Consider the following 72,089-nt stretch of genomic DNA (forward strand, 5'->3'; position numbering starts at 1 on the left):
GGATTTAAGATACTGAGTGAGCATCAGAGTCATTAATTCCAATCTAGCATGTTTCTTTCTTTGTTTTTCAAGTTCATCAGAGAGGCAGGTGCTACTTGTGGCACCAGTTTCCTCTTGATCAGTGAACAAGGATGGTCCTGCACAGATTTTATTGATATATTCAAGTGAATATAGAGGGGCTGTGTCAGACATTACAGTGAAAGAGGGAAAGAGAATGATGAGCAGGAAAGGTATCGCTCGTGCACAGGTAGACAGACTAGTGACCACTTTAGGAGAAGTGGGAGGAAGGACAAAGCCCTTGCAATCAGTCGATTGCGCACAGTTATATTGTCAACAACAAGGGGCCCCAATTTAGTCAGCAGGGGACCTCGGGGAGCAATTCTTTTCAAACAACATCGGTCCCATGTACATTCTAGTGCAGTATCAATAAATATAGACGAAATCAGTTCTATATTTCAGAATGATGTGTCCAGCCGGACAGAGGTCCTTCAAGTTTACTTAATAAACAGAATTCAAGAATAAAACAAGAATACCTTCCACAAAACCCTGTGTGGTGCACAAGCCTGTGCCCAACACTTAGGGGGTGTTGACAGTTAGTGATAAAAAGGAAAGGTTTTGAGGCAAACAAGCGTTCTTCTGTTTACATGTTCATTACACAGAAAATATCAGGTAGCACCATTACAACAATTTAGCAATCAAATATTCGTATATGGTGTTTAAGCAAGTCAATGTCCTGATGATGGGGACCATCATCAGGACAAATAATTAATTGCCCTAATTGCTAAACCTCAAATTGCCTATAGGGAAGCAAAAGGGAAGAAAGGAGACAAAATATACAAACTTAAGAACAGAGCATACTTAATTATGAAACAGGTGACTCTTTGTGCAGGGCAAGGATATCAACGTGATGACGTGTCACGATTGTCAAGGGTGACATGGTGGCGGTGGCGGGGAACCGTGAACCCATGGGTGTTTGTGCTAAATCGAAACTGACGTCAATTCCATGGTATCGACGAGTGCGGAAGGGGTGGCAACGCGAGGACCCGTACATGCGTATGACCAGGGGTTTAAATAGTGCCTATCGCGATAGTGCCTGCATGATCTCAATATTCGAGCAGGTAGTGAGATGCAATTCCTACTGGTGCAAAGGGCATACTGAAAATGAGATCCGTTGGACTGTCATTACGCAAATCATCATACCACCAATAGGAGGCGACCTAAACCGTATACTAAACAGAGAAGAATTGAAGTGGATTCTGAAGACTGACAGCCTGAATTCAGGCTTGAACCTACAGGAGGAATGGACTGCATTAATCTGATTTTTTTACAACATTACTGTAGAGACTCTTAGCAAAGCGCCCAGTAATTAACTGTCCGAGGAAAAAATGTCAGGCTGTAATTATGTTTTTATATTTGTCACTTTGCATGAGATATCAGCATAGACACACATCACTCAAGATGGCCACCACAATATGCACCCCTCGTTTATGTTTATGGCCGGAAACCTTGCGCGCACTGACCAATCACAGGGCACCCGCCCCCTTTTCACTTCCTGGTTCAATTGCACGAGCACGCCAGGGAACGATTCCATGACCGTTTATTCCGGTGAGTAAAAACAACAACGCTTGATTACATGCCTCGTATTACCGATGTGATCAACGTTTCACTGATTTCCTCCCTTTCCAACAGGCTTACCCTGGCGTCGCCCGGTTACGACCCAGTAACACGGCAACCCACTTATTACTTGGGTAAGCTGCCTTGCATGGCACGTCTCGTGCACTGTTGCGGGATTGCTATTCAAATGGGTTTTTTAAAATTCTTCTATTATTTTAGGGCTGCCGTTCCGGACCGTCTTGAGTAATTACTTATCAGACATTAAATAAACGCTGCCTCGGTAAGCCATATGCATTCTCTAGCCGCCTTAGTGGCATGCGCCATACCACTTTCCCCGTTTGGCACCACCACCAGTAGGAATTGCATCTCACTACCTGCTCGAATATTGAGATCATGCAGGCACTATCGCGATAGGCACTATTTAAACCCCTGGTCATACGCATGTACGGGTCCTCGCGTTGCCACCCCTTCCGCACTCGTCGATACCATGGAATTGACGTCAGTTTCGATTTAGCACAAACACCCATGGGTTCACGGTTCCCCGCCACCGCCACCATGTCACCCTTGACAATCGTGACACGTCATCACGTTGATATCCTTGCCCTGCACAAAGAGTCACCTGTTTCATAATTAAGTATGCTCTGTTCTTAAGTTTGTATATTTTGTCTCCTTTCTTCCCTTTTGCTTCCCTATAGGCAATTTGAGGTTTAGCAATTAAGGAAATTAATTATTTGTCCTGATGATGGTCCCCATGACTCTTTAGGGGGACCGAAACGCCGTCGACTTGCTTAAACACCATATACAAATATTTGATTGCGAAATTGTTGTAATGGTGCTACCTGATATTTTCTGTGTAATGAACATGTAAACAGAAGAACGCTTGTTTGCCTCAAAACCTTTCCTTTTTATCACTAACTGTCAACACCCCCTAAGTGTTGGGCACAGGCTTGTGCACCACACAGGGTTTTGTGGAAGGTATTCTTGTTTTATTCTTGAATTCTGTTTATTAAGTAAACTTGAAGGACCTCTGTCCGGCTGGACACGTCATTCTGAAATATAGAACTGATTTCGTCTATATTTATTGATACTGCACTAGAATGTACATGGGACCGATGTTGTTTGAAAAGAATTGCTCCCCGAGGTCCCCTGCTGACTAAATTGGGGCCCCTTGTTGTTGACAATATAACTGTGCGCAATCGACTGATTGCAAGGGCTTTGTCCTTCCTCCCACTTCTCCTAAAGTGGTCACTAGTCTGTCTACCTGTGCATGAGCGATCCCTTTCCTGCTCATCATTCTCTTTCCCTCTTTCACTGTAATGTCTGACACAGCCCCTCTATATTCACTTGAATATATCAATAAAATCTGTGCAGGACCATCCTTGTTCACTGATCAAGAGGAAACTGGTGCCACAAGTAGCACCTGCCTCTCTGATGAACTTGAAAAACAAAGAAAGAAACATGCTAGATTGGAATTAATGACTCTGATGCTCACTCAGTATCTTAAATCCAACACTATCCCACTTGGCCTGCAAGTCAGGAACATCCCTGGTGTTTTTACTGACAATCCGAAGTACATAACAGGGTTTAGCAGTATAGGTACCACCTGCTCTAGGCACTGGCTAGTCCTAGGTATAGAAACTGCGGGTGAGGAACTTAAAAAACTTGAGAACATCATCAAAGATTTAGAGAAACAAATAATTGATGATAAGACAATCACTGACACAAAGACTTTACTTGAAAAAATTGAGAAAACAGTCTCTGAATTTCATCGTATAGAACAAAATAAAAAATCTAATAAGGTTAAAAAAGACATTAAAATCTTTACTCTTGAGCGTACGTACCCTTACTTGCAAAAAGATTTCTATACGAATCGCAACTTTAACCAGCATCAACAAACCCCAAGACCCTGGGGACGCTTTAATAAAAGGAATACTGTGGTGGGCTTCACTGACTCCTCAGCGGACTCATCTGATAGTTCTGATCCGGGTGAGGGTGGCAGTGGACCAACACGCAACCAGACTCCTTTTTTATCCAGAGGCAACCCCGAACCTCAAAAGAGAGGGAAGGTCAAACAACAACAACGATGGCACAACCCCCCGGGGGAGCGCCAGACCAGGCAGAAGTTTTATCAGTGGTAACAGATAATACTAATCTGAACACTATTCCCATTTTTAACATTTCTAATCAAACTCTCACTACTCAGGAGTTATCCATCCTTAGCAAAGGACTATCTTTTGTCCCTACCACCTACCCGAATTTCCTGAATCTCCAATCTGAACTATTCGGCTTCTTTTGGAAATTGAGATTACGTTCATACTTTGAACTCAATCCCTCGGAACCCAAAAGTGTCACGACTCCGTTTCGACCACCCTCAACCTTCTCACCCACATCCAATATGATTCCGAAAGAAATTATTACTTTTGAGAAAGTAATTCTTAAGGAAATCTCCAGTATAGAGAAATCCCATCTCTTTGTACCCTACAACATCTCACTGGATGAAAAACTAGCAATAAACTCCCTTAAGAACAACACCAGTTTGATTATCAAATCAGCGGATAAAGGGGGTGTGATAGTTCTCCAGGATATTGAGAATTATAGAAATGAGCTCGTACGTCAGGTGTCTAACACTGACCACTACTGCAGACTACCCTGTAACCCCACTAAGGATATTCAAAAGCTTGTTAAAGCCATTACAATGCAAGCTTTGGAAAACAACATTATAAGCAAGTATGAATACAATTTCCTAAACATTGAGAACCCAAGAACTCCTGTTCTTTATACTTTGCCCAAAATACATAAAAGGATTGATAATCCCCCGGGCAGACCAATACTATCTGGTTGCGGGTCAGTATTGGAACCTTTGGGCCACTATGTTAATTTTTTCTTAAGGGACTTTGTGCCAGTGACTATGTGCTACATCAGGGATAGCATGCATATGATTAATTTCATTGAGAACTACTCTTTTGACCCTGCAAATGAGACTCTATGCACATTAGACGTAGAGTCCCTATACACGAATATTCCCCAGAGAGACTCGCTACTTGTAATGGAAAGTATACTAAACACAAGAACACGTCCCCATAGGGTACCTACCCTATTCATAATACAACTGTTAGAGATTTGCCTAACTCAGAACTTCTTTCTCCATGACTCGCAGTATTACCAGCAGGTTCGTGGTTGCTCCATGGGTGCTAGTTTTGCTCCCACCCTGGCCATCCTATATATGGACTGGCTGGAAACGAATATCATTCTGTCTAGCAGTAACCCATTCCATCAGGGTATACATACGTGGAAGCGCTACATAGACGACATCTTTCTAATTTGGGGAGGTTCCAGTGAGGATTTCCCAGGGCTAATACATTGGCTGAATAATAACTGCAATGGCCTGACGTTCACCTTATCCCACAATAAGGATAGCATTCCCTTCCTAGATCTGACCATCCAACATCATGATGGCACTTTATACACATCCTTGTATCGCAAACCTACAGAAAGGAATACCCTTCTTAGTTATAACAGCTGCCACCCCAGGGCGCTTAGAGATAGTCTCCCTTACTCACAATTCCTCAGGCTCAGAAGAAATTGCTTTAGGAAACAGGACTACTTTATTGAGGCTAATACCTTATCTGAGAAACTTAGGTTTAGAGGCTATCCTAGACGTCTGATAAAAAACTCCATGAAGAGAGCCTGGTATTGTCCTCGTGATACCCTCCTTGAACCCAAACCTAAAGGAGCCTGCGATAAAACAGTTTGTGTAACCACCTTCTCCACTATATCTAATCGTGTGAAGCAGTGTATTAAAAAGAACTGGCACATTCTGAATTCTGGTCCACTCAATTGGGAAACTCCCCTCTTTGCTTTCAAGAAAAGCAAAAATCTCAGGGATCAATTGGTCACTGCAGCGTTACCACCAGTAATTGGGAGAAATACCACGCTTCACGATCACTGGTCATTACCACCTTTACGAGGTCACTCCAAGTGTGGCTCCTGTGTGGTGTGTGAGTTTTCGATTGACAGTAAGGAATTTGTATTAAAAAATGTGAAGAATGAACTGCATACATTTACAAACTGTAATAGTTGTAATCTCGTCTATGCAATTTTCTGTCCATGCAACCTTATATATGTTGGCCAGACGAAGCAAAAGATTAAACTGCGAATATCTCAACATCGCAGCCGCATTAGATGTAAAACACTGAATGCACCCCTGGTTGAACAATTTCTAAGCAAAGGGCATACTGAAAATGAGATCCGTTGGACTGTCATTACGCAAATCATCATACCACCAAGAGGAGGCGACCTAAACCGTATACTAAACAGAGAAGAATTGAAGTGGATTCTGAAGACTGACAGCCTGAATTCAGGCTTGAACCTACAGGAGGAATGGACTGCATTAATCTGATTTTTTGACAACATTACTGTAGAGACTCTTAGCAAAGCGCCCAGTAATTAACTGTCCGAGGAAAAAATGTCAGGCTGTAATTATGTTTTTATATTTGTCACTTTGCATGAGATATCAGCATAGACACACATCACTCAAGATGGCCACCACAATATGCACCCCTCGTTTATGTTTATGGCCGGAAACCTTGCGCGCACTGACCAATCACAGGGCACCCGCCCCGTTTTCACTTCCTGGTTCGATTGCACGAGCACGCCAGGGAACGATTCCATGACCGTTTATTCCGGTGAGTAAAAACAACAACGCTTGGTTACATGCCTCGTATTACCGATGTGATCAACGTTTCACTGATTTCCTCCCTTTCCAACAGGCTTACCCTGGCGTCGCCCGGTTACGACCCAGTAACACGGCAACCCACTTATTACTTGGGTAAGCTGCCTTGCATGGCACGTCTCGTGCACTGTTGCGGGATTGCTATTCAAATGGGTTTTTTAAAATTCTTCTATTATTTTAGGGCTGCCGTTCCGGGCCGTTTTGAGTAATTACTCATCAGACATTAAATAAACGCTGCCTCGGTAAGCCATATGCACTCTCCAGCCACCTTAGTGGCATGCGCCATACCACTTTCCCCGTTTGGCACCACCACCAGTAGGAATTGCATCTCACTACCTGCTCGAATATTGAGATCATGCAGGCACTATCGCGATAGGCACTATTTAAACCCCTGGTCATACGCATGTACGGGTCCTCGCGTTGCCACCCCTTCTGCACTCGTCGATACCATGGAATTGACGTCAGTTTCGATTTAGCACAAACACCCATGGGTTCACGGTTCCCCGCCACCGCCACCATGTCACCCTTGACAATCGTGACACGTCGTCACGTTGATATCCTTGCCCTGCACAAAGAGTCACCTGTTTCATAATTAAGTATGCTCTGTTCTTAAGTTTGTATATTTTGTCTCCTTTCTTCCCTTTTGCTTCCCTATAGGCAATTTGAGGTTTAGCAATTAAGGCAATTAATTATTTGTCCTGATGATGGTCCCCATGACCCTTTAGGGGGACCGAAACGCCGTCGACTTGCTTAAACACCATATACGAATATTTGATTGCTAAATTGTTGTAATGGTGCTACCTGATATTTTCTGTGTAATGAACATGTAAACAGAAGAACGCTTGTTTGCCTCAAAACCTTTCCTTTTTATCACTAACTGTCAACACCCCCTAAGTGTTGGGCACAGGCTTGTGCACCACACAGGGTTTTGTGGAAGGTATTCTTGTTTTATTCTGGAATTCTGTTTATTAAGTAAACTTGAAGGACCTCTGTCCGGCTGGACACGTCATTCTGAAATATAGAACTCGGTTTGTCTATATTTATTGATACTGCACTAGAATGTATATGGGACCGATGTTGTTTGAAAAGAAATAAATTATTTTAGGGGCACTGGAAATGGCGTGTTCTCAAGGGCGTACAGAAATCGGGGCAAGGCCATCATTTTGAACAACGTCGCCTTCCCCAACAATGTTAAAGGAAGCGACTCCCAATGCGCCACATTTCTTTTCAAGATTCAGAAAAGGGGGTGGTGATGAACATGGTGCCTGAATTAAGCAGACCACTCTTACCCAGTCCAAAGATCAGGGCTTGATCCATCACCGTTTTTTAGCTCACTGCACCATCCCAGCTCAGAACTTGGCTATATGCAAATTAGTCTGTTCCTGTCCCAGTGCATGATGGGAACAGGGCAAACCAAACTACCAAGCCAATTCTTATACTGGGAAGGAAACAAGCTTCCGGGGACCGGTTTCTGCCATTTCAGGCGTCGTCGGCCCGGCTTGCTTGAATCCTGATGGTGCAATGAGCAAGGGACTCAAATCTGAGTATACCCTTCCACGCATATGGTGGACAAAATGATTCAGAAAAGGGGGTGGTGATGAACAGAGTGCCTGAATTAAGCAGACCACTCTTACCCAGTCCAAAGATCAGGGCTTGATCCATCACCGTTTTTTAGCTCACTGCACCATCCCAGCTCAGAACTTGGCTATATGCAAATTAGTCTGTTCCTGTCCCAGTGCATGATTGGAACAGGGCAAACCAAACTACCAAGCCAATTCTTATACTGGGAAGGAAACAAGCTTCCGGGGACCGGTTTCTGCCATTTCAGGCGTCGTCGGCCCGGCTTGCTTGAATCCTGATGGTGCAATGAGCAAGGGACTCAAATCTGAGTATACCCTTCCACGCATATGGTGGACAAAATGATTCAGAAAAGGGGGTGATGATGAACAGAGTGCCTGAATTAAGCAGACCACTCTTACCCAGTACAAAGATCAGGGCTTGATCCATCACCGTTTTTTAGCTCACTGCACCATCCCAGCTCAGAACTTGGCTATATGCAAATTAGTCTGTTCCTGTCCCAGTGCATGATGGGAACAGGGCAAACCAAACTACCAAGCCAATTCTTATACTGGGAAGGAAACAACCTTCCGGGGACCGGTTTCTGCCATTTCAGGCGTCGTCGGCCCGGCTTGCTTGAATCCTGATGGTGCAATGAGCAAGGGACTCAAATCTGAGTATACCCTTCCACGCATATGGTGGACAAAATGATTCAGAAAAGGGGGTGGTGATGAACAGAGTGCCTGAATTAAGCAGACCACTCTTACCCAGTCCAAAGATCAGGGCTTGATCCATCACCGTTTTTTAGCTCACTGCACCATCCCAGCTCAGAACTTGGCTATATGCAAATTAGTCTGTTCCTGTCCCAGTGCATGATGGGAACAGGGCAAACCAAACTACCAAGCCAATTCTTATAATGGGAAGGAAACAAGCTTCCGGGGACCGGTTTCTGCCATTTCAGGCGTCGTCGGCCCGGCTTGCTTGAATCCTGATGGTGCAATGAGCAAGGGACTCAAATCTGAGTATACCCTTCCACGCATATGGTGGACAAAATGATTCAGAAAAGGGGGTGGTGATGAACAGAGTGCCTGAATTAAGCAGACCACTCTTACCCAGTCCAAAGATCAGGGCTTGATCCATCACCGTTTTTTAGCTCACTGCACCATCCCAGCTCAGAACTTGGCTATATGCAAATTAGTCTGTTCCTGTCCCAGTGCATGATGGGAACAGGGCAAACCAAACTACCAAGCCAATTCTTATACTGGGAAGGAAACAAGCTTCCGGGGACCGGTTTCTGCCATTTCAGGCGTCGTCGGCCCGGCTTGCTTGAATCCTGATGGTGCAATGAGCAAGGGACTCACATCTGAGTATACCCTTCCACGCATATGGTGGACAAAATGATTCAGAAAAGGGGGTGGTGATAAACAGAGTGCCTGAACTAAGCAGACCACTCTTACCCAGTCCAAAGATCAGGGCTTGATCCATCACCGATTTTTAGCTCACTGCACCATCCCAGCTCAGAACTTGGCTATATGCAAATTAGTCTGTTCCTGTCCCAGTGCATGATGGGAACAGGGCAAACCAAACTACCAAGCCAATTCTTATACTGGGAAGGAAACAAGCTTCCGGGGACCGGTTTCTGCCATTTCAGGCGTCGTCGGCCCGGCTTGCTTGAATCCTGATGGTGCAATGAGCAAGGGACTCACATCTGAGTATACCCTTCCACGCATATGGTGGACAAAATGATTCAGAAAAGGGGGTGGTGATGAACAGAGTGCCTGAATTAAGCAGACCACTCTTACCCAGTCCAAAGATCAGGGCTTGATCCATCACCGTTTTTTAGCTCACTGCACCATCCCAGCTCAGAACTTGGCTATATGCAAATTAGTCTGTTCCTGTCCCAGTGCATGATGGGAACAGGGCAAACCAAACTACCAAGCCAATTCTTATACTGGGAAGGAAACAATCTTCCGGGGACCGGTTTCTGCCATTTCAGGCGTCGTCGGCCCGGCTTGCTTGAATCCTGATGGTGCAATGAGCAAGGGACTCACATCTGAGTATACCCTTCCACGCATATGGTGGACAAAATGATTCAGAAAAGGGGGTGGTGATGAACAGAGTGCCTGAATTAAGCAGACCACTCTTACCCAGTCCAAAGATCAGGGCTTGATCCATCACCGTTTTTTAGCTCACTGCACCATCCCAGTTCAGAACTTGGCTATATGCAAATTAGTCTGTTCCTGTCCCAGTGCATGATGGGAACAGGGCAAACCAAACTACCAAGCCAATTATTATACCTGGCAGGAAACAAGCTACCGGGGACCGGTTTCTGCCATTTCAGGCGTCGTCGGCCCGGCTTGCTTGAATCCTGATGGTGCAATGAGCAAGGGACTCACATCTGAGTATACCCTTCCACGCATATGGTGGACAAAATGATTCAGAAAAGGGGGTGGTGATGAACAGAGTGCCTGAATTAAGCAGACCACTCTTACCCAGTGCAAAGATCAGGGCTTGATCCATCACCGTTTTTTAGCTCACTGCACCATCCCAGCTCAGAACTTGGCTATATGCAAATTAGTCTGTTCCTGTCCCAGTGCATGATGGGAACAGGGCAAACCAAACTACCAAGCCAATTCTTATACTGGGAAGGAAACAAGCTTCCGGGGACCGGTTTCTGCCATTTCAGGCGTCGTCGGCCCGGCTTGCTTGAATCCTGATGGTGCAATGAGCAAGGGACTCACATCTGAGTATACCCTTCCACGCATATGGTGGACAAAATGATTCAGAAAAGGGGGTGGTGATGAACAGAGTGCCTGAATTAAGCAGACCACTCTTACCCAGTCCAAAGATCAGGGCTTGATCCATCACCGTTTTTTAGCTCACTGCACCATCCCAGCTCAGAACTTGGCTATATGCAAATTAGTCTGTTCCTGTCCCAGTGCATGATGGGAACAGGGCAAACCAAACTACCAAGCCAATTCTTATACTGGGAAGGAAACAAGCTTCCGGGGACCGGTTTCTGCCATTTCAGGCGTCGTCGGCCCAGCTTGCTTGAATCCTGATGGTGCAATGAGCAAGGGACTCACATCTGAGTATACCCTTCCACGCATATGGTGGACAAAATGATTCAGAAAAGGGGGTGGTGATGAACAGAGTGCCTGAATTAAGCAGACCACTCTTACCCAGTCCAAAGATCAGGGCTTGATCCATCACCGTTTTTTAGCTCACTGCACCATCCCAGCTCAGAACTTGGCTATATGCAAATTAGTCTGTTCATGTCCCAGTGTATGATGGGAACAGGGCAAACCAAACTACCAAGCCAATTCTTATACTGGGAAGGAAACAAGCTTCCGGAGACCGGTTTCTGCCATTTCTGCTTAATTCAGACACTCTGTTCATCACCACCCCCTTTTCTGAATCATTTTGTCCACCATAAGCGTGGAAGGGTATACTCAGACAAGAGTCCCTTGCTCACTGCTCCATCAGGATTCAAGCAAGCCGGGCCGACGACGCCTGGAATGGCAGAAACCGGTCCCCGGAAGCTTGTCTCCTTTCTGGTGAAGAATTGGCTTGGTAGTTTGGTCTGGCCTGGTCCCATGATGCACTGGGCCAGGGACAGACTAATTTGCATATAGCCAGGTTCTGAACTGGGATGGGGCAGTGAGCTAAATAACGGTGATGGATCAAGCCCTGATCTTTGGACTGGGTAAGAGTGGTCTGCTTAATTCAGACACTCTGTTCATCACCACCCCCTTTTCTGAATCATTTTGTCCACCATAAGCGTGGAAGGGTATACTCAGACATGAGTCCCTTGCTCACTGCTCCATCAGGATTCAAGCAAGCCGGCCCGACGACGCCTGGAATGGCAGAAACTGGTCCCCGGAAGCTTGTCTCCTTTCTGGTGAAGAATTGGCTTGGTAGTTTGGTCTGCCCTGTTCCCATGATGCACTGGGCCAGGGACAGACTAATTTGCATACAGCCAGGTTCTGAGCTGGGATGGGGCAGTGAGCTAAATAACGGTGATGGATCAAGCCCTGATCTTTGGACTGGGTGAGAGTGGTCTGCTTAATTCAGACACTCTGTTCATCATCACCCCCTTTTCTGAATCATTTTGTCCACCATAAGCGTGGAAGGGTATACTCAGACATGAGTCCCTTGCTCACTGCTCCATCAGGATTCAAGCAAGCCAGGCCGACGACGCCTGGAATGGCAGAAACCGGTCCCCGGAAGCTTGTCTCCTTTCTGGTGAAGAATTGGCTCGGTAGTTTGGTCTGCCCTGTTCCCATGATGCACTGGGCCAGGGACAGACTAATTTGCATATAGCCAGGTTCTGAGCTGGGATGGGGCAGTGAGCTAAATAACGGTGATGGATCAAGCCCTGATCTTTGGACTGGGTAAGAGTGGTCTGCTTAATTCAGACACTCTGTTCATCACCACCCCCTTTTCTGAATCATTTTGTCCACCATAAGCGTGGAAGGGTATACTCAGACATGAGTCCCTTGCTCACTGCTCCATCAGGATTCAAGCAAGCCGGGCCGACGACGCCTGGAATAGCAGAAACCGGTCCCCGAAAGCTTGTCTCCTTTCTGGTGAAGAATTGGCTTGGTAGTTTGGTCTGCCCTGTTCCCATGATGCACTGGGCCAGGGACAGACTAATTTGCATATAGCCAGGTTCTGAGCTGGGATGGGGCAGTGAGCTAAATAACGGTGATGGATCAAGCCCTGATCTTTGGACTGGGTAAGAGTGGTCTGCTTAATTCAGACACTCTGTTCATCACCACCCCCTTTTCTGAATCATTTTGTCCACCATAAGCGTGGAAGGGTATACTCAGACATGAGTCCCTTGCTCACTGCTCCATCAGGATTCAAGCAAGCCGGGCCGACGACGCCTGGAATGGCAGAAACCGGTCCCCGGAAGCTTGTCTCCTTTCTGGTGAAGAATTGGCTTGGTAGTTTGGTCTGCCCTGTTCCCATGATGCACTGGGCCAGGGACAGACTAATTTGCATATAGCCAGGTTCTGAGCTGGGATGGGGCAGTGAGCTAAATAACGGTGATGGATCAAGCCCTGATCTTTGGACTGGGTAAGAGTGGTCTGCTTAATTCAGACACTCTGTTCATCACCACCCCCTTTTCTGAATCATTTTGTCCACCATAAGCGTGGAAGGGTATACTCAGACATGAGTCCCTTGCTCACTGCTCCATCAGGATTCAAGCAAGCCGGGCCGACGACGCCTGGAATGGCAGAAACCGGTCCCCGGAAGCTTGTCTCCTTTCTGGTGAAGAATTGGCTTGGTAGTTTGGTCTGCCCTGTTCCCATGATGCACTGGGCCAGGGACAGACTAATTTGCATATAGCCAGGTTCTGAGCTGGGATGGGGCAGTGAGCTAAATAACGGTGATGGATCAAGCCCTGATCTTTGGACTTGGGAAGAGTGGTCTGCTTAATTCAGACACTCTGTTCATCACCACCCCCTTTTCTGAATCATTTTGTCCACCATAAGCGTGGAAGGGTATACTCAGACATGAGTCCCTTGCTCACTGCTCCATCAGGATTCAAGCAAGCCGGGCCCACGACGCCTGGAATGGCAGAAACCGGTCCCCGGAAGCTTGTCTCCTTTCTGGTGAAGAATTGGCTTGGTAGTTTGGTCTGCCCTGTTTCCATGATGCACTGGGCCAGGGACAGACTAATTTGCATATAGCCAGGTTCTGAGCTGGGATGGGGCAGTGAGCTAAATAACGGTGATGGATCAAGCCCTGATCTTTGGACTGGGTAAGAGTGGTCTGCTTAATTCAGACACTCTGTTCATCACCACCCCCTTTTATGAATCATTTTGTCCACCATAAGCGTGGAAGGGTATACTCAGACATGAGTCCCTTGCTCACTGCTCCATCAGGATTCAAGCAAGCCGGGCCGACGACGCCTGGAATGGCAGAAACCGGTCCCCGGAAGCTTGTCTCCTTTCTGGTGAAGAATTGGCTTGGTAGTTTGGTCTGCCCTGTTCCCATGATGCACTGGGCCAGGGACAGACTAATTTGCATATAGCCAGGTTCTGAGCTGGGATGGGGCAGTGAGCTAAATAACGGTGATGGATCAAGCCCTGATCTTTGGACTGGGTAAGAGGGGTCTGCTTAATTCAGACACTCTGTTCATCACCACCCCCTTTTCTGAAACATTTCTTTTCAAGCCATGGTGTGAATACCTAAATATTTAAATGAATCATGCGAGATTAGGAACGGGCAATTTGCTGGGAGACATGGTGCGGGTCCATGTAGTATGTACATAACAGACTTGGCCCAGTTGATAGTGTACCCAGATACCTTTCCAAAGCTATCACATATCCCAAGGAGCTCTTGTATGGAGTATTCGGGGTTTGCAAATACACCAAAATGTCATCTGCGTAGAGGGAAATGCGGACTTCCCACCCTTCCACCCACCGAATGCCTCGCAGCAATGGGTCTCCTCTGATCCATGTCGCCAAGGGCTCCAAAACTAATGCGAAAAGGAGCGGCGACAGGGGGCATCCCTGGCGCGTCCCTCTCGCCAGCGGTATAGCGTCTGATATGTGCCCATTGGCCGTCACATACGCCAGTGGTCCGGTATATAAGAGGCAGACCCATGCACAAAATTTGGGACCAAATCCTAAATGACCAAGGACCGCAAAAAGGAAACTCCACTCAGCCATATCAAAAGCCATCCTTGCATCTAGGGAGATTACAACCGCCGGTTCCTGCAGGGCCTTAGCCAGCACCCCAAGCAAGCGTCTGAGATTCAGTGTAGTGTTTCTGTTTGGTATAAAGCCTGATTGGTCTGGATGGATTAAATGCAGGAGGTGTGCCGTCAGGCTGTTCGCCAACACCATAGCAAGTATTTTAGCATCCGCATTAATCAAGGAGATTGGACGATAAGAAGTGCATTCGGTCGGAGGCTACCCCGGTTTCGGGATAGCCACTGTTGTGGCCAGTCGCTGATCAAGTGGCAGTTCACCTCTTTCCAGGCTTTCAGTGTACATTCGCAGTAGGTGCGGACTGATAATGTCCGCCATCTGTTTGTATAATTCAATCGGGACCCCGTTGGGTCCCAGTGCTTTGCCTGACTGCAGCGAGCGGATTGCGGTTTGCAGTTCTTCCTCCACGAGATCCGCCTCCAGCTCCAAGGAAGCCTCCGGAGTGAGCTTGGGCATTACTATATCTTTTATGGAGGCCGCAGCTTCATCCTCTGATATGACCGATGCTGACGTGAAAACGTCCTGGAAATGCCCTGCCAATGTGCATACTATTGCCCCTGAATCTGTTGTCAGCTGCCCCTCTACTGTCCGTATTTGCGCTATTCCTTTAGTACCCTGTTCTCGTCTATCCAGCCATGCCAAGAGCTTTCCTGCCTTGTCCCCTACATCGTATATCTTATGTCTGGTGGCTGTGAGGTTGGATATAGTCTCCCTTCGTAGATGGTCCCTGTACTGTTGCTGTTTGAGGTGTAGTGCATGTGATGAGGCTGGCGTGGGGTCTATCCAGTGGTGTGTTTCGGTCGAATGCAATTCCAGCTCTAGATCCGTAGTTCTTTCTGCTTTTCTCGTTTCTATCCTATAATGGAGACTATAGATTGCCCCCTAAAGACCGCCTTATAAACTTCCCATAAAACTGACTGGGAACTAAGAGACGGAGTGTTCTCCACGAAGAAGTGTTTCGTAGCTTTACGGATCTCTTTTCGGACTTTCGGGACTTGCATGTAGCCGGGGTAGATAGGATAGAGCCGCCTATGGGTAACATTGTGATATGAAAATGTCAACATTATCGGTGAATGGTCTGAGATACCTCTGGGTTTTATCGTTATGTCATCGACACTCTGCAAACTGTTAACTGAAGTCAAGAAATAGTCTATTCTAGATAGGCTGTTATGTGCGTTTGAGTGAAACATGTATTGTCGTGTTGTGTGATGGTGGTGCCTCCATACATAAACAAACCCAAGCGCCTCTGCAAAACTCTGCAGGCGCGAAACTCCAAGTACCTGTGCCCTCACTGGATATCTGTCTAGGTTAGCATCCATCGTAGCATTAAAATCCCCCCCAATAATAAGGTCGCCCTCCGGCAGAGTAAGTAGGAACTCACTAAGAGCCGGGAGCGCAACCGCCGGGGGGGATGTACACTGGTATCACATTAACAGGTTTTCCTTCCCATTGGCCCTGAAGAGCTGAAAACCTCCCTTGATCATCTCTTTTTATTTTAGGTTTTATTAATTAATAATTAGTTTCTCAATATTACTCATTCATAAATTGATCAATAGTTATTGTAATTGTTTACTTTTATTTTGTTTGTGGATTTTGGTTTTATTGGGGTAATATTTGGTGCGTAAATTAATTATTAACTGTTTTAATTTGTTTTTTAATTAATAATAACTGGCTGGATGAAAAACAGAAAGTGCCGCCAGAACAAGGAGTGTTTGAAGAGGGGCACTCAACGATTGATCACTGCTTTGCTCTCTGGTCCATTGCGCGGAAGTGGATCGAGCAAAAGGGTAGTTTGTTCAGCTACTTCGTGGACTTCCGCGCAGCATTCGATCTTGGGAACAGGGAGCAGCTGTGGTTGACCATGTTAGGGTATAACATCACAGGCGACTTATTAGCCTTGATTTGAGCCCTGCATACAGAAAACTGGGCCCAGATAATCTTGGATGAAGAAGGAAGTTTCTCTCGTAAAATCCAGATTGGTAATGGGCTGAGGCAGGGGTGCATACGTGCCCTCTTGCTTTTTTCCCTGTTTATAGCAGACTTGCACCTAAACTTAGGTAACGTAAGAGAGGCAAGCCCAAAACTAGGTGGAAAACAGAACTCATGCTTGCTTTACGCAGATGATCTGGTAATTATGGTCCAGACGGAGATTGGTCTACAAAGGAAATTAAACATGTTTAAAGAATACTGCCAAGTCAAAAAACTTGTGGTTAACGTGGAGAAGACCAAGATCCTATGCTTTGGCAGAAGAAAAACAAGGTTCTCCTCGTATCTGGGCACTGAGAGGTATGAAAAAGTAGCAGAATACAGATACCTGGGATGTGGTTTGAGAGTAGCCTGCAATGGTACACCCATCTTGATGCACTAAAAATGAGGGCATTGGCTTCAGAGAAGGTATTAAAAAGATGTAACAGCCTGTATGGCAAAATGTCTGATAAACCGGTCCTATAGACTTACCTATCAATGGCCCCTCCCCGATTTGTGTACGGTGCACAGGTACCTTATCTGAGTGGCAAAAATGAGTGGGACAAAGAGTAGGGAAACATTCTGAAAAATCTATTCTCTCTACCTAGATCGTGTATGGTACAGGCAGCGAGACTAGAATTGGGAATCACCTCCTGGGGTATAACAGCTTGCATGGCTCTATTACGCTTATGGAAACGTTTGGGATCAGGTGAGAATCAAAAGATCTCACAATGGTGTAAGAATGAAATTGTAAATAGTGAGCTGACCTGGGAAAAATGGATAAGAGCCACTATCAATAAAGTGTGTTGTATGTTAAAGCTTAAGTTATGCCCCCAGTCCCTCCAACTAAAGATAGATAAGAGGGAACTAAGAATCCTGGGAAAAGAAATCTCTTGTTCTCAGGACCAAGATCACCTCTTGCAAAAATGTTCAGTTTTCCATCTGGCCTCAGCGTGGTAAAAGGAACTACACTATGCCTATATCGACAGGCTACCTAATTGCCTTCTGAGGAGAGAAGTGTTAAGATTAAGAATTGGGGTAAACCCTTGCTACGCAAATTAAGGGATAAAACGTTCTATGATAAACAACAAAGGAAAATGCACCTGCACTCTAGGAACCACATGTGATATTTTACATCTATTATTGGATTGTCAGAAGGTTTTAGAAACACAAAGAGAGTTTTTATGTCCGATTTAAAAAAAATATTATATTAAAAACAGGACGCAAGCTGTAAATCTTTTAGTGGAAATGATTAATTTAGATATAGCTTGTGCCTAGGGGAAATACATTAAAAAAAGTTAGAGTCCCTTAAATGTAGTGAGTATTGATGGTGACTAGATTTTTAAAAAAAGAAGGCAAATGAGCTATGAAAGGACAAAAGTAACGAGGTGAGAAATATTCGAATGTCCACGAGGCTTTAAAATGAAATTGTTTGTTTTAGAAAAATTTTAAATACTGTTTAAAGACTTGAGGATTATAGGCCCAAGAATGTGTATAGATTATTCTATTATCCCGACCTACTTATTTTATTGAAAGATATGTTGCCTATTTGTATACTTTTATGGTTGTAAAAGACCGAATAAAGTTTTATAGACTGACTAATAAATAATTTTTATTTTTTTGATAATTAATTGTTAATTATGGAGGTACACTTTTTTTAGAAATGTAGATGTGTTTTTTGAATTGTGTGCTGATATAGGGTAGGAAATAAAAACATATTAATCTTATGTAACAATTAATGTTTTTGATTATAATTAATTTCTATTAAATATAGTTATTTGTTTGAAAAATATTTTTTAAAATTTTTATAAAATAATGTTTGAAATTAATTTTGTTAAGTTTTTAACATTATAATATGTTTCTATCTTTTGTAATTTTTATTATTATTATATGTTTTCTTTTTTTGTTTTTAACATTTTTTGTATTGTAGTTGACATTTATTTAGTTTTTTATTTTTGTATTTACTTCAGTGGGAATATTAATTTTTACCCCGTTTCTATCCAACACTTTCCCTACTATTGCACTCACTGGAGTGGGACTAGTAATGTTCACATCTTCGCTATCCAATACTTTCCCTACTGTGGCACTCACTGGAGTGGGAATAGTAATGTTTACCCCTCCGCTATCCATCATTTTCCCTACTGTTGCACTCACTGGAGTGGGAATAGTAATTTTTTTCCCTCCGCCATCCAACACTTTTCCTACTGTTGCACTCACTGGAGTGGGAATAGTAATTTTTACCTCTCCCCTCTCCAACACTTTCCCTACTGTTGCACTCACTGATGTGGGAACAGTAATTTTTACCCCTCCGCTATCCAACACTTTTCCCTATTGTTGCACTTACTGGAGTGGGAATGGTAATTTTTACCTCTCCGCTATCCAACACTTTCCCTACTGTTGCACTTAATGGAGTGGAAATAGTAAATGTTTCCCCTCTGCTATCCAGCACTTTCCCTACTGTTGCACTCACTGGAGTGGGAATAGTCATTTGTACCCCTCCCCTATCCAACACTTTCCCTAATGTTGCAGTAATTGGAATGGGAATAGTAATTTTTACCCCTACGCTATCCAACACTTTCCCTACTGATGCACTCACTGGAGTAGGAATAGTAATTTTTCCCCTTCCGCCATCCAACACTTTCCCTATTGTTGCACTCACTGGAGTGGGAATGGTCATTTTTACCCCTACGCTATCCAACTCTTTCCCTACTGTTGCACTCAATGGAGTACAAAATGTAAGTTTAAAAATATTTGAATTTTTGAATTTATGATATATTTATTGTTATTAGATTTTATGTTATAGGTGTATATATATATAGAGATAATATATATATTTATTTGTAAATGTATATGTATTTATACCATTTTTAAATAAATTATTAGTTTAATAATTGTTTTAAAGTAATATACATTTATGTATTACTTTTTATATTTTAATTAAATGTATTTATTATATTTGTTAAAATGTACATTACATCTAAACAATTTTTTAAGTTCATTGTATTATTTAATTTATTTAGCTCTACTTGTTATATATAATTAAACGATATTTTGTACATCGATATTTTTTACAACTATATTATTTTTTCCATATTTTAGTCATTTACATTATAAAGATAGGATGTCGATATTTTGGCTATCGATATTTTTGTGTCGATATTTGTGTATGAGGATATTTTGGTAATCAATATTATGTCAGTGATCCCTTAAAATTCCCCATTCCAGCTAAAAATTAAAAAGTTTGTACATTTTATTTATTATCATTTTATTTTTAAGCAGCACGTCCTGAACCGAGTGTCAGGCAGGCCGGGCCATTGGTCCCGAGTGGCAGCAGGTAGCTGTGCACTTACGTTAAAAGTGTGCACGTCTCTTTTACCGCCTGTCTTGCAATAGCTAGCCAGACATGCACATTTTACATTTCTCTAACCTAGCTGTCTTAGACAGCTAGGTTAGAAAAAGCAAAGCACCCTCCAATCCTGACGGCTCTCATATGCTGAGAGACATACCAGGATTGGAGAGTGTAGTTTCCTGGTCCGGTGCTTCAAATAGTGAACACACACGAGCACGGAGGACTTTGTGTGGCAAGTCAGCAAGGTAAGTGCCTTTTTTAAATTATCTTAATGCCACCTGTATGTTGCCCACCTCATCATCCTAAATATATGCCAGCCACCACTGCTGTTCTAGTTCCCTTTCATCTTTCTGGGAGCTTGGGAAACCTTAATGATCAGGTTCCTGTGATCTGTTTGTAATCTGCTAAATCCGTTTGGTTGGTTCAGAGACAATCCTGTCTATCATTCATTCACAAATGTGTCCTTAAAGCAAGTTATAGCTGAATGTTGGAATGTGAACTGTTTTCTTAAAAAGGCCTGACTTTTCATACCTATAAATAGTCAAGTCCCCACTATGACCTCAATTCCTCGTTATTTTGCTGTTTCTTAGGCACCCAACGGTGTCGCAGACATTCACTTTTCTGGTAAACTGCCTTCACCATTTGTACTCTAGGGGTGCAAACGTCTCTAGCATCTTCACACAGGTTGTAAATATTTATCACGTGACTGATTCTATAATACAAAGATAGTCAAATCCTCCAAGATGCTCCACTCATTATGTTTCTGATGAATAGTATCCCACAAGCAAACTTTTACCAACAATCAAACATTGACACAGACACATTATTTAAGTGAAAATTCTTAGAAATCTTATTATGAACTACTCTAGAGCCATAATCCTAATCTTGTGTCTGTAATTGTGTTCACACAATTCAACAATTTTACGTGTTAAAATTTGTTGTCTTAAAAATCCTGATTCAGTAAATAATTTTTCATAGCTGCCATCAAGGCAATTTACATTTGAACACAACTAGTTCACTGCAGAAACTCCACTTGAAGAGAAACCTATAATTTGATTATGAAAATTGATGTTCTTTGTCATTCTTTAAAGTCTCCAAGCTTTACGGTAATAAGAGCTACTTATGTTCAATGAAAATTTTCATGAGCAACTAATATTAGTGTTATAATAGTAACCTTAACAGACAAGATTACATTAGTGGCCACCTTATATGCAAGATTACCAGCCGTGATCATCTCAGTTCATCTGGGACGATTGCCAGCAGTAATAGAACAAAGGGTTTGTCACTGTGGAACAGTGGCGGTTGCCACAAAACTAAAGTTTGGACGGGGGATTAGGGAGAATAATAATTTTTAGAAAATTTACCAGACGTCTCGGGCGCATCCATTCTCTCCTCTCGGCCATCACTGGGGAACAGGCTTCCCATCCAATCTCGGCGCTGCTCTCATGCAATAGCTAGCATGAGAGCCGTGCCGGGATTGGTCTGAGCGGCGTGGTTTACCGCTCTGACAGTGCCTCGGGGTCTGTGATGCTTCTCCAAACCAGCTGTGCAACACAGCTGGTTTGGAGAAACCTACATGTGCACGTCTGTTTAGCCAGCCTAAGACAGACACCCAAACAGACATGCTCACTTACAGTGCTCCTACCACTCCTCCCGGATATGTCCGGCCCCACCCCTCCCTACACTGCTGGCATCAGCTCTCTCAGTCAGCGGTCATTTTATTTTTCATTTGTTTGTTGACCGACTGAGCAGTGGAGCGGTGCTCCTTCGCCATTACGAAGGAGCTGTCCCCGCAGGGGAATACCTCTATGTGGGTAATACGCAATACCCATAACTCCAGCGCTCCTTGCACCAAATTAATAATAATTGTAATAGGTATTCATTGCTCAGTTATGAGCTTTAAATATATTTCGGAAATGTAACCCTTTTTCTCCACTTATCAATTTATGATGTCTCAAAATGCACACATTTTCTTCTCAAATACACGGTTTTAAATGTTGTTATACATACATTTATTGAACCAAAAAAGCTTCTAACTTGGACTTGGCTGCACACAGGAGATCTATTTTTAGGTAGCTGGGATCTATTTATAGGTCGCTGGGAGACCAGTTGTTTGTGTGTTAACCGTAGGAGATGCCTACCCTCAAGCATTCTTTCTAGAGAACCTATTTTTTTTTAAGTGACACGCCTCTATCTTTTGGACTCTGCATGTCTCTACCTGCAATTCAGTGTTGGCATCAATACAGCACCTTTGAATAGATTCTTTCTTTGTCAATGAGTGTCAGTAATATTAGAAAGAGATGTTTTGATGCATCTCCATTAAGGAAGAATTTCTTAGCAAATTTCAACAAGTTGTTTCCTCATGTCACACCCAGGTTCAAGCAGTTTGCTTCAATGAGTTTTACCTAACACAGTGCATGCCACCCACAATGAACAGCCCAGACAAGGGTGTGTGGCCTGTCGCCCCTAGGAAGAAATGCAGACAACGCATGTTAAAATTACAGGAAATGCACAATAATGCCAGCACAGACAAGTTTTTATTCTGTCCCACTGAGATTTGCTGTGAACCCTTGAGTAGCGCTTGACTTTAAAAAATCAAAATAGTCCTGTGAAGACAGCTTTTATCAGACCACGTTTGGGATGTTCTGATCGCCGTTTCCCCATCATTTTAGGTTTAAAACACCACTTTTCTAATAAAATCTTTTATTTTTTGGTGCTTTAAATTTCCCTGAAAACACTAATAGTTAACTAAGTGTTAAAGTAATCATAGGGGAAAGATTTCAGTATGTTCAATATTTTTCTTCATATTCAGTGAAACAAGCATCTCCCTACCGAGCAACTTCTTGGATTTGGACCTGTGAGAAAACTCTTTCCTCTTATACAGATTTATTGGTATAAGATTTGATTGAGCGATTTTCCCACATTGTTCAAATCAAACTGAAGAAGCTATTGGAGTTACTTCCTCAGGATTGTATCACAGACAATGGTGGGGAACCGGGTGCGGGATGTTTCCAGAGATAAAAACACCAAGAGCAAACGTGACATTTCCCTGAAACCGTCTTAAAGTTACCATCATGGACAACGTCACGGTTGGAAACTCTGGAAGATGGGACAGTGGCATGTGAGGGGGTGGGAGGTTAGGCCTCTAACTAATGGGAGGCAAGAATTTCTTGATGTAGAAATCGCTTCTGAGTTAGCAGTTGCACATAATAATTAATCTCACTCTGGACATGTTTCTGTGCCTGGAAACATGTTGTGGTTGGATTGGCTTTCCGCTCTCCTTTAAACATTCTCTCAATTTAAATCTTTGCATATGTGTGTTCCTCCTTTTTGGTTCCCCGACTCCTCAGCTTTATTGTCTATCCCTCTGTTGTCTTTCTTAATTGTTAGCCTGTCCTTGTGTCCAATTTTTCTAAAGAATCCTACTATGTGACATCCAGGGGGTCAGCTTTAGTATCTGTGTTGGTGTCCTGTCTCAACACAGAAACCACCATTGGGTAGAATCTGACTACATATTGGCTAGCAGACTTTCGAGCTCTGAGTACAATGTATCCTACTTTTCTGGCATTTGACTCTTTACTCAGACCACCTCACACTGTCCATCCTGTGGGGCAGACAGCTTAGCTGACTGGAAACAATGTCACTCTGGGGTTTTCCATCGCCATCGTTCTACCCAAAGAGATCCTGGGGCATATTATCAAGCCCCAGCGATAATTATCACTGAGCGCGCTTTTTATTATCGCTGGAATATATCGCCAAGCTAGCACTGTATTCTCAACGCTTAGCGTTATGGTGATTAATATTCTAGCGATAGCGGGAAAATGGCCAAACATTGCTGAAAAAACAGCGATGTCCCGTTTAAATTTGCGATAAGCTTGGTGATAAGGCCCTGTGACCTTAACCCCATAATCCACCGCCCATGTTAGGTATGCCTTAGTCAGGAATTTTACAGATGTTAAATTCCTGCGTTAAGGCAGAGCTAGCGCGATTAGATTATCACTACGCCTCATTGTTAATATTGTGACGCTGCCTTAGCGATATTTTCCCATGCTGTTTTGACAACCACGCCTACTTTGCATCTCATTAGCGATGTGATGAGAGTCGTGGCAAAAACGGGAGCTAAATCAAGGAAACACGCGCTAGCTTGTCCTTGTTAATAATGCGATCAAATTATCGCCGCATTTCGCCCAAAAATGGACTCTAAAGCGGCTATAATTCTATCGTCAGCCCTTGATAATATGTCTCTCTTCTCCTATTTCCAGTTTTCCCCTCATATTCTCTCTGTTGAAAAGTCTAACTTCAGTGACACCTCTAGAGGGACAAAGGGATGGCACAGTTTCACAACGAGTCCACATCATCATTCAAGCTAACATTTCCCTTCCATCTGAGCAGCAGCAGGGTTTGTCCTGTTAGCAACTCTCATCTTGATCATTTTTGATTTTGCTTAACTCTTTTGTTTAACTCATGTGCTCTACATAGGAGAGGTTAACAGAAATAGACTGCGTAGAACATAGGATGGTAGTTGTGTTTCTTTATTTTGGCTGGAAGTGTGTCTCTTCACGAGCTCTGATGGTCTTGAAGACTATGATGCTTGGTCACGTAAGATACCTCACAAGTCATTCCTAATCTTCAGTACCAGTGGCGAAGCTCTATCGACTAAAGACTCTCTACCATCTATTAAATGTGTATGCTCACTTGGATTGATATTTCCAGTTATCCAACCAATGCCGCTGGACTACATTTCAACTCACCATTGTCTGAAATGTCACTTTGAATTCGCATGTTGGGAAGTCCCTTTATTCCCCTCTGGCCAGACCCACTAGAGATACTACGAATTCCAAGGCTCGTAGCCCACTACTCCTGATACGAGCTCTCCAATATCAATATGCACAGATTTCTTGTCCGCGCCTTCTACACAAGTACTGCTATGCAATTTCTACCTACTGCTTATTGGAAAATGGCCCCCTCTGAAGGGGCACCTCTAATCTTTTGCCATTCTCCTCCCCTTTTTTGACATTGATTATGTTGGGTTTAGGACTCTGGACACTTCACCACTGCTAACCAGTCCTAGGAAAGTACTCCTTTTGGCATGGTTACCCGCCCCACATACTTTTTGTTTGACTCTCATGCATCTTTAACTGAATGTGCACTGGGTTCCTGCTAACCAGTTTCCCACTGCCTGACCTGTGTGCTTTCCCAACACTATTTCTTTGTTTCCACAATTGGCACACCTCTGACCCATATATTAGTCTCTTGTAAAAGGCACCAGTGGTTCCAAGGGCAATGTGACCAGAGAGGGTATCTAAGGGCTGCAGCATTTACTGTGCCACCCTAGGAGACCGCTCACCAAACACATTCACACTGCCACTGCAGCTTGCATGTTTTGGTGCAGATAAAAGTGAAGAGTTGACCTGGCACACATCCCTGTGTGCCAGGCCTACCAGCACTGCAAGAGACATAGGTTAGTTACCCCAACAGTAGGCCTTACAGCCCCAAGAAAGGGTGCACTATACCTCTTGTGAAGGCATAACTGCATGACCAGATATGCCCATATGGTGTCTAAGTCCATTCTTAGACATTAAAAAGTGCACGGAGAAGCCATGCTAAGTACATGGGATGGGAGCTTGTCACTACGAGTTCCACAGCACTATGATGGCTTCACCGAATTCCAAGAGGTTTGGTACCAAACATCTCAGATTACTGAGCTCACACAGATGACAGTGTTGTATTCATTAATAAATGCACTCAGAGGCAGGTTCCCCCTGCAAACCTACCACTAGTATGTGCCTGACCGGTCTGCACCGGCTTGCCATCTCTAGACATTTCTCTGACCTTCTGAGGTGGGAGCCTTTTGCTCTTGTGGGTAAGAAACAAAGCCTGCTCTGGGTGGAAGTGCGTCACACCTACCCCTAAGCAGGACCAGCATAGACCAGCAGTGAGCCTCAAAGGCTTCTTGCCCTGCTGACCAGGGCCTTCTAGGTAGTGTAGATGCCTGACCCCCTGACCAAGACCCACTTTTGGTGGCAAGGTCAGCGGGAAAATTAGTAAACAAGAGAGGTGTGTCCCCTCTCAGCTAGGGCCACATCTAAGGTCACCTGAGCTGAAGTGACCCACTCCTTTGAAAATACTCGGCATTGTTTTGGAGGATTCCAGCCAATATAGTTAGGGGTATGCCCCCTCCACAGAGGGAGCGGACATACATAGGATATAGTCACCCTAAAGATGAGTAACCCATTGGGTACTACCTTCTAACCCCTGCAATGCCCCTAAACTGAGTATTTAGGGGCACCCCTGAACCTTAATCCTCAGATTACTGATGACCTACGAAGATGAGGACAAAGAAAAGCCATGCAGCAACAAATACTGAAGACACCAACTGACATGGCCCCAGCCCTATCGGCTTGTCTGCAGTCCTCAAAGACCTTGCGACATATGTGCGACTCGTCCCACAGCCCAGCAACCTCCACAACCCTGGGAGGACTGCCTGCCTTCTAAAAAGACTCCTGATCTCCCGTGGACAGTGGTCCTGTCCAGAAGAAAACTAAGTTTAAAAACCAAAGCTCTGCCTGTGGAACCACAAAGTCGATCACCTCGGCACTCAATGTCCATGGCCAGACTCCAAGAGGCCCACCAGTCCAGAAAAGGTTCCCCAGTGATCCTGAGCAAGCACCCCTTGTGGGTTGTCCCCGGCAGGACTCCACGTCAACGCCTGCAGCCTCTGCACATTGACCCCCCCCCAACCACGACGGCAACGGTAAGCTGACTTTTGATGCCAAAAGGACACCCCTGCACCCAGAGCCCCAGATCACCCTAACTAACATTGGGGACCCTTGGGGACCCAAGGTTAGTTAGGGTGATCAACGCTTGGGTTACATCCCCGCTCCTTGAGTATACCTTTAGAGTCTGGAACCGCAGGCCCACGGGGGGTGGATTGGATTTTGAGAGCTGGAACCGGTTACCAGGCTCTATTCCATCCCTGGACCTGAGAGACCCGCAGGCCTATTGGGCAGTGTATTGTTTACCTTTTTTCGTCCTTGTATCCGCCGTCAATTCGGCACGGGTTGGTAACGTGACTCCTTGTACCTTTCAGATAGGGTCAGCCACAGAATTTGAAAACGACTCATGATTGGTGATGTGATTGGAACACACCAGACGAATCTAATTGGGGCGACCGTGAGCCTTCTGACACGTCGCTCCTATCGTACCTGTCCAGCCAGGCTTGGCGGCAGGTTAGGTCAGTAATTGTCCTACTTGACCACCTTTGACCACATTGACACTTGCCATGTCTAACACGCTATGTCCATCATAGGTTGCCTTCCCCACAGTCCTGATGAAGACTCGCAGCCAAGGTTCAAATACCTGAGGGCACAGTCGAGTTGAAACGTCGACGCCTTCCCTTGACCAAGACCTGTACCTTCTACCCACCACACAATGACATTGGATTGTGCATTTCATGCAATTTGAATAATTTACAGATTACTTGTAAACTTTCCTTGGACAGGCTTGCTTGAACTGATCTTTAATATCAGTTTTTTTTAAATGTGTTAAATTGTTCATTTCTTATTCTTTAGTTCACCGTCCCACCTTCGAACACCACTACTCTTTTTACCTCTTCCCCTCCTTTTGCGCGCAACCTATGTGAAGTACGCCAACAATTAAGTTGTTTATTAAATATCTTGAAATCTATCAGATATTGTGGCATTGGTTTGTATATGTGGTCTACATAAAAGTTTGGATGCATAATTTTGTATATGTACCACATTGTCTCATTTGTGTTATTCAGTAACTTTATTGCACTATTCTAGGCAATAACTATTCTATAATTAAACGAATTTCGGTCACGAACCATTGTTCTTATTCCAGCACTGTGCCCAGGTCCAGGGTGACTTTCAGGGCTACCCCATTATCAATAATAGTCCTCTCGTACGATGACATTGTATTGATTGAAAAAAGCACTGAGGCTTCTTTTGATATTGAAAAACAGTGATATTGCGAAACGTATTTTACTGCTACAAAGTATCTTTGGTTCTACGTCAGACCCCGTTGTTACCCTTGCCACGCCTGAGGAATACAAGATTTTTAGAGCGGACGACCCAGAATGGAGGGGTGCGGCTTGGCCATTTGTTATAAGAAAAAGTGAGAGCTACGCAGGGGGATTTTACCTTCTGGGGAGGCGGTGAGGTTCCCAATTTTAGCATTCGCTTTTTGGACCACTTTACTTTGGGAGGCTCCTTAATCTACAGGCCCCCTGGTCTGGTGAGACCTTTCATACAAGCATGTTGGAACGCCATAGCTCCCAGGGCGCTGAGATTCTCCCACTACATTGTATTAGGGGATCTCAATATTCATTTTGATCAGGCTGAGGCTAAGGACTCGTGTGATTTCCTGGATATTCTACATTTGGCCCAGCTGGGCAGGCGGGTTAGTCTCCCTACCCATCAGTCTGGCCATATATTGGACCCAATTTGCACCAACTTCCCCATTTTGATCAGAGACCCATGCCCGGTTTCTTGGTCTGACCACTTAGTGACATACTTCTCGTGAGAAGTGACGAATGTCGAGCCCTTGGAGCATTCATTTTGCAAACCTGCCTTTTGCAAAATTGCCCCTTGTGCGATCAACCAAGTCCTGGAAACCTCTAGACCTATCCTCTCGGGTGACCTTGAGGACTGACTTGATGGTTTTACCAGCTGGGTCTCTAAGGCAGTTGGCATACTCGCCCCGCAGTGCTCTCCTAGGTTGCCTAGGGAATCTCCTTTTAAACCTTGGTTCAGCCCTGAGCTTAAAGCACTCAAACACAAATTTAAGATTCTTGAGCGAGCTTGGCATCGCAGTGATTACTGTCCCACAGCCAAGCTCAGAATCAAACAGGAAGTCTATTATGAGGCCATAACTTTCACCAAAAAGCAATTCTACTCAAACCGTATTGCATCTGCTAAAAACAACGTTAAGGAAATGTTTGCGATTGTTCAGAGCTTTACGTCTCCTTCAGCTCAAGCTAGCACGTCATATTCCTCAGTTACCTGGTGCGACACTCTCTCGAATATCTTCTTGGATACGATCCGCACTATTATGGTGGTTTTCTCGCCCGGTGACAATGGAACCGAGGCAACTGTTTTGCCTTCACCTGTTGGGGTCGAACAGCTCTTGGATGCTTTTAAGCCTGTGGACTTGCCTAACTCTCTTAAAATTCTTAAGAGTTTAAAATCTGGCTCACCCTCTGACCCTTGCCCTGCTAGACTGCTAGCAGCAGCAGCAGAGAAGATTAACATAGAGGTGAACCGCATTATTAATCTGTCCCTCCAGACAGCCAGTGTCCCAGTGGCCTAGAAGCAGGCCAACATTTTGCCATCTTTAAAGAAGCCATCACTAGACCCTCTCAATCCAGGGAACTATCGGCCCATTTCCCTCTTACCTTGACTGGCCATGGTGTGCGAGAAGGTTTTCAACAAACAACTCACCACGTTTGTTGAGAGGGAGGGCATTCTGCATTCGGCACAGTCAGGGTTCCTGGCTTCCCACAGCACCAAATCAGTCCTGGTGGAGGTTGTGGGGTCCATCCGGGGGTGTCTGGACGCTGGCGGGAGGGCAGCATTAATTCTGCTTGATCTCTCGGCTGCATTCAACACGGTCCCACACTCTCGTCTCCTTTCGCAACTTACCGGGATTGGTGTGTTGGGTACTGCCTGGAATTGGCTTAGGTCCTTCTTAGAAGGCCGGGCCCAGCAGATTTGGATTCTTCCGTCCACCTCCTCTCTACAGTCTGTGACCACTGGAGTTCCCCTGGGGCCTTCCCTTAGCCCCCTTCTCTTTAACATTTATGTGACACCTTTAGTCTATCTGGCCGAGAGCCTGGGGGCCAAGGTGACGGCCTACTCCAATGACACCCAGCTGCTCTTTACTTGGGACGATAACGACAATTCAGTCTCCTCGATTCACCACTGTCTCTCTTCCATTTTTAAATGGCTAGCTGCTACACAATTAAAGTGTAATGAGGTGAAGTCAGAGATTCTTCTCTTTGGAAAATTCCTTCCTAACTTGCGGGAATCTCTTTGGCCTCCTGAGTTCCCCTTGCCCACCTCTGTAGGGAAGCTTGCCAAGAATTTGGGGGTGTGGTTTGATGAGATCCTTTCCTTCTTAATCCATATCAAGAAGCTGGCCGGCAATTGTTTTGGTCTCCTCAAGTATCTGAGGAAGTTCTTCCCTCTCCTTCCCCAGGCAGCGAGAGAAACGGTCACCTGTGCACTCATTCTGTCCCAGCTAGAGTATGCTAATGCTCTCTACATTGGCATAACAGGCTACTTGCTGAAAAATCTCCACGTGGTCCAAAATGCGGCTGCCAGACTTCATTTGGGTATCTCTGCCAGGAATAGCATGGGACATCACCTGCACTCACTACACTGGCTCCCCTTGACGGAACGGGTGAAGTACAAATGATTGGTTTGGCCCCCCGCGCTCTTCATGGCCTCGGCCCATTCTATCTATAATAACAGTTCTCTTTCTATGTTCCATCTAGACAGTCTCTTCACCTTGCTCAGGTCCCCCGATTCAAATACAAGAGGCTTGGAGGCAGTTCGTTGGCAAGGAAGGCCGCTGTTGCTTGGAACGCGCTGCCCCTTGCCTTACACAATATTCAGCAGTATTTAACCCCTTCCATGCTGCCGTCAGCCATTGGCCGACGGCAGCACTACCTCGCTGGTGCTGCTGTCGGCCAATAGCCGACGTGGCCCCGCCCGTTTTGCGGAAGTGCCGCACTTCTGCAAAATCGGCGGCGCAGCCAACAGATTAAGAAAAACTGAAAACACATCTTTTCGCTTAAACAGACACCCTCACCCTTTCCTGCATTGCGCCGGGACACTCATAAGTATCCACGCGGGCTACAAATCAAAATAACATGACATAAATAAATATACTAAAGGTAATATTTTTTACAAACTATTGGTCTCTGATTTATTCATTGTGTGTGTGTGTAATCATTTCTTGCCTGTGTGTACAACAAATGCTTAGCACTGTCCTCTGATAAACCAACTGATCGCCCACAATACCACAAAAGAGAGCATTGGTATTATCTACTTTAGCCTCTGTAAATCATCTGAGGATCCTCTGGATTCTGTGCACACAATGCCTTACTTTGGTATAGTATATACAGAGCCGGCTTCCTACAGTAACAACAAATCCTCTGTTAAAGTTCTGTTTGACATTACTATTTTAGAAATGCCCCTTTTAGAAAGTGGGCATTTCTCTGCTCCAACAGATCTGTGTGTCTGCAGTCTGCCTCCAATGCACGTCTGGGGCGGGTGACAGCTACACTTCACGCATTCTCTCTAGACAGCTACAAACTGAGGAAGTTTAGGTATATCTGAGTACTCATATGTATTTTGATGGCTCTTCTTGGGCATGAAGGGAGGAAGGGACTGACACTTACACTTGAATAGGCAATGTCCTTTCCCCACACAAAGAGCTGATTACCCACTATGTTAACACTATTTTTATTCATTAATGTGTGACTAATTAAAACCATTATGTTATGTTATGTTAAACTCTTTTATATAGCGCTCGAATCACCGGGGGGCATCTCAGCGCTTTACTCAGAGACCGGATGGGGTGGGCAGCATAAAAGCGGAGGAAGACTTAGAACAGGAATGCCTTAAGTTGTTTTCTGAAAGCCGAGTATGCGGATATTTCTCGCAGAAATGCTGGGAGGCTATTCCAGTATTTGGGGGCGAGATAGGAGAAAGCCAAGCCCCCTGATCTGTGGAGTCTAATGCAAGGTACCTGAAGAAATTGCTGCGTGCTTGACCTCAGAGAGCGGCTTGGTACATACTTTTTTAGTTTATTTTGAAGATACACGGGACCCTGACCCTGAAGGGCACAGAAAGTGAGACAACAAATAAAGCTCTTTGTTTTATCGGCAGCCAGTGTAGTTTCCTGAGCAACGGATGAGAGGGGGAGCCTGCTGGCATGTTCAGGACCAGCCTGGCTGCCGTATTCTGGATTACCTGCAGTTTCTTCAGAGATGTGATTCCAACTTCTGCCAATAAGGCATTCCCGTAGTCTATGCGGCTCATGACTAAGGCTTGGGTCAAGGTTCTCCGGTGCTCCATGGGGATGAAAGGTAAAATTTTACGGAGCAATCTGAGCCTATAGTAGCAAGTCCCTGATACTGAGGCTACATGATCTTGCATGGATAAGGAGAGGTTTAGCTTCACACGCAAGTTGTTGATGCATTGCTTGGGCATTGGCGACGGGCCCAATTGAGAAGGCCACCAGTCATTAGACCAGACAGCTGTGCCTTTCCCTAGAAGCATGACTTCCGTCTCGCCCGGATTTAACTGTAAACAGTAGTTGGTCATCCAGTTTGATATTGCGGAAATTCCTGTGGCAAAGTGGAGTCTGTCAGCCTCGAGGTTATGGCCAATGTTAAACAGCAGCTTGGTATCGTCTGCATACGAAATAATTTCGAACCCCAGGGCTTCCACCCCCTTTTGTACCGCTTCCACCACCTTAGCCAGAGGGGCCATATAGATATTAAAAAGGGTGGGGCTAAGGCAGGAGCCCTGGGGGACGCCTTTGTCTAATGCTGTTTTCTCAGATAGGGTAGGGGCCCATAATGTCTGTTTGTGAGCGGTCCTCCAAAAAGTTTTGAGCCATTTAAGAGCCGAGCCACGGACGCCGAAGAAGCTTAGCCACTCCGCAAGCCTTGTATGGGAGATGGTATCAAAGGCCGCTGAGAGGTCAAGCAGAATCAGAACTGCTGAGCCACCAACGTCTATCGTTGTTCTCAGGGAGTCAGTCACGGATAGAAGGGCCGTTTCCGTGCTGAAACCCCGGCGGAAGCCGGACTGTGAGGGGTCCAGGATATCGTTTGATTCCAAGTAGTCGTTCAGTTGCTTATTGATCATACTTTCCAGTATTTTCCCCGAAAGAGGGAACAGGGATATAGGGCGGTAATTGCCCAATTCCAACGGGTTTGCCCTGGTTTTTTTTAAATGTTTTTTTTTAAAATGGCTTTTTTACATGACTAAGAACTATGTGATACATGTTCGCTTAAAATAAAACACTGAATACTACAACCAGAATGGAGTTTCAGGTCTATAAAAACAATGACAACTATATCATTTCATAAGTTTAATAATAGTTAAGACCTGCCCTGCACAATTACAATAAGAACGGTGTCCAAGGTTTTACAGATAAAGAGGTAAAGTGCAATGTGCTGTGTGCAAGCTAATAGGACCTCCTGCTGATAGGGCTGGGGTTTCTAACAACTTTATATATGTGCATCAGATGGTGGTGCCGTCTGGGTTGGCAGTTCCAATATCCCGGGGCCACATGACCATAGAGCTATCTGTTAGGTGCTGTTCTGGGTTCTATGGCCAGTAGTTGCTGTCCTTGCTTCAATGAGTGAAAGGCGAAAAAAGCTTGTAAATTTCCCCGGTCTGGCTAGTGTTCTTGGTATATTTTTAGTAAAGCACATGTCCGACACCTCCTTGTAGCACTTAACCCCTTTTGAATATTTTCAAAGATAACTTTTGGACCCCAAGATGGTGGCCTGAGGAAATGGGGACACCCCCCTCTCCAGTTACGAAGGTCAAAAACCTGGGGGTACTGATGGACGATACACTCTCCTTTAGACCTCAAGTTAACGCCCTGTCCTCATCAACTTACTATGTATTAAAAACAATACGAAAAGTTCTGCTTTTTCTCCCTGATGAGCATAGAAAGACAGTGGTAACGGGATTAGTGATGTCCAGGTTAGACTACTGCAACAGCTTGCTGCTGAATGCCCAACAGGAGCTGCTAAACAAACTTCAAATCCTACAGAACGCAGCTGCCCGCCTGATCACGGGCACACCTAAATTTGCTTCGGTAGCACAGGATCTGGTAAAGCTACACTGGCTACCAGTACGCAAAAGAATAGCTTTTAAGACACTCTGTGTAGTTTTCAAAGCATTAAAAGAGCTGGGCCCCCACTGCATGACCCCGCTCTTCCAGTGGTATAAACCTATAAGATCACTAAGGTCTGCCGATCAAGGACTGATTGTAGTCCCTAGAGTCAGGAAGGCTCGTTTGGGAGGAAGGAGTTTCTCCCTAGGAGCAGCTAAGGCCTGGAACGCTCTGCCACTGGCCCTCAGGCAGACTTCAGACCTGCTGCCCTTTAGGAGGGCCCTGAAGACATGGCTTTTCACACATTAATCTTCCTGTCATGCACACCAGCGGTCATACAGCGCCAGGACACAGTTTGGTAACAGTGCGCTTTATAAATGTGAAAAATAAATAAATAAATAAATAAATTTGAATGACATAGCGGGAGGAGCAGGAGATGTCATTCCTCGGTCAATTTTGGGCAGAAGAACAGCAGTTAGAGCCTGGATTTTTTTCGGTAGTTGCATAAACTGCATGAGATTACCTCCTATTGGAGAGCCCAGCCTGGATTGAAGTCTGAAATTGGCAGTGCATTAGCCTCATATAAAGAATTTTCATATGGGCCTGGTTTGAGAGCGCTTGTTTAAAGTATGACTATGCCTTCCCAGAAGATTAAAATGCATCCAGCGCCTCGGTCTGGGTGCTAGGCCGAAGACTACCTATAGCCCATTCAAAGGACGTTAATAGCACTTTTTTCCAGGAAGAGTAAGGGATTTCTTGGAGATGCACACTATGCATCCTGATTTTCAGAGTGATGTTTGCTATTGCTAGCTTTAGCTGCCAGGGAGACCCTGCTGCGTCAAAGATGGCTTTCAAATTTATTTGAGCAAGGACTCTGGGCCCTGCAAGACCCTGAGATAGAATTTTATTAGCTCCCCCAGACCCACAAGGTCAGGGCACCTGAGACCCAGCTCCAGCCTCAACCTTGTTCTTCTTGCTTGTTGGGGCATTGATCTGTGAATTTATTAAGAATGTGTCAACGGCGCCGGGGAATGCCAAGTGACCATAGTTGAGGGCCAGGATAAGTTTTGCTTTCAAGACGCTCTGCAGTTGGGCGTTGTATACGGTTGTCAAGGTGCTTCAGTAAATGGATAGCAGTGATGGCCTTTGTTCTAAGGTGCTTTAAATTGACTGCCGGTTTGGCACTTTGGAAAGCCACACTCCAAGATAGTTATAGGCTGAAGATGAAAATTGGAGGTCTCCCATCTGCCACTGAAGTTGTTTTTTGTGCGGGAATTTCCCAAGTATGACAACTTTAGTTTTGCCCTGGTTCACCTGAAGATTGTTAACTTGGTTGTAATGGTGAGGTGCTTTGAGGGCTCTCTGCAGGCCGACTCTGGTGTGATCCAGGATGGCAGTGTCGTCAGCGTACTGCAGGATGGGAAGATGCAACCTTCCCAGCAGATTAATCCCCACTGATAGTCTGAAGTCAGGGAGGGAAGAAAGGGCATCTGTGAAGTCACCCACACTTCAAAGGATCAACTGAGTATAAGTACTGGGCCCCTGACCCCACCAAATCAGAAAGTTCTGGACCTACAATTGGACTCTGTCAGAAGAACTACTGTGCTGCATCAATGACTGATACTCTGCCGAACTGCTGACCTGTAAGGCTTGCTTTTTTGCTGTGCTGCCCTGCTGGCATCTGCTCTCTAACCCTGCTGAGGAGAGCTGGACTCTTCTTTGCAACAAAAGTGATCTCCATGGGCTTTGTTGGTTTGCCTCCTGTTGCTTAGGACGCAGGGCTATTAAGGTCTCTACACCTGCTTCTGTGCCTGGTACCCTGGAAATAGACCCAGATACTTCTACCAGAGACATTGGCGCATCTCCAGTCTACGTGTAGCAGAAATGGCGCATTGACCCTCTTGCAGGAGTAGAATAGGCGCATTGCTCTCAAAACTGCTGCATCGCATCCGTAACAAACACTTTGGAACCATCGCACTGCCAGCACTGCATGGAGAAGATCGGTGCATTGCCCCTCCAGCGTGGATTAACCTGGCGCATCATCTTCTGAACCACTGTATTTGAAACTGGCGCTTCGCTCAATGGACCAGATGTATTGCCTCCACTGCGTGTAAAAAATTTCCGCAAAACCTTTACTGTGGCCTCAACATTGACGCATTGCTCGTTTGCAACCCGCACCTCGCTTTCGTGACAAAGGATGAAGGCACTTTGTTCACCAGCATGCGCGGGTCCAGGAGCTGGCCTGTGCTACATTGCGTGTCGCCTGTACTTTTGACTTTGCCCCAGTCCAGCATGACTAGATGACCGCTCGTTCAGAGGTCTAACAGTAAACCCAGCACTTTGTTACTTGTCCGCTACAGGAGTAGCTCTCACCGCTTCAACCCGCTGTGCCCACGGAGGAAGGAGACCAACACCGGCAAGGCCGCAGAGGAGGCGAGAGGCGCGGCCCCGGGACTGCGAGGTACAGCGTTAATTCCACCAGCTGTTGCCTCTTCCCGTGTGGGCCGCGCCCCCTCCCAGTGCCCGCCCCCAGCAAGGCGCATATAACCTCTCGCGGCCCCCGCTTCGCGGGAGCCGCTCGTTCAGAGGTCTAACAGTAAACCCAGCACTTTGTTACTTGTCCGCTACAGGAGTAGCTCTCACCGCTTCAACCCGCTGTGCCCACGGAGGAAGGAGACCAACACTGGCGAGGCCGCAGAGGAGGCGAGAGGCGCGGCCCCGGGACTGCGAGGTACAGCGTTAATTCCACCAGCTGTTGCCTCTTCCCGTGTGGGCCGCGCCCCCTCCCAGTGCCCGCCCCCAGCAAGGCGCATATAACCTCTCGCGGCCCCCGCTTCGCGGGAGCCGCTCGTTCAGATGTCTAACAGTAAACCCAGCACTTTGTTACTTGTCCGCTACAGGAGTAGCTCTCACCGCTTCAACCCGCTGTGCCCACGGAGGAAGGAGACCAACACCGGCGAGGCCGCAGAGGAGGCGAGAGGCGCGGCCCCGGGACTGCGAGGTACAGCGTTAATTCCACCAGCTGTTGCCTCTTCCCGTGTGGGCCGCGCCCCCTCCCAGTGCCCGCCCCCAGCAAGGCGCATAAAACCTCTCGCGGCCCCCGCTTCGCGGGAGCCGCTCGTTCAGAGGTCTAACAGTAAACCCAGCACTTTGTTACTTGTCCGCTACAGGAGTAGCTCTCACCGCTTCAACCCGCTGTGCCCACGGAGGAAGGAGACCAACACCGGCGAGGCCGCAGAGGAGGCGAGAGGCGCGGCCCCGGGACTGCGAGGTACAGCGTTAATTCTACCAGCTGTTGCCTCTTCCCGTGTGGGCCGCGCCCCCTCCCAGTGCCCGCCCCCAGCAAGGCGCATATAACCTCTCGCGGCCCCCGCTTCGCGGGAGCCGCTCGTTCAGAGGTCTAACAGTAAACCCAGCACTTTGTTACTTGTCCGCTACAGGAGTAGCTCTCACCGCTTCAACCCGCTGTGCCCACGGAGGAAGGAGACCAACACCGGCAAGGCCGCAGAGGAGGCGAGAGGCGCGGCCCCGGGACTGCGAGGTACAGCGTTAATTCCACCAGCTGTTGCCTCTTCCCGTGTGGGCCGCGCCCCCTCCCAGTGCCCGCCCCCAGCAAGGCGCATATAACCTCTCGCGGCCCCCGCTTCGCGGGAGCCGCTCGTTCAGAGGTCTAACAGTAAACCCAGCACTTTGTTACTTGTCCGCTACAGGAGTAGCTCTCACCGCTTCAACCCGCTGTGCCCACGGAGGAAGGAGACCAACACTGGCGAGGCCGCAGAGGAGGCGAGAGGCGCGGCCCCGGGACTGCGAGGTACAGCGTTAATTCCACCAGCTGTTGCCTCTTCCCGTGTGGGCCGCGCCCCCTCCCAGTGCCCGCCCCCAGCAAGGCGCATATAACCTCTCGCGGCCCCCGCTTCGCGGGAGCCGCTCGTTCAGATGTCTAACAGTAAACCCAGCACTTTGTTACTTGTCCGCTACAGGAGTAGCTCTCACCGCTTCAACCCGCTGTGCCCACGGAGGAAGGAGACCAACACCGGCGAGGCCGCAGAGGAGGCGAGAGGCGCGGCCCCGGGACTGCGAGGTACAGCGTTAATTCCACCAGCTGTTGCCTCTTCCCGTGTGGGCCGCGCCCCCTCCCAGTGCCCGCCCCCAGCAAGGCGCATAAAACCTCTCGCGGCCCCCGCTTCGCGGGAGCCGCTCGTTCAGAGGTCTAACAGTAAACCCAGCACTTTGTTACTTGTCCGCTACAGGAGTAGCTCTCACCGCTTCAACCCGCTGTGCCCACGGAGGAAGGAGACCAACACCGGCGAGGCCGCAGAGGAGGCGAGAGGCGCGGCCCCGGGACTGCGAGGTACAGCGTTAATTCTACCAGCTGTTGCCTCTTCCCGTGTGGGCCGCGCCCCCTCCCAGTGCCCGCCCCCAGCAAGGCGCATATAACCTCTCGCGGCCCCCGCTTCGCGGGAGCCGCTCGTTCAGAGGTCTAACAGTAAACCCAGCACTTTGTTACTTGTCCGCTACAGGAGTAGCTCTCACCGCTTCAACCCGCTGTGCCCACGGAGGAAGGAGACCAACACCGGCGAGGCCGCAGAGGAGGCGAGAGGCGCGGCCCCGGGACTGCGAGGTACAGCGTTAATTCCACCAGCTGTTGCCTCTTCCCGTGTGGGCCGCGCCCCCTCCCAGTGCCCCGCCCCCTCTCACCTCCTACAGTCTTAAGCAGGGACGCCATCGTGCATCGCGGGACGCGCGCGGGGCGCAGTCCGGGGCTAAGCCCGGGCAAAGGGCGGGCCCTCTACGGCCCTCCAAGGCCGCTTAAGGCCGGGCTGGGCCACCCCCTTTACGTCGGTATCAGATTCACACACCCTATCGACGTACAATCACGATCATGGCTAAATCGGGTATTGATGCCCAAATAAATGTAGAAGGTACCTCTATTCTGGGACCTTTGGACAAATTCTTCTTCAAAGCAACCGCCGAAATAGATAGAGATCTAGCCCTGGTAGAGCGTCGTATCGCACGGCGACAATCCATAGAGAAACTTAAAAATTCCATACAATATCCAGGTCTCACACTTACCCCTGAGCCTCATCCACTAAACTCGACCGTGGAAAATACTGATGATGACCCATTAAACATGGATAATGTTCCTTTACTGTTTCAATCCTATTTTTCCCCGAAAAATGGCGTACCTGTTCTATCCCCATTACATCCAGCTATTAACACAATTACTGCATCTACGGATCTTATTGATCTTGTCACTCCAAATCTGCCAAAGATCGCGGAGTTTGTTGCACCTGATATAATAGAAGTCCCTTCTTCTTTGGGGACCCAAAAGTTAACTATGTTTCAACCTCCACCTCTTGTAATAAGGTTAGACAAATCTTCACATGTCATAAATCAACCTAAAAAGAAACAGGCCATTATTCGATCACCTCCTAAAAAACGCCGAAAAAGAGCCCCAGTAAAACCGAATTGTAAAACCCAAAAACCTGCTAAGGACCTACTTACCAAGGAGCTGTTACAAATAGTAGAAGGAACATCCACCTTACCTCGGGAAACATTTACCTCTTGTGTCCCTCCTTCAATCAAAGATTTTGTGGACGCAATGGAACACCTTATTAAGGCCCTATTAATTCCAATACTCGAGAGAGTGAAGAGAATAGGTAGTCAGGTGGATACCCTTTTAGGAACCTTCACTCAAAATCAAGCAGGTAAAAGGGCCCAAGATGTTGTGTCAAATTTAAAGAATGGAGACAAAACCGATAACATAATAAAAACTACTATGGCCACAATAGATCCCACAATTTCTATAGGTGGAGAGAAAACGTCCAATAAAGAAAAAATGACCCCGGCCCAAAAAAATACGAAGGACATGTGATCTGTAATTCAAAAAACAAGCCAACAAACAGATTCAACAAAGAAGAGGGCAGCAAATCAAAATCTAATTCCCCCCACGAAAGCGCCTCATAATACCCAGGAGCAAACGGCACAAATAAACTCCCTTATAGCTTCTGCAAAAATGGGCAACACACTATCCACTTCAGATAAGACTAAGACTGCCTCCCCACACAAAAAACGGCCACGCGAAAGGCACGTCGATCTACCCCCCGCTGCATTACAGAATGTTATTGTATTAACGAGGGTCCTACCATTATCTGCTACGGGAGGTCATGAAAATCACCAAAGCCTAAAAAACAAGGTGATTTTTTGGCTCAGAGAAAACAGACCTTTACCTCCGCGCATAAATGGCGATATAATAATGGTAAGAAGAACAAATTGGGTCGGAATTCGCCCTAAAGACATAGAGGGTGATGTAGTAATTGTTACCTTCAAAGATCCAAGAGTCACTATGATAGAGCGCGCGAGGCCACCCGACCAACAGTTTTCGCCGTTTCCGGCTTCAGGGCCCATATACTTTCCAAACCACCATATACGTCGATCAGGTGACTTCACGAGCTCTATCAAGTTGGTGTGTGTGTGTTCCCTGCTACCAAATTTCGATGCACCCGACTTACCATCCACCGATGCGGGTGCCTAATGACCACAATGAATCAGGGAGCTAGCTGTAAAGGAAAGGCAGCAAAATACAAACCCAACCAATAACCTTCAAATACTGTTTAAATGACCACGGACAACTGGAAGTTTTAAAATGTTTATCTAAAGTTCAATATTTTCTTGCATGAGGTACAGTAAAATAAGGCAATCAATAACCAAGATAACGTAAATCACATAGGCAGAAAGAAATAATGACAGAGTAATCATCAAGGTACAAAATAAAATGTAACGAGAAAATACTATATAAGTCAGTATTATCTAGACAGGGATAGACTAAGTGTGTGTGACTATAGAAGAACTTATAATGAATAACACGCTTCACTTAAGGTGAAAGGGCCTTTGAACAACCTAGGCAACGAAGTTCTAGACCATATCAGAAAATGACACACTGCTATGCAAAATATGATTTCTAACAAATGAGAAGACATAGGAATAACTTCGCAAAATTATAAATGACTGTTCAATAGTTGCGGAAAGGCATGGAAATATAACATATGCAATGTTGAACTTTATTTAAGCAAAAGTTAGAAATTCAGAAGGTGCAAGAATTTCAAGAGGTTCAGAGTAATATTTACCTAGAAAAGGTGTGGAAACCAAACCCTGGCCACGGGTCAGTTAAGGACAGGAAACCCTCAAGGAAGGATACCCCTCAAAGGACAGCAGGTGCAGAATGGACACCCAGGACAGGACAGGATACCCTCGGAATAGGAATCAGGACAGGACCCTCAGGACAGGACAGCAAACCCTCAGGACAGGACCCTCTTCAGGACAGGACCGGAACCCACAGTTCGGAAGCAACGCCTGCGCTCCACCCGCTCTGCAGCTATCGATCAAGACCCCGATTGGGTCAGCGAACTCCCAGCTAAGTGCCTTGCCAGCACTTTAAGGTTCAGTAGAACCTTAGTCTATAGTCAAATTCGGACAGAGTGCTCCGCAGCGCTCTGTATCTTCAGTCACCTATTGAGTGCGTTGGGTCAGTGACAGGTCAGCTAAACCAGACAAGTCGGACGGTTCACTAGGTGAACCCAGGGTAGATATACAGTTTGGGGACAGTGTACCACCCCCCAATGTTGCAAAGTGTCAGAATCCCTCAATTTCAATTGGTCCTAAGGTAGGGTTTGGGTAACACACCAATCACAATACGCGAATTGAAGCCTTCATTAACATATTTGGGTACCGCCTAGCAGATTTGGGGTTCCCATGAGCTAACAGTAGCGCAATATAACAATGTATCACATAAGGAGCTACATTCGCTGTTCTCGCAGGGCAGAGGTGACTTTCTCAGGAGCATCTCGCCCATCACTGCCAGCTGGCTATGTTCCATCAGCCAAGGTCCCTCGTGCTGCCGAATGTCGCACAGGCGCAGAAGGGACCTCCAATATGGCTCTCCTCTCACTCAGACCCCCATTTCCCGCGGTACATGAAAAGTAAGCGAAAACAAATTAATACATAATAATGTCATTATGAAAACACATCACAGGGTTTGTACTTTTAACTCATCATCCAGAAATAAACTTAATTGCATTAAATGTTAACTACATTGACACGGACACAAGAGCAGTGGCACGAGCTGTACCACATGATAAGCACAGCTATGAATTACGCATGCGCATAACTTTCCCTCCACTTCTGCAGACGCGTCAGGACACGTGAGTGTGGCTGACGCATGCGCAGTAACTAAAATACAAGCGACGGCCATTTTTAAAAGGACACGGATTAATTCATTAGAAATACACATAGGCAAGCTTCGGGAACTTTACTTAAGCTAAATATAAACGTTAGTAAAACATACACGGGTTACCTTATTACACATAAATGAGGTTCTTGATTTCGGCAAGCCGCAAAATATGCAAAGCTTTGCTTCATCAATCCCCTCTTTGATGATATCTACTATCATCACAAATTATACTGGAACCAGATGCCAACTTTCTTTCATACTTTATAAAGTTCTATTTCTTCCAGCAACCGCTCCAACTTTTCTCTTTCAGTTTTAGCAGGGTGAGAAGTTTTCACCTTTTTGTATATCTGATCATTCACTTCCTCTAATTCAATCTCATCCACACTTCGTTTCACTCCTCTTGCATTTACCTCGTGCTTTTTGGTGCGCTTGCGGTATTTACAGCATAAGAAAATGGAAAGTATAATAAGACCTATAATACCAATTGGCATCAGAATTTTGAATAATAAGCTTTTACCTATGCTAGCAAGCCAATGACCTACATTTGAGAGACCATCTACCAGTCTCTTCCAGGCACTATCAACCTCGAGTGGTTTGAGTTCCTTTGTCAAATTAGTAATGTTTTTCACATATCTTTTAATCTGTACACTTTTATCCGGAATATAAGTGCAACAATGTTGCGCCTTCAACATCCGGCAGACTCCGCCCTCTTTCGCTAATAAGGTGTCAAGAGCAAGTCGATTTTGTAAAACCATTGATCTGATCGCAACCATTTCGGTATTGACCAGCAGAAATCCATGAGCTGTTTCAGTAGACAGCACATCTACTATAGTAGACAATTTGCAAATTCTGTGAGTGTTCAGAACCACTCCCACTCCAGGTATCAGTGCACTGAAAATACTACCCATAATTTCACCTATACTTTCTCTTTTACTACGCACTAAGCCATTAGTATCTTCATTGCTTCCAGCTTTTCCATTCACATGGTATATTTTCGGGAAAACAATGCCAAAGTAGCAGCTCCCATACCAGTGATCCGGCAATTTGAAATAAGCCTTGTCCCCACAAATATAATAAATTCCAGGAAACACAGGCTCGGACCCATTTTTGAAACCCCAACCTCCAATTACCTTGTAATTATGTTCGCATTCACTGGAACCAATGAAAACATTATTATAATAGCTAGTCTTCTCGCGGTGAAGACATAGCTTGCCTTTCTTTTCAAAATCCAGCAACAGAGCAGGACCCGCTCCACCAGATGAGGTGCCTTCCATGTTTTCTGCCCACTTTGGCTTTTTCTGACTTTCGTCATTAGCCTTCTTCTGAATTTTAATTCTCCTTTTCTCTGCCATGTTCAGGAACATCTTTTCCTGCTCACGCAAAGAACAAGTCAAGTTATCTCTGTGTGCATCTGCTATGTCAATGTTCCCTATAGTCAGAAAGTAGTCTCCCATATATCTTATGGTGTCAGTTTTGGTATGTACAGGATTCAAGTTCCCACGTATAGGCAGTTCAGAAAAGATCACGTCATTGTTAGAGTAATAATACTGTAACGGTCCCCTTTTGTAAAATAAACTAGCTAAAATGCTACAGGAAATTCCATATGTTAATGGCAGATGATGGTATGTCACGCCTTCAGCCACCGAAGTTGGTAGCTTCATGCAGACATAGCAATCTTCAATTTCCATAGTCTCTACATAATGTATTAACAAGTTTGCGAAAACATTCAAATGTGTCCTGTTTTTCATTCCATGGTAATGTAGTCCTTTCTCATCTGATGCTTCTAAGTCTCGTTTAGTTTGTCTCAATGCTCTCTCATGTCTTTCTACACTCTGTGTTGTCAGCTCCTCATTGTCAGTATTTACAACTTCAGTAGGGACAATGTTAGTATCTTTACTTACAGCAAAGGGAATGAAAATTGTTAATCCTATCCAGATAACTATCAGCACTACTACACTACATATACACACCTTGCAACACGTCTTAAAACGGCTGCAACTAGGTCTACCATTCACTGTTGAATCAGACATTTTAGCTCAGTAGGAGTGTTCTCACCCCTCTTTTTTACTTTTTACACAACTAGCTTACTTTGTGCAAATTCACGGTGGCTCGTCTTCCTCTTCAGCTGAGTACTCTGGGACAGGTTCTCCGTCGCTCACGTCAGTTATATCAAGATCTTCAAGTTCTTCCAAAACCAGTGTCCATTCAGGAGACTTGTACTTTTTGTTTTGCCTTTTTATTCGCTCACTCCTTCTTTTGGAAGAGTCTTCTTCTTGTTCTGCTATTCGAGCACTTCTTCTTGCTTCTGCACGTTTTTCTTCCACTGTCTTTATCCTTAGTCTCAGTCTTTTTACAAACCTAGGCTCAAGGTTGTTTCTTTTCTTTAGTCTCTTAGTCGGTACTTGGACTTCACTTTCTTTTCTTCTTCTCTTGTTCTCTTTATCTTGTGGTAATTCTTCTCCACTTTCTTCTCCTACTTCCCTTATCTGACTAGTTCCAGGACTAGCATCAAATTCTTCTACCTGGTTACTAATCTGGCCTTGTTCAGGAATATTTTGTTTTTGGCTTTCAATTGTCTCTGTTTCTGTTTCTGTTTCTGTTTCCTGAACCCGTTTTTTCTAACCCTATCTGATCCTGTTCAAGTACTTCGATCTCTTTATTTTCTTCTGCTCGAACTATTACTCTATGTCTAGTCTGTCCCTTATCCACATCAGGAGTTAATGGAGGAGTATCAAACACTTGTTCTGTATCCTGCACGTGTTCAGTATCGGGCACTTGTTCAGTCTTATTCACTTGTTCTGTATCAATCACGTGCTCTGTCCCTGTCTGACCTTCTCCTTCCTCAGTTTTGATTTGAATCTCAATCGGCTGAGGATCTTCGCCTGTGCCTTGCTTTTCCTGTCTAGTCCACTCTCTACCTTCACTAAGTCGTTCTCTTGTTCTGATAGGATCTTCGGTCAGATCAATCATCGGTATCCATTCTTCTGGCCATATGCTTGGCAGCTCGTCTTCAGCTACTCCTGGCTCAGTTTCCTGGACCTCTTCAGCAGGCTGGTTTCTTGGCAGTTCGCAGTCAACTACTCCTGGGCCAACGTCTGCTGTTCCTGCAACCTGACTGGTGCTGGGCTGCTCGTTGTCAGTTGCTACTGGTCTGGCTCCTTCAGGGTCCTCTGCTGGTTGCCCTGGTTCTTCAAATCCTTTGTCTGGCAATACCTTCTGAGTGTGTCCGGCGTGGATCCACTGGGGAACACCTGCGACTTTCACTGCAGTGGTTGTCACCAGGATTACTTGACGTTTCTTTCCCCACCTTGGTGCCAGACAGCTTGATCGAGTGTGCTTCTTTATTTTGACCCAGTCTCCTGGAACCAAGTTGTGGAGAGGAGTCGTTGGATTAAGGATGCCGTCGTCTCCAATCTGGCGAGAGATAGAACGCACTTGGTCACCCAATCTTCTGCAGTATTCAAGCACCAAATCATCAGTAATACTCAACAGTTTGCTTCCTGGCACCCATGCCTGTCTCATCACTCTTCCCATAATGATTTCATGGGGACTTAGGCCTGTCTTGCGGTCTGGAACACTTATCAGTCCCATCAGGACCAGGGGCAGGGCCTTCACCCAGGTCATGCCAGTAGCATCTGTCAGTTTTGCTAGTCTGTTTTTGATAGTTCCATTTACTTGTTCCACTATTCCAGAAGCCTCTGGGTGGTATGCACAATGGAGTTTCTGCCTTATTCCAAAGGCCTTACAAAGTTCAGCCAGTATGTCATTCTGGAAATGTACACCCTTATCTGATTCAATAATGCATGGTATTCCGAACCTAGGTATCAGTTCTTTTAGTAAACACTTCGCTACTGTCAGTGCGTCATTTTGAGGAGTAGGGTAAGCTTCTACCCATTTTGAAAATACGCAAACAATGACAAGGACATATCGTTTCCCTTCACAACGGGGCATGGTGATGAAATCAATCTGTATCTTTATAAAGGGACCCCCTGACCTCCCAATCTTGCTCAGTTCAACCATTGTCCTCTTGCCTGGGTTCATCTGTTGACATGACAGGCACCTCTGGCAGAGGGACTCTGCTACCTTCCTGAACTTTTTACTGTACCAAGTCTGTTGAAATACCAGAATCATGGCATCCCTACCAATGTGTGATCCTTCATGTATTAATCTAGCCATTGTGCCAAGCAAGTGTCGGGGTAACACAGGCATACCAGTTGGGCCCAAGATGACACCATCCACACGTCTCGGTCTACATCCATCCTCCTTCCATTTCTCTCTTTCTTGCCAAGGAGCCGACTCCTGCCACTCTCTCACCTCATCCCATGTAGGCACTTCCTCAAACACCTGAAGCTGGCAGCTGGTTCCTGGCCCCCCTCGTTTTGGATTTACAATATACCGATCTTTGGCACACCATTGAGCCACTCGATCAGCATAATCGTTTCCCAGAGATACTCTGTCCATGCTCCTTTGATGAGCAGTACATTTTACCACTGCCAGTTCTTTGGGTAACTGGATGGCCTCTAAAAGGTCATGAACAACCTTTGCATTCCGAATGGGAGTACCTGAGGAAGTCATGAATTCCCTCTGCAGCCATAATTGGCCAAAGTCATGCACAACGCCATAACAGTACTGACTGTCAGTATACACTGTTATGCGTAAGTCCTTCCCAATTTTGCAAGCCATTATCATGGCTATCAATTCGGCTACTTGTGCAGACTTGATGTTATATAGGTAACCTGCTTGTTCAATTTTTGTGAAAGACACTACTGCATAAGCAGCACTCAAGCCTCCTAATTCATGTCTTAGGCAGGAACCATCCACAAATAGTTCTTTATCATGCTCAGGCAATGGTACTTCTTTTATGTCAGGGCGTGGCTTGGTACTGAACTCTGTCAGATCAATACAATCATGTTCATCATCATCCCCACCTTCCATTTCCAAGGGGTCGGGGAGTAAGGTGGCAGGGTTCAGAATACCGCACCTAACAATGCTCACATTTGCTGCACCCACAAGAATCCTCTCGTATTTAGTCAGCCGACTAGGGGTGAGATATTGTGTTTTAGTTCTGGTCAATAGAATTACCACTCCATGTGAAACATACACGGTCACAGGATGTCCCATGACAATGGACTCACTCTGCTCCAAACTTGCACAGGTAGCAGCTACTGCTTTCAGACAGCCTGGTAACCCAGCGGCTACTGGGTCCAGTGTGGCAGAGAAATAGGCCACAGGCCTCCTGGTCGTGCCATGCTCTTGAGTCAGGACTGACAATGCGCAATTATCGCGAGTGTCACAGAATAGTGCAAACTCTTTGGAATAATCTGGCATTCCCAACGCAGGGGCCGTACACAGACAGTTTTTCAGTCTTGTGAAAGCCATTAGACTTTCATCGTCCCACTCTACAACATCTGGCATTCCTCTTGTGGTCATTTTTATCAAGGGCCTGGCTAAGGCTGCAAATCCCAGAATCCACTGTCTGCAGTACCCTAATACCCCCAGGAACATTCTGACATCTTTTTGAGTACGGGGCAGCTGCATCTTTTGAATTATTCTCACTCTTTCTGATGTGACTTTTCTGACACCCTTTTCTATCTGGTGTCCTAGATATTTCACTGATTTTGCACAGAACTGTAGTTTGTCAGGGGCCACTTTATGCCCTTTCTCACACAGGTGATTTAGGAGGGCAATGGTGTCAACTACACAGTCCCTGTGACTTTTAGACGCCAATAGAAGGTCGTCTATGTACTGCACTAATACAGAGTTCCCAGGTAAGATTAAAGTCTCTAGACATTTTTTCAAGATCTGATTAAAGATAGAGGGACTCTCTGTATACCCTTGAGGGACCCTGTTCCAACAATACACGTGACCCTCGAAAGCAAATGAGAAAAGAAATTTGCTGTCGGGGTGCAGGGGTATCGAAAAGAATGCATGACACAAATCAATCACAGTGAACCACTCAGCATCCCAAGGAATTTGGTACAGAATTACTGCAGGGTTCGGGACAATAGGGCAGCAAGGAACTACAATTTTGTTAACCTTTCTCAGGTCCTGCACTACCCTATACTTGCCACTAGGCTTTTTGATGCCCATAATCGGTGAGTTGCATGGGCTGCTCATCACTTCCTGTATGATGTTTCCTTCCAATAATTTTTGTATTTCCAGAGTGACACCTGCTTTCACCTCAGCATTCATTCGGTAGGGCCTAGTGTTAGGATATACTGCATTGTCCTTGATGGCTATTTGTATGGGGTCCACATCTTTCATCAAACCCACATCTTTTCCAGTGAAATCCCACACTTCTGGCTTCACGGCTTCCTGGAGTTCTTGGGGCAAGTCCTGCAGGGTCAATCTTTTAATTTCTGAGTCAGGTCTAAGCAACAATAATTTATAAATGCCGTCTTCATCTGGGGTCTGTATTTCAACACCCTTTGGTGTGCAAAAGATGGTACAGTTCATTTTGCACAGCAAATCACGTCCCAGTAAATTTACTGGACTGGTGTCACAGACGACAAATCTATGCATCTGTTTAAAATTTCCAATTGAAATCTCCATTGGTTCGGTAACAGGAGTACTAATCAATTGATTAGATACACCTACTACTTGGATATTTTCTCCCGAGAGGGGTAGGTTTGGAACGTCCACTGTTCTTACAGTAGAACGGGTAGCGCCAGTGTCCAACAGAAAGGTGACATCATTTCCGTCAACTTTTCCTTCAATATATGGTCCAGACTGGTCTACCGGCAAGGAAGCGCCAAGTACGCACTCCTCGTCCTCCCCTCTCAGGCCCCGTCAGTCCTGATCATTACAAAGGAAGGTATCATTCAGCAGATACTGCGAAGTTGCTGTATTTCTGTTCTCCCCGCTTTCCCAAACCTCTATCTCTTCATTTTCTGCCTGTCTTCCCCTGTATACCTGTTTGGGTGCTCGAGGCACCTGAACTGTTTTTACCTGGGGTTGAGTCTTTCTTGGTCTTTCTTTCTGCGTCTGTGGAATTAAATCAGGAGTTTTCTCATTAACATCGACTAATTGGGGACACTCGTTTCGCCAGTGTCCAATTTCGCCGCACTGATGGCAGGGAAATTTTTTCATAGCCTCTTCCCTGCTAAATTTGGGCCGGGGCTTTCCTCCACCCCCTCCCCCAGGACTTTTGTTCTCAGCATTTTTAACCATGTTACTCAATTGTTTTTCCTGTTGTTCTGCGAGCTTCACCTGAGCCCACATAACCTTCTCCTTAAGGGCCTTTTTCTTTTCTGCCATCTCGTCCTCGCAGTACTTAGCGTACCGCAGGACCTCATCCATTTTCTTAGTATGCCAACAGATTTTATTGTCTTTTATCCACTGACAAATTTCAGGTCTTAAACCATTTACAAACCTGTAAATAAAGTGCGTCATATCCTTCAGGTCGATGTTATCAATACCACTGTATGTTTTAAATACCTGCAATAACCTCTCATAAAAAGAGTGCACTGTCTCGTCCCTTTCCTGTGTTGTTCTATCTATTTTTGTCCAATCAGTTTCCTTAGCGGGCACCTTTTCTTTCAAGTGCTGAATTACCTGCTCATATTTTCGCATGACTTCCTTTGATGGCTCCCCTGTTTCCTTGTTTCTGGGATACTCTTCACTGGGCCAATCTATGTTTATTTTACACTGGGTCCATAAATCTACTGGAACCACAATGTCGAAAAACCCATCCAGGTCTTTCCACAGACATTTTTGTACCTTCACGAACCTCTCCACCTGCCGGTACCAGTCAACTGGTTTCTCTCGTAACTTTGGAAAATCGTTCGTGAAGGACACAATATCCTGCCTAGACCAGGGGACATGCACATATTTCCCCCCTGGAACTTCGCGCATGGGGCATAACTGCTCAGGTTTTTCTACCTCTCTTAAAGCAAACTCGGGAGTCACTTGTCGGGAGCGAACCTCTTCCCTCTTTTTCGCCCACCTGCTTCTCCATTTTTCCACATCTCCCCATTTCTGCAGTACCCCCATTAATTCTTTAATCTGCAACTTCTTCCCTGCCACATTCAGGTGTTCTATATCTTTGTCTGAGAAATCTGCTCTGTACGGTTTCTGTAAGGGCTTGGATTTTGAGATATCTACCCCCATACTAACTGCAGTTTCGGTCAGTTTTTCATGGAGCACTCTGGTGTTCCTTGTAAAGCTTTTACATATGAACGACAATTCTTCCTCAGAGTAGGTATTCAATCGATCCAACCCCACATTTCCTGCCATTAATTCTTCTATTTCAACCCTCAGCTTGTAGAGGTCTAAAGGCTTTGTTTGCGGAGTCTGCTTTTCTAATTCACGACTCCAACTCTCAATTTCATCCGGAGTTACCAGAGAGACATTCCTAGTACCTGTTGCTGTCTCTAATTTAATTTCTTTTGTATTAAAAGGGTTATACCTCTGCTGTATTCCCTTTCCAGTCTGTTTGTTTGGCAATTCCAAAAACGCAACTTCAGACTCGCACTCACTGGACTGATCATCTATGATGATTGGTTCCTGTCTCGGGGTTGCTATGACTGGGGTCATGACTGGAGTAATCGGATTTCCCTGACTATTTCCGTATAACGGGACCACCGGTCCAATAGTTACTGGAATAGTCAATGCCTCAGGACTGGTATTTATCTGAGAAATTTTCTGAATTATTTCTGTTCTTTGTCTAGCTAGAGCCTCTTGCTCCTTTTCCACTAGTACCCTTCTTAGAGTTGTGTCATGTAATATCTGTGGGGTCAATGGAGGAGTAAAACTCGGGGCAGTAGGATGCGTTTCACTTGGTCCTCCCCCATAATTTGGTTTCGGGAATAAAGTTCCAGTATTAAAGGACCTGCGCTCTTCCCTATATGGAGGTTGAACAAAAGGCAGTCCCGAATTCGAAGGTTTCTCTTCGCTTTCATACAAGGGTCTGGGGAAAAAAGTTTTCGTGCGTGGATATTTTTCTTCCTGACTTGCGGGCACTTTGGGATATATATCCCTTGTTTCCGCCAGTTCGGGTTTCTCAGGATAGGGTAATACTTGACCACCCCCTCCCAGTCCCAGGGACCTGTCTTCTTCCTTTAGGAAGTGGCGTCGGGGAACATCTCCTACACTGGAAGGTCGGGTTCCCTCATTGTAAGGTGGCGGACTTCTGGTACAGATGTCATCTATTAATTCATCATCTGAGTCCCCCAGGGCCCCCCAATGCTTACATTTTTCAGTACTTTTCTCACTCGCTCCAACGTTATGACATGCCGGCATCATGGGAAACAGACCTTCAACAATCATGCTCTGTCTCCACTGTTTCATCCTTTTATCCCTGGACTCCTGTTTCTGCCTGGGGTACCACTTGGTCAAACCCTTGTCCATTCGGGGTCTTTCTCTTTCAAAAGCCTCAATCTCCCATTCCTCTAATGCCTCATACTGCGTTAGTCTCGGTCTGGGATGCAGTTCATTCATCCGGGTTCTTAAATTAAATAAGATTCTACCATTGAAAGTACCATCTAACGGAAAAGCCAATACTCCGTCATCTTTTGTGTACTTCACCCAATTCTCCAGCCACACACAGGTATTGTACCCTCGGTCAAACATCATGAATGAGGCGGGAGTATTGGGTGCTGGGACAAGAACACCTTCCCTAGATTTAATCGGTTTGTCCGTTTTAAAATAATTTTTCACCTTATTTACAAGGGACATTTTTCTCTTGGTTCCGTACATAATATCGTATCTGTTAGCCTTCCACTGATCCCTTTCAAACCCTAGATGCCTTGGATCAGGTCGAGTCTCTGTACTCCGCGAGTGCCACATACGACTTCTGCGCTAACTTTGTTTACAAACTACCTCCAATCAGAACGCGCTTCAGAAAATTCGTGCAACCAATGGGTGCGCGACACAAAATAAGCTCCGCCAATGGGTGCGCGGCCCCTTCGTGAGACAGTTCCCACGCTCCGGCGCTCACCCCTCCTTTACAATTTCAGCTCCGCTACCCGCCCGCTGCTTCTACCAATCCCAGCGCGGCACAGAGTGACGTCAGAGGTGCTTCGCGACTGACTCCCTCCCTTCACAAGGTAACGGAAACTTTCTTTCTTTTAAAGTGCTCAGTGCTTGGTTATTTTACAACAAATACACATTCGCCACAGTGCTCAAGTGTCTAGACAGAGAAAGAATTCTTTTACAGCAAGTAAACTACTTCCATTTACTTTTCACTCGCTGCGGGCAGATCTCTTCCGCCTACCCTTCACTCTAGCATCGGTGAACCTGTTATTCCCCTAAACTCATCCACTTCTTTCCGGGATATATTCCGAGTTTAAGGTTTCTCAGCGGACCCCTCTGCTTTCACGCTAGCTCCGAGGAACCTGCTACTTTTCCGATGTGACCCTTACTAGGTTACGCCACTATGGGAATTTTGCCAATGAACCCCGTTACTGTCATTTATTCACACATGTATTCAGAAAACCCTAGTTAGTGCTTCCCGGTTATCCTAACCTGCACCTAACTTTCCTCGAACCTGTGACCTCAGGACAATGGATTCTATTCACCACTTGCCCTTTCAATTCCCCGGGGAGTTCGGACAACACTTAACTAAACGATTGACAATTGCATGGATTAGTACATATAACAATATAAGAACAAGAAAAATAACAATACAGCAATTCATGAATTTCAGCAGCGTATTCACAAGAGAGTGATCAGTTCCCTCAGAACAGCCGCTCTTATAGCAGCATTAATATAATAGCAGCTTCCGACTTAACTAGTCCAACTAATCCTGCCTAACCTTTAGCTAGTCCCTAACCATCCTCTAGCTACCAGAAAACTGATAGAGCGCGCGAGGCCACCCGACCAACAGTTTTCGCCGTTTCCGGCTTCAGGGCCCATATACTTTCCAAACCACCATATACGTCGATCAGGTGACTTCACGAGCTCTATCAAGTTGGTGTGTGTGTGTTCCCTGCTACCAAATTTCGATGCACCCGACTTACCATCCACCGATGCGGGTGCCTAATGACCACAATGAATCAGGGAGCTAGCTGTAAAGGAAAGGCAGCAAAATACAAACCCAACCAATAACCTTCAAATACTGTTTAAATGACCACGGACAACTGGAAGTTTTAAAATGTTTATCTAAAGTTCAATATTTTCTTGCATGAGGTACAGTAAAATAAGGCAATCAATAACCAAGATAACGTAAATCACATAGGCAGAAAGAAATAATGACAGAGTAATCATCAAGGTACAAAATAAAATGTAACGAGAAAATACTATATAAGTCAGTATTATCTAGACAGGGATAGACTAAGTGTGTGTGACTATAGAAGAACTTATAATGAATAACACGCTTCACTTAAGGTGAAAGGGCCTTTGAACAACCTAGGCAACGAAGTTCTAGACCATATCAGAAAATGACACACTGCTATGCAAAATATGATTTCTAACAAATGAGAAGACATAGGAATAACTTCGCAAAATTATAAATGACTGTTCAATAGTTGCGGAAAGGCATGGAAATATAACATATGCAATGTTGAACTTTATTTAAGCAAAAGTTAGAAATTCAGAAGGTGCAAGAATTTCAAGAGGTTCAGAGTAATATTTACCTAGAAAAGGTGTGGAAACCAAACCCTGGCCACGGGTCAGTTAAGGACAGGAAACCCTCAAGGAAGGATACCCCTCAAAGGACAGCAGGTGCAGAATGGACACCCAGGACAGGACAGGATACCCTCGGAATAGGAATCAGGACAGGACCCTCAGGACAGGACAGCAAACCCTCAGGACAGGACCCTCTTCAGGACAGGACCGGAACCCACAGTTCGGAAGCAACGCCTGCGCTCCACCCGCTCTGCAGCTATCGATCAAGACCCCGATTGGGTCAGCGAACTCCCAGCTAAGTGCCTTGCCAGCACTTTAAGGTTCAGTAGAACCTTAGTCTATAGTCAAATTCGGACAGAGTGCTCCGCAGCGCTCTGTATCTTCAGTCACCTATTGAGTGCGTTGGGTCAGTGACAGGTCAGCTAAACCAGACAAGTCGGACGGTTCACTAGGTGAACCCAGGGTAGATATACAGTTTGGGGACAGTGTACCACCCCCCAATGTTGCAAAGTGTCAGAATCCCTCAATTTCAATTGGTCCTAAGGTAGGGTTTGGGTAACACACCAATCACAATACGCGAATTGAAGCCTTCATTAACATATTTGGGTACCGCCTAGCAGATTTGGGGTTCCCATGAGCTAACAGTAGCGCAATATAACAATGTATCACATAAGGAGCTACATTCGCTGTTCTCGCAGGGCAGAGGTGACTTTCTCAGGAGCATCTCGCCCATCACTGCCAGCTGGCTATGTTCCATCAGCCAAGGTCCCTCGTGCTGCCGAATGTCGCACAGGCGCAGAAGGGACCTCCAATATGGCTCTCCTCTCACTCAGACCCCCATTTCCCGCGGTACATGAAAAGTAAGCGAAAACAAATTAATACATAATAATGTCATTATGAAAACACATCACAGGGTTTGTACTTTTAACTCATCATCCAGAAATAAACTTAATTGCATTAAATGTTAACTACATTGACACGGACACAAGAGCAGTGGCACGAGCTGTACCACATGATAAGCACAGCTATGAATTACGCATGCGCATAACTTTCCCTCCACTTCTGCAGACGCGTCAGGACACGTGAGTGTGGCTGACGCATGCGCAGTAACTAAAATACAAGCGACGGCCATTTTTAAAAGGACACGGATTAATTCATTAGAAATACACATAGGCAAGCTTCGGGAACTTTACTTAAGCTAAATATAAACGTTAGTAAAACATACACGGGTTACCTTATTACACATAAATGAGGTTCTTGATTTCGGCAAGCCGCAAAATATGCAAAGCTTTGCTTCATCAACTACACATATCACAGATTGGTTCTCTGGTTTTAACAGGGGAGCAATATCACCAAAACCACTGGCGTACTTTTATCCTGAAGCTTTAATGCCCCCAAAGCCACATCAAACCAAAACTTATTTTGACAAATTCTCATTGGAACAGTTCAGAAGACCAACCCACGTTAAATATCCCCCAATGTATGGAGTAAGGGATCAGACATTTCATCCTTACAACGACTATATGCGATTGCCGACACCACAACATAACCTTGTGGGATATGCTGAAGCTCCTCCATTCATAACTCCATCCTGGAACTTTGCCTGTCACAATTATTATGAGCCACTCTATGGTCTTGATGATGTAGAATGACTCTCTGAAAGCAAAGAAGAAAACCAAGGTAGCAGGAAATCTGTGAGTACAATTGTCGATATCTCCGCCAGCCAAGACTATCCGGTGGACGGGCCTGATAAAAACCCTTTAGTTAACAGGGCAAGAAAAAGAGAAAAAATCAATGATTGGGGTAAAACCAAAAGAGCGCCACGATTAGCCCCAAAACCTATTGAAAATATTCATGCTATCCAAAAGGGAGATAGGAATAAAACATCCAAATTGCAGATCCTCTCATGGAACCTGGCTGGGCTTGCCTCAAAAATTACATTACCAGATTGGTTAAACGTGGTTAATCATTATTCTATCCTGTGTTTCCAGGAAACCTGGGTGATTTCCCCTATTCACCTACAGGGCTTTCAGACATTTCACTCACCGGCGTCTGTGAGTAATCAGGGTAGACATAAAGGGGGACTTTGTACGTATATTAGTGTTGCAGTTGGCCATAGGATCAGAAAAACGTTACTTAAGGAATCATTTCAAATAATTGTAATGGACATCGGCCCATCCCTCCTATTGTTAATTGTTAACTTTTACAATAATATGACCTCAGAACAGCTGGAGAAAGCCGTGGACGATTTACAACAAGCCCTGTTAACATTCAAAGAAATCTCTGGGGGAGAGTGTGCAATAGTGTTTATGGGCGATTTTAATTGTCACATCTGCCCAAACACAATGAAAGATGCCTGTGATCTTTATGAGAGAAATGAGTTGGATTCTGAAGATTCTACCTTCAGTCATTTCCAACACTCAAAATCAGGGGATCTGCTAAACAATTTTTTGACCTCGCTCAACTTATATTTCGCAAATGAGCTACTTTATACCCCAAGATCTTTCAAATCAACCTTTCATGGTAGAGGAATGAACTCTCTCATAGACTTTATACTATGTTCAAAAAACCATGCCCCGTTAATACTTTGCTGGGACACTCTCGACCATCCTCATAGTGATCATTACCCTTTGTCTTTAACTGTCGAATTACCTTCTCCAACCACTACTCAAAATAGCCGAAAGGTAAATTATGAACAACCAATTAAAATGGGGGCTATAAATGGATACTCTGTCAAGTGGAATAAAATCAATCCAAATAACCTCTTGAAAAATCTAGTTAATAAGAGGAGAGAGGAGGTATATATCTGTCTGTCTAATAATGATAACCCCAAGGCTATTTGCAAAGCCTTTATCAAAATACAGGCTACATTAAAACAATTATTGACGCGACAGTTTAAATCAGGTCCTATAGCCTATAAAGGGTGGTTTGACAGAAAATGTTCCATGGCTCTTAAGTCTTTAAAGAATTTGTTGCGCGCCACACCTAAATCACTCATAGAAATACGCCAGGCCAGAATCCAATACCGTTTAGCCATTAAAAATAGAAAAAAGGTACTCAAAGCGGAAGCATGGCATAACTTGGTGACAACATCTGAAAACCGGGACATGTCAGCTTTTTGGAAACTTATTAACACCCCTCTGCCGTGGGTAACAATGCCCGAGAGGAGTTTGGACATGGCAATTAATGGCGAGATGTGGGCGACCCATTTAAAAAAACTATATAGTAAACCCTCATCCTTAAAAAATCCTACAATAGATCTTATTTCTCAATCAATTTTAAGTCCATCCTGGGAGAGTCATTGCAAAATTGTATTTTCGTATGAGGAGGTAGAACTGGCTATCAGGGAAAGTCCTTCTGGGAAGGCACCAGGGCCGGATGCCATCCCAGCAGATGTGTATAAGGCAGAAATTGAATTTTGGGCCCCCCTTCTGACCTCTGTTTTGAACTCTGTAAATACCTTGGATCTTCTTCCATCATGGGCCGAGGCAATAGTAATACCTATTTACAAAAAAGGAGATAGGCACTCTCCATCGTGCTATAGACCCATATCTCTGCTCGACACCCTAATGAAAATCGTTGGGCGTATCATCTTGAAACGAATAACCAAATGGACAGAAGCTGAGAATATACTATCGAACTTACAATATGGTTTCCGGTCAGGCAGAGGAACAATAGAACAGACCCTCAACTTACACCTGATCATGTCTAAATATGTCGATATCAAGAAGCGAAGCCTGTACATAACGTACATAGATCTAACCTCGGCATTCGATTGCGTCCTTCATGATCAATTATGGGATATTCTAAAACAACTGGGGATAGATCCATCAATCCTCCTTTTCATCAAGGCCCTGTATAGAGATGCCGGAGCCAGAGTTAGATTTGACCCGAAGGGAGAGTGCTCGCCGCGCTTTGGCATTAGTAGAGGGGTCAGGCAGGGGTGCATCTTAGCTCCCCTGCTTTTCTCGCTTTATATAAATGCCATAGGCGAACATCTTAAAAACATCGAATGTGACTTCCCAAAAGTAGGAGGCCAGTCTATCCCAATTCTGCTATATGCAGATGACGCGGCAATTCTCTCTCAGACAAGAGTGGGCTTACAAAAAGCTGTTACCGCATTTTCTGCCTTCATGAATGATAGGGGCCTGAAAGTGAACATAGGAAAAACTCATACAATGCTATGTGACAAAAAGTACAAAAAAATCCCATGCCCTGTTTTCATCGAGGGCCAAAGACTGGAGACTGTGGAGGCTTTCACATACTTGGGCATTTGCCTACATAAAAAAGTTCCGTGGCAACCGGCTGTTGAGAAGAGGAAACTCGCGTTTATTCGAGCCATTGGCGGGGTTCGAGATTTTGCGGGAAAAATAGGGGGCAGGCCGGTAAAACAACTAATAACTATATACCAAGCAAAATGCGTCTCAACTGCCACTTATGGGGCTGGCCTTTGGGGAATTGACAAAAACATTTCATTGATACAAACAGTGGAAAATCAATTTGTAAGGTACCTTTTGGCCACCACAAAAGCAACCTCTGTGTATATGATGCACATTGAATTGGACCTCCCGTACATATTAGACATAATAAAAACTGAGCCTCTTCTTCTCTGGCACAAAATCTGGACCACCCCCGAGACTGCTCTGAATAGAGAAGTGATACTAGACATTTTAAAACTGGAGGGGGCCAAACATGCGAACCAATCTAAATGGTTGGCTTATGTCGAGAACTTTTTTGAGGAAATTGGGCGTCCGGAGTGGTTCTCAGATCCTTTCTTACTGGAAAATATCCCAAGGAAATTCCTAAGAAAGACCATAATGGCCCACCTGGAAACAATCAGATGGAATAAGCAAAAACAATATAAAAACATTCAGGCATATCAAAGGGTGACATCCCATAAGGGTCTACAATTATATCTTTCTACGGATTTCTCATGTTATTCGAGGATGTTACTTACCAGATTTAGACTGGGTTCCTTCTTCCGACTTGTAACGTTCCCTACATGTAACGATTGGACTCGGATTCCTTGTCCCTGCCCATGTGACGATACGTCATTACAATCCAATATCCATACCATTCTATTTTGTAGATATTACATGACACTGAGGAAAGCCCTACTGAAACCCCTACTCAAGAGTTGGGGTCTCAGGTCCTGCAAAATTGCTTTTGAGCGTCTACAAGAACTTGAAGATAGAGATGTGATATCCACAATGGAACAGTTTTTAAAACTATTGATTAAGTTTAGGAGATCTTTAGAATGGTCTGTGTGATATTGATGCTGTTTTTTAATATATTGCCTTTTGTCCTCTCTTACTTCTGAATTTTAAACTTTTTAACTGTGTAATTGATGATTTTAAACCGAAATTTTATGTCTATTTTTATAATAGTTATAACTATGTATGCTTATATGATATTTCTTTTTGAATATCGAATAAAGCTTATTTTGAACCTTTGACTAGATGACCCCTACATAGGCGCCTATTGTTTCTAAGTGCTGGTAACACTATCATTCTTTAAAAATTCATACCTCAACTTCTCCTAATGGGATTCTTGTTGTTTTGGTCCTGGTTTAGTTACACAATTATTATTGGCTATTGTTCTTACCCTGAGTGGAGTTCTTTTGTGGTGTTTTCATTGTGTTACTGTGTGTGTGTTTTGCACAAATATTTTACACATTGCCTCTTTAGATAATACTGACTGTTCTGTGCCAAGCTACGAGATTGTGAGCACAGGTTATCTTTTACTGTGTATATAGCTACCCTGAGTGGTGGTCGCTACTTGGGCAGGATGCATGCCTCTGCCAACTTAAGACCCCATTTCTAACACTGCTCCACCTAGAAGGCCTTCTGTTTTACAAAATATGTGGGCCAAAGCTACTTCTCATCTACCATTTTAACACTTGCAATGCCCATTTCCCATTATCTAACCTGCCCACATCCATTTCCTGTACAGATACATATTAAACCTTGTGTCATGGTATTTGCATTGTGCACATTCTGCAATTAGCATGGCCTTTGTGTGCTATTGGAGGTATTGAGTGCCTTCAATCTTGTTTCTGAGGATTACATTGCTGACTGTAGTCTCATTCAGCTACTGGTGATGGTGCCAGGATTGTGTACAGGTCCTTTTTCAGCTTCCTAACTGTGCCATAATCACTTATTTGGGGTAGCATGCGCTTGATATTTAATAGAGATGTACTAAATAGCATTATCTGGCTGCATATGCATCTCTCAGATTACAAGACATGTCAGTTTCTTGGCTGATATAAAACTGTGAATGACATTGGTTATTGATGGGCACAGTTGAGTGATTACTGGCTTGTCTGGGCTGTGCTGGCTGCATCTTAGGACTGGTGAGAAGTGATGCTTTGAGCACAAATGTACAAAACGATATCGGACATTGGTACTGCATTCGAAGTATTTACAGTGTCCTTCCTAAAATGTTGTTGAATGTCTTATATTTGGCATATTATGGGATTATGCTGATACTGCAGGGTAGGGGGGCTCACTCGGCTACTCACTACAGCGCGGGGACACGCTTACTGGCGTAACCAGGCGCTTTATAAGCTCCCTTATTATTTATTATTATTATCCGTTAAAGAAGAATGCATGCGTGAATGAATACTGGAGGCTGTTAGCGAGCCAGTAATGTGTGTTTGTAAGGGCAAGGAAGGGTGAATAGACAGGATCATTTCAAAATCCAGCCATCACCACTGCTCCATTCCATAACTCGCCTTACAATGAGGACATGGTGTGCAGGTAGAAACTTCATGGCAATTTTATATGTAAATCAAAGGGAATGTGTTTTGGTGTCGAAGCCACGCCCCCTCCTCCTCATCCTAGAAGGTAAGTGTAGTACCTCAGGTTCATAGCCCTGGTCATCTCGGGACTGTGTATATAACAGCCTGTGTGGGCACTTCAAGAAATGTGTTATACTTATAGTGCCAAGTTTTGCTTTTTCTGAGCTTCCAAATAAACAGGAAGTGTACTGGCTAGTGGATACAACTTGGCTCAGAATGGGCCGTAAAGCTTTCTGGCATCTCCTCTATTACTGTGCAAATGTTATAAATACAAAAAGTAATGTGGTGTATGCTTCTTTCTTATGGATCACTCTAACACCATTGTAAATACATTCAAGCCTCCTCACTACATTGCATGTCTAGTTTACATTACAAGCTTGTCATCTCGCGAACACTTAATTACGACTCGAGATTTCCTAAGTGAGCTAATAGACCTCTGCAGCTGTCTGTAAGGAGCAGCGTGACTGGTGAGAGTACTTGTAAATCTGTGCCACTGTTGACACAATCTTTTCTGTACTATCTGACATTGTTTGAGTGAGATCATCTCCAGCTCTGATGAAATATAGAGGGAAGTGTGGAAGGTCAGCCCACCCCAAACCCAAGAAATAAAATGCACAGTTTCTACTGTCATGAATCTTCTGTAAAATACGAATGAAGTGAGCTCAGTGTATATCCTGCTGTAAAATGCTTCAACCAGTGGCAAAGTAATAGGAAAACACGAATTGGTGTTTATGTTCTAAAAAAAACATGTGAATGCGATAGTGACCTGGGCTTGGCCTGAACAATGCACTGAAGTCGACAAGTTGGCAGTACCTAGTAAAGTGGATTTGTAGAGTGCTGCTTGTCAGCAGTGAGGGTAACTAGGCACTCTTGAGAAATGTATTGTACTTACACAGTGCCAAGTTTTGCTTTTTGTGAACTTCCATATAAACAGGTAGTGTATTGGCTAATGGATACAACTTGGCACCTAGCACAGCACAAATGTCATACAACTAACCTAAACTTAAAAATAAACAAACATTGGCAAAGCTAATAGGTATCAATGTTAAAAGGAGAGTGTTCTGCTATTTTCTTTGCCAATTCTTGTTTACATTGGCAAACCAAGGCAAACAAAATCCCACAATGGACATCAGTAAACAGGGTGGCCGCCTGGGAATGTTTTTCTGTGAGAAAAACTTCTTTTATATGAGTTGGCTGCCTCGTGACAACAGTGCATGGACACACAGCGGTGACCATATTTTAATATTTATTCCAATATTAAAGAAAACACATTCCATGATGGCTGCCCATGCATGTACCTGTGTCAAATATGGCTACCATTGGGTTCTTTTTTAATGTTAATTTACCGTTCCAAAATAGCTGATGGTGGAAAGTCACAAGTGAAAGGACGAAGTAGTGACGGAGAATGACGTGGGTGAGAGAGCAAGGAAAGTCATTTGCTCCCATCAAGACCTAGGAGAACATGAAAAAGTAGTTTCCAGATGTCAGTAGTGGAAGGATACACATTCAGCTAATAAGAAATTTCCAGAAGCAGGACAAAAGCAAGTATAGGGAGAAAGGCTATTGAATTCAGAGCAGGGAGCTTAGATAGACCAGCAAGCCACCCATCCAATCATGAGAAATGGGCTGACCCAAAGCCCATTCAATGAATTATATTGTTCACAAGTGATTTTTAACCGCACATAACTATAATTGTCTGTAAGCCAGACTTAACAAATATGGCATTCCTTTAAAGGATAGAGACCTGTAACTCCAATTACGTGTATTGTGCTGAACAGATTTTAAAGACTGGTAAAAAGATAAATGAATAATTTGGATTTTCAGCCTAGCTCAGGCATTACTTGTGTTACGAGCACCTCAGGATTTGGATTTAATGTACTGCTTCACATAAAGATACCATGGCAATCATTAGTTAATGGATGACTCAAATTAAGAGTTGCCACATAACAATAGTTCAAAACATGCAGATCGTGGGGCTTACTGCACCAAAATCTGCATGCCCAGGTATTTTCTGGGTCTCCCAGCTCCTCCACCACAGCCCTCACTGGTAAAGAGCGACAGGTACTTGTCTCCTGGAATTTACTGGCAGAAAACTCTGAGGGAGTAAATAAAATCTGACCAGGGTGGGACTGACCTGTAGAACAATCAGCAGTGCTTAATTTGTAAAAAGGTAAGTAGCAGGGGCCTTCTCGGGAGGCCACTGCAGCCTGCACCATTCATTGTCCCTGCCAGTGTTAGCAATGACAGAACCAACACAAGTACTAACCATCGCACTACTACAATTGTGACAATTCAAACTATCCCAGGCCACCAAAAGCAATAATAATGGTCTGAGAAAAAGATGTTAGTAATTTTTAACATATATTGACTTAGTACTCACTGCTGTGCTTATCTCAAAATCAATCAATCAAGTAATTTGTAAAGTGCACTACATACCACTGAGGGTTTCAAGGCGCTGGGAGGGGGGGGGGGGGTTGGGGGGGCTGCTGCTATTGGTCGAAGAGCCAGATCTTGAGTTGCCTCCTGAAGGTCAGCAGGTCTTCAGTTTGTCGTAGGTAGAGGGGGAGCGTGTTCCAGGTCCTGGCGGCGCGATGGGAGAAGGATCTGCCTCCGGAAGTAGTTCTATGGATGCGCGGGACCTTGGCCAGGGCGTGGTCAGCACAGCAGAGTTTCCTGTTGGGTAGGTAGAAGGAGAGCCGATTGTTAAGATAGGCTGGTCCGGTCTTGTGGAGTGCCTTGTGTGCATGGATCAGGAGCTTGAAGGAGATTCTCCTGTCGACGGGGAGCCAGTGCAGGTTCCTTAGGTGGGGGGTGATGTGGTCGGAGCGCGGGACATCGAGGATCAGGCGTGCAGAGGCGTTCTGGATTCTCTGCAGTCTGTTGATGAGCTTGGACGAGGCTCTTGCGTAGAGGGCATTTCCGTAGTCGAGTCTGCTGCTGACTAGGGCCTGGGTGACTGTTTTCCTTGTGTTTGTCGGGATCCATCTTTAGATCTTGCGGAGCATGCGGGGATGTTGAAGCAGGTGGAGGAGACTGCGTTGACTTGTTTGGTCATGGTGAGTTTCGAGTCGAGGATGACTCCCAGGTTGCGTGCATGGTCGGCGGGGGGTTCCCAAAGACGTGGGCCACCATGAGTCGTTCTATGCTGAGGGGTTGGACCCGAGGATGAGGATCTCCGTCTTGTCTGTGTTCAGTTAAAGGCGGCTACCCTCCATCCAGTCTCTGACTGCCTTCATTCCCTCGTGGAGGTTGGATTTGGCGGTGAGAGGGTCCTTGGTGAGGGAGAGGATCAGCTGAGTGTCGTCGGCGTAGAAGATTATGTTGAGGTCGTGTTGTCGGGCAATGCGTGCTAGTGGTGCCATGTAGACGTTGGACAGCATCGGGCTGAGGGAAGATCCTTCAGGGACGCCGCAGATGATCTCGGAGGCATCGGACCTGAACGGGGGAGGCGGACTTTCTGAGTTCTGCCGTAGAGGAAGGAGGTGGTCCAGTCCAAGGCTTTCTCCCAGATCCCTGCGTCTTGGAGTCGCGTGCGTAGTGTGCGGTGGCAGACAGTGTCGAAGGCGGCGGAGAGATCCAGGAGGATGAGGGCCGTCATCTCGCCGTTGTCTAGAAGGATCCTGATGTCGACTGTGGCGGTGATGAGGGTGTAAGGAACTGCTGGCAGGGCAAACCCAGAAGCACTCAGTACGCGCGGATGCCAGCAAGTAGGAAACACCTGCTGCTTCCGAAATCACATGCGTTAAATAGAACTAAGGGACGGAGTCACCCAGTCCTTTGAGAACAGTGGGGGCACCAACAACAGGGCACGGGCAGGCCAACACAAAGGCATCTGTAGCAACAGTGGCAGTGCTTCTCTCCCCCCCAGCAGGTCAGCACTCCAAGCAATCAAGTGAAATTGTGGGTTCTCCTGGCAGTTTTTAGAGACTGCAGCGTCTGGTTACAAGTACCACAAATAGTCTAAAATTATGGGGTCACAGCCCCTGTACATATATCCACAAAGACTTTGTTCTGGGGGCACTTCAAGCAATTGTAGAAGGGCAAAACACCCCCATTCAATCCCCAGCCCTGGCTACAAGCACACTACAGGAGACAGAAACAGAATTGTGAAAGGCAGGCACAGCCCTAGTCAGGTGAAGATGGCAACTCCTCCCTCCACTCTGAATGTAGACCAGGTCTACAGCCTGGCTATGAGGCCAGGAAAGGCAGGGCACACCTTAAATGTAAATGTAAAATGTAAATTGATACTTGTATAGCGCACTACTCACCCGCAAGGGTCTCAAGGCGCTTGTACGAATACCGCTGTGGAACCCATCCTGGCTTTCCCTGTGAGGTGTCCACTCCTGGGCACCCCCAAGTGGAGGCCAGGCATCCTTAGCGTTGTGGGGGCCGTTGTGGAGATTAAGCAAGCTATTGCCCAGAGTTGCAGAGTGGGACTCCATGATTGGAATAGGCACCGAGGCGAGAATTATCAGGTCCGTGGAATTTTTGAGCCCAAGACCCACCGAGGCGGGGAATTGAACCCTGGTCCCGGGCTAGATCTCTGCATCAGGGTCTGCCTCTCTAACCATTGAGCCACACTTCTCCACTAAATCCCCCTTGTGACGTTCTAGAGTGAATGAACTTCCTCAGCTTCTGTCAGTCTAAACTAGAAGGTGAATACACAACCAGGCAGGGCACAAAGAGTTATAAACACACAGAAATTCCCGCTTCTAAAAGTGGCATTTCTTAAATACTAATAAAAAATCAGTTTTCACCAATAAGCGTTATTTATTTCCACAATTCCAAACACATCAAACATGGCCACACTACCCCTTTCATATCAGAAATTACCACCGAAACACATATCAGGGATTTTTCAATGGAAACCTATGAGAGAAGTAGCCTCACACCAGTGAGAAACTAAACAGGCTGTTTGCCACTACCAGGACATGCCACACTAAAAGGCATATGTCCCAACTTGTTCCTACACAGCACCCCGTCCATAGGGCTACCTAGACATAGTAAAAGGGGAGTTTCAGACTTGGCAAATACCTTAACTGCCACGTCACTGTGGCAGTAAACTGCGCATGCAGGTCCTGCTGTGGCAGATGCCTGAGACCGGTTTAAAAGGCTATTTCTGTAGGTGGCACATGCAGGTGCTGTAGGCTCTAGTAGCATTTAATTTATAGGCCCTGGGCATATGGGATACCACTGTACAAGGACATACAGGTAAATTAAATATTCCAAACAGGTGTAGACCAATCTTACTAAGTTTACAGGAGAGAGCACATGCACTTTAGCACTGATCAGCAGTGATAAAGTGCCTACAGTGATAAAACCAACAAGAACAGGTCAGAAAAAATACAGGAGGAAGGCAAAAAGTTCTGGGATAACCCTTCAAAATGGGCCAGGTCCAACAGCTCTATAAATTGATATAAGTGTAATTATATAAGTATCTATGACTTTCCTACAAACCACACGTTCTTACATATACAGAGAGCTCTATTCAAAAACACATTTACATTACACTTATTTTTTTAGAAACTTGTGTGTTCACCTTTGTTTGGAGACAAGGATCCAGCTTTGCTTCCTTGGACATCTAGCTGGTCCTAGCAGGATGCTCAACTTGAATAAAAAGAATCAGTTATTAGCCCTTGAGTGAGCCTCATACTGGCAAGCTTACGCTCCTGGTACAGTAAAGTGAACTTGAATGTGCTTGAGTCCTTTGAATGTGTCCCTGTGTTAACATACAGCATCAGTACACCGTCTGGAAGATTCACTTGGGCAGACTCACGGATAGCTGCCGGAATCAAAATCTGGATGTTTTCCAATCTATTACAGCATTGGTTTCATAGAAGCAAAAAGAAGGGGGAGAGGGCAAAAGTACAGAGAAAGAGCAGATGAAATTTAGAAGGAGCAGAAGTGATGGAGTGGGAGCAGAGAGGGTGGAGTGGAGGAGATGGAGGCAACAGGTGATTGCAAAATGGAGGAGGAGCGGGTGGATTAAGATGGAAGTGAGAGAATGATCACAGACTGTAGAAGTGGTTGCGTGCTCTCCTGCAACCTCTCACGTCTGCAGTAAAATAAACAAATGGTCACAGTAGCAACAACTTAACAAAATGAAAGAAATCGTGTCATTCACAACACTGAAATTTGCAAATCCACAATAACTGCGATTTAATTTCAAAGCATTGATAACTTCTTATAGACAACGCAGTTGTTCATACATGTGGAACATGATTATATTTGAAACAATGGTGCTCTAGTGCTGGAAATAGGGGGTGAGAGTGTTCTGGATCAAAGTGAGTAAGTGAGGGTAATCGATAGGGGAGAGGTAATGTGACATATATACATTTTATTTACATAGTGAAACCTCTCCAGCCTATAACAGGCCAACTATTCAAGTATATACACATAGCACTGTAAAGACACTGATAATGAATTTCAGTCGTCAGGGCTTGTATTATGAGAGGCAGTAGTCAACGTTTTGACCCCTTAAAAGTTCAAGCTAGTTCAATACTTAGTGTGGGATCTTCATCAGGACAGTGTGAAAGAGCACCTAATCTGGCAACAGCACGAGAAATCAAGCTGTGAGGTCACGGTGAGAGGGCTCCAAAAAGTTCTGAACAACGGGAAAAAGTACTGTCATGTGTACACATACGACCACCTGTAGTATGACAGTGGGTCAGGAGATCCTACAGAGTCAAAAGGGCAAACCGCAACCTGCCGTCTCCAATCCATCTGATCACGCGCAGCGCTCTGCGTTACTCTGGACGGAGGCAGGTTTACTGCGAAGGCAGTGCTTTAACTGGAAAGATACTGTCGGGAACGGAGTACCTCCACTTGTTTAATTTGAAAGAAATTGTACCTACACTTCCCAGCACTGCTGCACTACATGTACTGGGAGAGTGCTCAGAAACAAAGAGGTACTCTTAATAGGGATCACTTGCACTTCTGTATTTCCATTTAAAGCATTGTCGGAAGGCATTGGAGGTATGAAGTCGGGTTCATGTGGGAGTGTGATGTATTAAAGTATGGAGGGCTGAAGGGATGATGGGTGGAGAGGGAGAAGGGAGATTGAGGAGCGTTGATAGAGACTGAGGATTGGATAAAGCGAGAGATGAGGAGATGATAATAGGGCAGGTGGCATGGAGGAAGTGGAAGTATGTGACAGGAACTGGGCCAGTTAAGAAGGGCAGGAGGTAGACTGCTGAGGATGAAGGATACAGAGATTATTTTTGCCTTCGACTCCTCAGAGACGAAAGAAACTACCAACCCTTGGAAAACAATCCAACAGAGAGATTACAGACGGAAATTCAAGAGATGGTGAAGGAAGCAGAGGACAATGGGTACATCAGCAAAAATGAGGCCCGGTTCCTCACCAGCTCAACAGGAAAAATCCCCTATTTCTACACCATACCAAAAATAAACAAAAACAAAATACCACCACCAGGACGCCCGATAGTTTCTGGCAACGGGTCGGTTCAGTAACCCTTTCCAAATTCTGTGAATTTTACTTACAACCTATTGTAAAGGCAACCACCACCTACCTACAGGACACCAAAGTTCTTTTGGGTCAAATCAAAGATCTCACTTTCAACCCAAATACGTCCTTCTTGGTAAGCCTGGACATAGAAAGTTTGTACACTAGCCTACTGCAAGATGATACACTCAATGTACTAGAAGCTTCCCTAGATACCACCATATGGGAACACAAAACACCAAAGTCGTTCATCCTAACATGTGCTAGTCTGGCACTTAAAGAAAATGACTTTGAGTTTGAGGGCCAGATATACTTGCAAACCTATGGTACATCTATGGGTAGTACATTTGCCCCCAGTATGGCAGGGTTGTACGTATACAACTTTGAAATTACACACCTATTCAACCCTGGCAACCCACCCATAACAAACATACTATTCTATAAAAGATACATAGATGATATTCTCCTAATCTGGGAAGGCACAAAAGAAACACTGAATGCTTTTTTTATGTGGATAAATGGTCTAGATCCTAACCTCAAATTCACTTACACAAAAAGCCGGCATACTATCACGTTCCTGGATCTAGATATTTCCCACTCAAATGGCAAACTAGACACAAGGACACATTTTAAGACAACCGCAAACAACTCATTGCTACATTACACTAGCTTCCACCCTCATCCGCTCAGAGAGAACCTACCATATGGACAATCCTTGAGATTGCGGAGAAACTGTAGCAACCTGCATGATTTTAAAGAGCAAGCTGACACATAGTCACATAAGCTGGAAAACAGAGGTTATCCAAAAAGAATCACTAACAGAGCAAAGAAACGGGCATGCAATAAAACAGAGAAGCCCTTCTTGAACACAACGATACAAAAGGGGATGATGGACGGAGCGTTTGAGCAAATCAAACACTCACTCCCAGTCAACTGATCTGGGTTTAATCCATCGCCATTCTTTATCTCACTCTGCCACCCCATTTCAGGCATGGCCATATGCAAATCAGTCTGACCCTGTGCCTCATGGGAACAGTCCAGCCCGAACTGCCAAGCCATGTCTTCCCTGGACCGGAAACAAGCATCCTGGGACCGGTTTCGGATTCATAATCCTCATCAGCCAGGCTATTTTGAATCCAGTGGCAAAGTGAGCAAGGGACTCACGTCTGAGCATACCCTGCCAACTTAGGGCGAGCAAAGTGATTCAAAAGGGGATGATGGACGGAGCGTTTGAGCAAATCAAACACTCAACCCCAGTCAACTGATCTGGGTTTAATCCATCACCATTCTTTAGCTCACTCTGCCACCCCAGTTCAGACATGGCCATATGCAAATCAGTCTGACCCTGTGCCTCATGGGAACAGTCCAGACCGAACTGCCAAGCCATGTCTTCCCTGGACCGGAAACAAGCATCCTGGGACCGGCTTCGGATTCATAATCCTCATCAGCCAGGCTATTTTGAATTCAGTGGCAAAGTGAGCAAGGGACTCACGTCTGAGCATACCCTGCCAACTTAGGGCGAACAAAGCGATACAAAAGGGGATGATGTACGGAGTGTTTGAACAAATCAAACATTCACCCCCAGTCAACTGATCTGGGTTTAATCTATCCCCATTCTTTAGTTCACTCCGCCACCCCAGTTCAGACATGGCCATATGCAAATCAGTCTGACCCTGTGCCTCATGGCAACAGTCCAGCCCGAACTGCCAAGCCCTGTCATCCCTGGACCGGAAACAAGCATCCTGGGACCGGTTTCGGATTCATAATCCTCATCAGCCAGGCTGTCTTGAATCCAATGGCAGAGTGAGAAAGGGACTCGCGTCTGAGCATACCCTGCGAACAAAGCGATACAAAAGGGGGATGATGGACGGGGCATTTGAGCAAATCAAATACTCACCCCCAGTCAACTGATCTGGGTTTAATCCATCACCACTCTTTAGCTCACTCTGCCACCCCAGTTCAGACATAGCCATATGCAAATCAGTCTGACCCTGTGCCTCAAGGGAACAGTCCAGCCCGTACTGTCAAGCCATGTCTTCACTGGACCGGAAACAAGCATCCTGGGACCGGTTTCGGATTCATAATCCTCATCAGCCAGGCTATTTTAAATCCAGTGGCAAAGTTAGCTAGGGACTCACGTCTGAGCATACCCTGCCAACTTAGGGCGAACAAAGCGATACAAAAGGGGATGATGGATGGAGCGTTTGAGCAAATTAAAGACTCACACCCAGCCAACTGATCTGGGTTTCATCCATCACTATTCTTTAGCTCACTCTGCCACCCCAGTTCAGACATGGCCATATGCAAATCAGTCTGAATCTGTGCCTCATGGGAACAGTCCAGTGCGAACTGCCAAGCCATGTCTTCCCTGGACCGGAAACAAGCATCCTGGGACCGGTTTCGGATTCATAATCCTCATCAGGAGCCAGGCTATTTTGAATCCAGTGGCAAAGTGAGCAAGGGACTCACGTCTGAGCATACCCTGCCAACTTAGGGCGAACAAAGTGATTCAAAAGGGGATGATGGACGGACCGTTTGGGCAAATCAAACACTCAACCCCAGTCAACTGATCTGGGTTTAATCCATCACCATTCTTTAGCTCACTCTGCCACCCCAGTTCAGACATGGCCATATGCAAATCAGTCTGACCCTGTGCCTCATGGGAACAGTCCAGCCCGAACTGCCAAGCCATGTCTTTCCTTGACCGGAAACAAGCATCCTGGATGGGTTTCGAATTCATAATCCTCATCAGCCAGGCTATCTTGAATCCAGTGGCAAAGTGAGCAAAGCACTCGTGTCTGTGCATACCCTGCCAATTTAGGGCGAACAAAGCGATACAAAAGGGGATGATGGACGAAGCGTTTGAGAAAATCAAACACTCACCCCCATTCAACTGATCTGGGTTTAATCCATCGCCATTCTTTAGCTCACTCTGCCACCCCAGTTCAGGCATGGCCATATGCAAATCAGTCTGACCCTGTGCCTCATGGGAACAGTCCAGCCCGAACTGCCAAGCCATGTCTTTCCTTGACCGGAAACAAGCATCCTGGGACCGGTTTCGGATTCATAATCCTCATCAGCCCGGCTATCTTGAATCCAGTAGCAAAGTGAGCAAGGGACTCACGTCTGAGCATACCCTGCCAACTTAGGGCGAACAAAGCGATACAAAAGGGGATGATGGACAGAGCGTTTGAGCAAATCAAACACTCAACCCCAGTCAACTGATCTGGCTTTAATCCATCACCATTCTTTAGCTCACTCTGCCACCCCAGTTCAGACATAGCGATATGCAAATCAGTCTGACCCTGTGCCTCACGGGAACAGTCCAACCCGAATGCCAAGCCATTTCTTCCCTGGACCGGAAACAAGCATCCTGGGACCGGTTTCGGATTCATAATCCTCATCAGCCAGGCTGTCTGGAATCCAGTGGCAGAGTGAGCAAGGGACTCACGTCTGAGCATACCCTGCAAACAAAGCGATACAAAAGGGGGTTGATGGACGGAGCGTTTGAGCAAATCAAACACTCCCCCCCAGTCAACTGATCTGGGTTTAATCCATCTCCATTCCTTAGCTCACTCTGCCACCCCAGGTCAGACATGGCCATATGCAAATCTGTCTGACCCTGTGCCTCATGGGAACAGTCCAGCCCGAACTGCCAAGCCATGTCTTCCCTGGACCGGAAACAAGCATCCAGGGACCGGTTTCGGATACATAATCCTCATCAGCCAGGCTATTTTGAATCCAGTGGCAAAGTGAGCAAGGGACTCACGTCTGAGAATACCCTGCCAACTTAGGGCGAACAAAGCGATACAAAAGGGGATGATGTACGGAGTGTTTGAACAAATCAAACATTCACCCCCAGTCAACTGATCTGGGTTTAATCTATCCCCATTCTTTAGCTCACTCCGCCACCCCAGTTCAGACATGGCCATATGCAAATCAGTCTGACCCTGTGCCTCATGGGAACAGTCCAGCCCGAACTGCCAAGCCATGTCTTCCCTGGACCGGAAACAAGCATCCTGGGACCGGTTTCGGATTCATAATCCTCATCAGCCAGGCTATTTTAAATCCAGTGGCAAAGTGAGCAAGAGACTGACGTCTGAGCATACCCTGCCAACTTAGGGCGAACAAAGCGATACAAAAGGGGATGATGGATGGAGCGTTTGAGCAAATTAAACACTCACACCCAGTCAACTGATCTGGG

The sequence above is a fragment of the Lissotriton helveticus genome, chromosome 1_1 (genome assembly GCF_964261635.1).
Source record: "Lissotriton helveticus chromosome 1_1, aLisHel1.1, whole genome shotgun sequence".
Classification (NCBI taxonomy): Eukaryota; Metazoa; Chordata; class Amphibia; order Caudata; family Salamandridae; genus Lissotriton; species Lissotriton helveticus.